This window comes from Pongo pygmaeus, chromosome Y, assembly GCF_028885625.2.
Source record: "Pongo pygmaeus isolate AG05252 chromosome Y, NHGRI_mPonPyg2-v2.0_pri, whole genome shotgun sequence".
Lineage (NCBI taxonomy): Eukaryota > Metazoa > Chordata > Mammalia > Primates > Hominidae > Pongo > Pongo pygmaeus.
The window spans coordinates 11,664,381-11,736,469 of record NC_072397.2 but is presented as its reverse complement, the minus strand read 5'-3'; positions in this window follow the sequence as shown (position 1 = coordinate 11,736,469).

Sequence of the window (72,089 nt, the reverse complement as noted above, 5' to 3'; positions counted from 1 at the left end):
TTCAGAGGCCACTATTCTTCCCAAATCAGATCTTGAGAGACAATGTCAGGGTAGAGGAGGAGTAACAACAGTGGCCATTGTCAGAAAGGAGTATGCAGAGCGACCTCCCTGCACAGGCCCTGTCCCCAAAGATTAACAGGGATGGACATGATAACAGGTTGTAAAACTGTTGTTCTTACTTCTGAATTGCAGCATGTTAGGGGGAGCATGCTCTGCCAGGCTGTGTGCACTTTGTTGATGCAGAAATTTTCTGTTTCTGAGTGATCCAAGGCCAAGTTTCTGGCCAGTTCTTTTCACTAATGATTAAAATATTCACCCCTGTGTCCAATAAGCCAGTAAAATTCTTATTTCCAGTTTTTAAAGTAATCATGGGTCTCTGATCAGTGATTAATTGATTCCAATATACTCCCATGGCTCCTGTGCTTCCAAAGCTTCCCTTTCCCCTGTCCTTTCCATGGGCATTAAGGACCCAGTATGGTAAAATCAGTAACTGAGCTATCTTTGATCCAGGGGGAGGAATATGCAGACCTTTACATTCCATCATCATCAATATCTCACTCTGATAATCACTATCAGTTACCCCGTTGGGGACATTAATTCCTTGACTGGGTAGGCTAGAGTGCTCTAGGACTAATCCCACTGTTCCCAGAGGCACCAGGCCCCAGATTCCAATTGCAACACTTTTAGAGTCTTCTTTTAGCACGAATTCACTGGGGCAGAGTAAGTCCAGTCCTGTGTTCCCAGTGGTGGCCACTCTGAGAGAGAGGACTATGGGCTTCCCATTTGACCAGGGAAAGCTGCTGGCATTGCCCCAGTTGGGAGTGGTGCCTATAGCTGACCCCTCATGAAGTTTCTGACTGGTTTCTTATGGGGTTGCTGTTTTTATCAAATTTAGACCTTCATTGATCTGCCTAATGCTTCCCCTTCCTAATTTAGGGACATATAGAAGTGGATTCTCTCCCTTAGTTACCTTGATCTTTACTATGGGGACATTCCGTTGTCATATGACCTGGCTCTCCTCATACAATACAATTTTGATCTCTCTCCCTTTTCACTTTAGGAGGCCTTAATGCTATAGCCAATATTTTGTGTTTGTGTATCTCAGTTCCTGCCAGGTGAAATGCTGATATTAGCTCCCCAACAGTGGTGGTCTTTCCTCTGATTGCCTGCATTGGCTGCTGGCAATCCACATTAGCATTTTCAAAAACCAATTGCAATGATAAGATATCAGCTTTCAGGGCATGTCTAATTTGTCTTTTAATTGCCTGGGTTAAGTGATTGATTAACTCAACAAATGGCTTCTGAGGCCCTTGTCAAACATTTACAAAAGATTCCTGCTGGATTCCGCTTTTGGGAATTTGGTCCCAAGCCCTGAGAGCACACAGAGACATCAGCATAAGCCTGGGCATCAAAATTTAGTTTTTATTGTACATTAGCTTGAGGACCCCTTCCCTGGAGCATATTAGCTGTTATATTTTGCCTGGCCACTTGATTCACCACCAGCAGAGGCAATAAGGCAGGTGACATTTTCTCCTCCTTCCCCTTTTTAGGCTCTTCTGTGTGTAATGAGACTAAAACCATCCTTACAAGGGCCCATAGTGTTAAAGATGATACTGGGACCCATTGCCTTTGTACATCATGCTGTTTAAGATTTCTCCCCACCTGTTACCAGAATTCTACCTCTAGCATTCCTTCTTCTGGGAACCATGGATTATGTGATACAGCAGTCTGCATTAGTTCTCTTAAGTGAGGCCATGAAGCTGACACTCAGGTAGCATTAAGCAACTATTACAACATTTTATATACTGTTTCTGTTGAGCTTGTAAATGTTGTCCCATGATGAAACCTCAGCCTGACCAATACCCCCCAAACCTGAAAAACCCCAAGTGGGCACAAATGACTTCCTGTTTTACTGACTTGACCACACAGTCTTCTTCAACCTTGTTTTCAGGGGGTCCATCACACCTCCTTTGCCATGTTCTTCACATGGGGGTGCTGGGTATGGGGGTCTGTCTTGCAGACCCTGATTCAATGATGGATGAATAAAGTACACTGACAAACAAATATTCACTTTGCCAGTTCGACTAAGCATCTGGGCCACTTAGAGAATACACATAGAATGCACTAAACAGTTGCAACTGCAGCCTCAATCAGCCAGTGAGACTTGCATTTGTACAGTAAGATTGACAAAGATCTGAGTAAATACCACTAGAGGGTAATTGACATTGCAGACTTCCCAAGTAGAAAGCAATTAAGCAGCTGCAGTACATCAAAGGTTAGTCTTAGGACCACATGAGTAAAGAAGCTAGTTAGATGAACTAATCTACCTTCCTTTTTATGCAATTTAACCTATCTACTCAAGGTAAGGATTAGGTTGCCTTCAGCCATAACCTTATCCTGAGACTTTTACAAAATCCTTCAGGCTTTGCAAGAATGTTTGTGACTTATAATTTTCCCCACCATCCTGACTGAGCTCCTGCAAAGTTCTGGTGGGCTCCTAGAGGTGAGATTGAGAATGTGACCTCTGAGGAGGTGTGGTACACACAAAAAGAACTGTTTGAGTTTTGAAACGTACATAAAAAGGAGTCTGAAGAACAGGCATGGGAATGGATAGTATAGGTATGAGAAAATAGTGGGAAAAAAACAGAATTGTATCAGGTTGAATTTATTGATCAGGGCTCATTACATTTAGTGACTAGGCTCTCTGCATTTAAAGCTGCAGCTCAAGGAGTTTAAAACAAGTTCTAATAATTTATTTGCTTGATTAGCTGAAACATAAATAAAAAGATGGCCAACTATGAGTGGGCTACAAAAGTCTGCTCTTTATTGGTTTAATGTAAAGGAAGACATCCAAAGGCCTAGGGAGATTTGAATGGTGGAGTGAATTTGTCACTTTAGACATACTCACCCCAGTTGGGAGGGTTCAAAAATACACCCTTGATCAGTGCCTTGTGAAATAGATTTGTGAGATCAGCACCTGTATCTTTGAAGAGCCCTGTAATTTTTCTTCTCTGTATATCAGATCTAAGGGTGGAAACTACAGTAAACTACCAAATTTAAACACAATGGGAATAATTGCATCTTGATGTGGAAAGGGAAATGATCAGAATTTTCAGGGACTGCTGGACACAGTCTATGAGCTGATGTTGATTCCAGGGGACAAAAAAATCACTGTCCTTCAATTAAAGTAGGACCTTATGAAGGTCAGGTAATTAATAAAGTTTTAGCTTCAGTCAGACTCATAAGGGGTTCACTGGGTCCCTAGACTGATTCTGTGGTCCTTTTTTCCAGTGCCAGAATGCATAATTGGCATAGACATACTTAGCAGCTGGCAGAATCCACCATTTGCTCCCTGACTTATAGGATAGAGTTACTATAATGGGAAAGGTCAAATGGAGGCCAGTAGAGCTGCCTATGCCTAGAAAAACAGTAAATCAAAAACAATATCAATTTTCTGGGGAGATTGTGAAGGTTAGTGGTACCATCAAGGACTTGAAAGGTGCAGGAGTGGTAATTAGCAACACATCCTCCTACAACTCTCCCATTTGTCTGATGCAGAAGACAGATGGATTTTGGAGAATGATAGTGGATTATCATAAGCTTAACTGCATGGTGACTCCAGTTGTAGCTGCTGTACCAGATGTGGTTTTATTGTTTGAGCAAATTAATACATCTCCTGGTACCTGGTATGCAATAATTCACTTGGAAAATACCTTTTTCTTCATTCCTGTCTGTAGGGCTTACCAGAAAGAATTTGCCTTCAGCTATCAAGGCCAGTAATATGTCTTTATTGCCCTAACACAGGGGTATATCAACTCTCTCTCTGTATGTCATAATCTTATTTAGAGAGCCCTTGATTGCTTTTGGCTTCTGCAAGATAGTACACTGGTCCATTACATTGATGACATTATGCAGATTTTACCCAGTGAACAGAAGTAGAAAACATACTGGACTTATTTATGAGACATTTTTGTACCAGAGAATGGGAAATAAATCTGACTAAAATTCAGGGACATTTTATCTCAGTAAAATTTCCAGGGGTTCTAAGGTAAATAACAAGTTGCTGCATTAGGCGCCTCCTACAACCAAGAAAGAGGCAAAATGTCTAGGGAAACTATTTGGATATTGGAGGCAACACATTTCTCATTTGAGTGTCTTACTCTGGCCCATTTATTTAGTGACCTGAAAGCCTGCCAGTATTGAGTAGTGTCCAGAACAGGAGGAAGATCTGCTGCAGTTCTAGGATGCTGTGCTAGCTTCTCTGCCACTTGGGCCATATGACCCAGCAGATCTAATGGTGCTTGAGGCATCATTGGTACATAAGGTTGCTGTTTGGAGGCCTTGCTACCTCCCACAGGTGAATCACAGCATTGGTCTCTAGTGTTTTGAAGAAAAGCTCCACCATCTTCTACAAATAACTACTCTCCTTTTGAGAGACAGCTCTTGGCCTCTTACTGGACTTTGTTGGAAACTGAACGTTTGACTATGGGTCATCAAGTCACCATATGAACTAAATGTCCTATCATGAACTGCTTGATTTCTTCACCATCTAGTCACAAAATGGGTTGTGCACAGCAGCATTTCATCATCAAATGGAAGTGGCATATATGTGACCATGCTCGAGCAGGTCCTGAAAGGACAAGTAAGTTATATAAGTGTCTACGATGGCAGGGATGGAGGTTATGCAAGGTTCAGAAAATGAACTTTTACTTACCAAGGGTGACCTGGCTATGGCCATTGATGAATTCCCAATTTGCCAGCAGCATAAACCAACACTGAGCTGTCAATATGGCACCATTTTTGTGGGGTAATCAGCGAGCGATGTGATGGAAGTTGGATTACATTTGATCTCTTCCATTATGAAAAGGAAAGAGGTTAGTCCTCAAAGAAATATACGTTTACTCTGGATATGGATTTGCCTATCCTGCATGCAATGCTTCTGCCAAGGCTACCATCCATGAACTAATAAAATGCTTTATCTGCCATCATGTTACTCCACACAGCACTGCCTCTGAGCAAGGCACTCACTTTATGGCTAAAGAAGTGTGGCAGTGGTCTACTGATTATGGATTCACTGATCCTACCATGTTTCCCATCATCCTGAATGGGATCCATTGAATGATTCCATTAAATTAGAAGTTAAGATTTCCCCCTTAGCACTTTGGGTTCCTCCTACGTTTCAGTCATCAGGCTAATAAAGGGGTTACAGTTTTTGCTGTGGTAATTGACCTAAACTATCAGATGAAATCAGTCTACTACTCTGCAATGGAGGTAAGGAAGAGTAAGCATGTAATACAGGAAATCCATCAGGGTGCCTGTTAATATTAACATGCCCTGTGATTAATGTCAGTGGATAACTACAGCGGTCTAATTCTGGCAGGAATACAAATAGTCCAGACTCTTCAAGAATTAAGCCTTGGGTCACTCCACCAGAAGAAAAAGAACAAACAGCACCTGCTGAGGTGCTTACTGAAGGCAAAAGAAATATAGAAAATTTGGTAGAATAAGTTAGTCATCAGTATCAGCTATGACAACACGACCAGTGGCAGAAATGAGGACTTTGAAGGTCCTAAATACTTCTTCCTTTTGTTAAAAAAAGTTTGGCTGGGTGCGGTGGCTCACGCCTATAATCTCAGCACTTTGGGAGGCCAAGGCAGGTAGATCATGAGGTCAGGAGATCAAGAGCATCTTGGCTAACCCAGTGAAGCCCGTCTCTACTAAAAATACAAAAACAAAATTAGCCAGTTGTGGTGGTGGGTGCCTGTAGTCTCAGCTACAGGCTGAGGAGGGAGAATGGTGTGAATTTAGGAGGTGGAGCTTGCACTGAGCTGAGATTCTGCCACTGCACTCCAGCCTCAGTGACAGTGAGAGAGTCAGACTCCAAAAAAAGCTTGTGCATGTATACACATAGAAATATCTTTATGTTTTTTCTTTTTCTTTATCATGTGACATAAGATTTATTGACCTCATATTAGTATTTGAGCATACTTAACTTTACATAATAGTATTGGGTTTAGGGATTGATATGTTCCTGGTTGTACAAAGGATAGTTGTATTAGGCTAGTTGTACTTATGACCACATTATTGTCTTCATTTGAAGATTATGTATGCTCTTACAAGATTTGTATGGGTTCAACTTGACAAGAAGTGGAGTTGTGATGGTTAATACTGATTGTGGACTTCATTGGATTGGGGGTTACAGAGTATTAATCTTGGGTGTATCTATTGGGTGTTTCCCCCCACAAAAAAATTAACATTTTGAGTAAGTGGGTGGAAGAAGGCAGATCCACCTTAATCTAGTGGGCACAATCTAATCAACATATAATGAAAATGTAGCAGACAGAAAAATGTGAAAATCAGACATGAACCTAGCTCCAAGCCTACATAATTCTCCCGTGCTGGATGCTTCCTCCCCTTTTACATTGAGGCCCAAGATCTTCAGTTTTGGGACTCAAAATGGCTCTCCTTTCTCCTCAGCTTGCAGGTGGACTATTGTGATCATGTGAGAGTTAATACTTAATAAATTCCTCATACATTTTATGCTCCATATACAACTAATTGAGCATTATACATGTGGTTAATTACCATGTTGCTGACAGCTGCTAAGGTTCTGAAACAAATTTTTATTCAAACAGGAAAGATTTTACATTGTATGAATAAACCTTCTTTTTGGATTTATCTTAGTATATATTTTTTCATGTTCCACATTTTTTATATTACAGCAATTTTCTCATTCATTTGTTTTATTTTCTCTTGTTTTCTAATATAAATTTTTCTGAAAGTATTTATTTTGAGTTATTTTACAATAAGGCAGAGCATAAGTAATTGTGATCAAAGATGCCCACTATACAATCTTCTATCAAGTAATTTATTAAACAGTAGAAGATACTTAAGTATTAAGTCTCTTCAACAACTTTAGCAAAAGCAAGATTTCTCTAACACTGGCAATAATCTTTGAAATCTTAATATTCATTTGGCTTGCTTATTGTAATATCTTAGCAACTTTCATGTAATAAGACACATTTAATATTTGTCTTATGACAAATATGCACAATGTGTATGCATAGGAGTGTGCCAGTGCACATGTGTGCATGTGCACTATGTATGTCTTCCAGCTGTAGTCAAGATTAGTTCTATCCTAAAAGCCGCTGATTGAGTTTTCTCCCTTGGTTCCCCAAAAGAGACATGGCCTAGGGTTTTATTTTGCTATATTAGCATTTTATGGAAATATTTAAAAAGTAATGGGAAAAAAAGGGAAAAAAAGGAAATATATGCTTTAGTTTCTAACCATCGATTAACTGAACAGACTTCACTTTACTAACACTTACTGTAACTTGAATCAACTGAACTTTAAAAATGCTTCCTAAAATCCTTCTTATTTACAGAAAGCAAAGATTGAGTTAAGAAATCTTGAAAATATAAAATCAAAGTGTTCTGAAAGTGTGTTTATTTTTTTACAATTTTCTGGAGAGATGTTTCAACACAGTTAATATCTCAAAGATGCCTAAGACTCTAGATTTTAAGATATTTAGCAGCATTTCCAGCCTTTCAGCACCAGATGCTAGTAACGACCTTACCAATTCCACTTCCAGTCATCAACCAGGCATAAAGTACAACTAAAGTTAAATCTACTGACCTATGGAAACCATGGACAATCACCCTGGACTGTCTGTTATCTCTATGGTCTTACAATTTATAATCATTCCCCTTCCACAGTACCTGCTCCAACCACAGTGACCTCGCTGTATTGCAAACAATCTAAGCAGGCCTCTGCCAGAAATCATCATGCTTGTGGATCTTGCTGCATACTTACATGATTATTCTCTTATTATTTTATTTAGATATGTACTTGCAAGTCACTTTTGAAACAAATTACTGTACACTTGCTTTACATAACACCAAAATGCACTTTATAACAGAGAATCTTGGCTCATGCATTGTATATGGAATTGATAAACTCAATTAATAAAATGCAAACAAAAACTTTACACCATAACCACTAAAACAAAACCAAAACATCTAGGATCCCAAATTAGAGGTGTAATATTCAATGTAACTATTTTAAATAACATTTTTATCGGACAAAAATATAGATCTCCTAAATAAAAATAAACTCTGAGATTAGAAAACAATCAGTGCTTTACAAATAAAAATGAAAGCAAAACTACAAGGAAGACAGCTTCAAACCATTCAAAGAAATATCAAACTAATAAAAAAGTGTTTGGACCCTGGAAATCAATGGTTGCTAACAACTAAGCAAACAATCAAGGGAGACAATTTTAAAATTATAAATTTATTTTTGGATTGCCATACTGCCTCCCTGGCACAGATGAAGCCTTCTAATCTGAAATTTATATTTTTAATTTGAGGCCCAGATTCCTGATTCAGGGAGGAGTAAAGAAGCTTTTATGTGCTCATTTACTGTGTTTTTTCTAGTCTTCCTAGGAGATACATGACGAATTGATAAAACACATTTCTTTCTGTTTTGCCTAACAAAGAACTTATCCTGGTTGAAAATGCCAAGAATTGGTCACAAACCTTTATGATATTGAGAGAAAACAGTAGAGTTATCTCATACAATAGACAATCAGTTAATACAGATTCTGTTTTTATGTTAGTTTTCATATTGGTCTTATTAAAAATGCTAATGGAATGCATGCTAAGCTTTCAATAACTAAGAAAACACCTTGGAGATATGAATAAAATATATAACTTGAAAAATAATATGCAAGCAAAAAATGCCTAAATAAAAGCTAAAGGAATGTATAACTAACCCTTCTGTAAGGAAAATAGTATTACTATTACGACACTGGCAAAGTCAGCTAATACTATTATACTTCTGTTAGGCAATTATTGCATTCAAAAATACAGATCTATTTTAATGGGCACTCAATGCGTACAGAAAAAAGCTGAAACAATAATATAAATTGAGAAGGTCAGAAAAGCCCAAGAGCAGCTATTTTTATATTGTTAAAATTAAATTTTAGATAATTCAATTGAGTTAATATTCTTAAAAGTAGGCAATTTTATTTGTAGAATATTACATGAAGTCCCAAACACAACTAATTATAATATAAAAATACTGAAAATAATAAATTAAAAAATAACCATATTTTTGAAATGATCAATGAGGATCAAATATGATACAGAAAATAGGTAAAACAAGTAAGTAAACATTAGAGTATGCCTTTTTTACTTGTAATAACTTTAAATATGAGCTCTTGCATAGAAAGGGCAAAGAATGGCAAAAAAGCATGTTTAAAGAAGGATTTACTTATACAATTTCTACAAAAGTATTACTTTAAATGCAAAAACATGGAGATTCAAAGTAAAATGACACAAGTTCTGGGAAAAGCATGACTGGACTATAGAGCACTATATATCTGTTTCTTCAAGTGGCAGAATTGGTATGATACAATTAGTTTGGAACTCCAGAGTCTGTCTGAATGTATAGTTTCCAAAACAAGATTTGTACAGTAAACAACAATTAAATTTGATCATTTTTATAGCATAGATCACCAGCAGCTATTTATTTTTCATCAACTACTGCAGTGGTGTGCTACCTTGAAAATACTTCTGCAGCAGCTGGCAAGAGCCAGAATAAACAAAAAGAACTCAGTCCTCCAAATCTCAGGAGGACTTGGGCACCAATTGCTGCTTATGATTATGTCAGTCCTGACACAGAGAAAAAGTCATGATTTCATTCCCCAAAACTTTTGCAGGCTTTTCCTTCTCCTGCTCAAATAACTTCCAGAAGATTTAAAGAGCCAGATCATTTCTATTCTAATTTTTCTTTTTTTTCCCTTAAGAGACCAGATAATTATGGACAAAAACATTAAAAAGAAAACATCTGTACATGAAACTTTAGAATAAAATTTGTTGTTAACCACATGTGCCCCCAAATGGTGCAGGCTCAAGAAAGACCCAAGAATAAGTTGAGTAAGACTGACTGCCAGGACAGAAATAACTGACATGAGGAATAAAAAAACCCTAGTAAATCACAGAGGGAGAAAATCTGATTTTCAAAGTTTCAGCATTTTAAAATTTGAATGCCTCTTTTCAACACCAACAAAATCACAAAGCATAAAGTGAAATAAGAAAGTATGGCTCATCCTAAGGAAAAAAAAAAAATCACTAACAGAAGCTTTTCCTAGAAAGCTTAAATGGCAGTCTTACTAAAAAATAAATTTAAAAATTAATGTCCTGAGGAAGCTACCAGAATAAACCAAAGGATTCTCCTGCCTAAACTTTCCAAACCAAAGAAATTCATGAACAAAAAATGTTAATAAAGAGAGAGTAAACTTATTTTTAAAACTAAGAAAAAACTCTGGACCTGAAAAGGAAAACAAATGAGATAGAAATTTTCTACATACATTTAAAAGGAGACTTGAGCAGATAAAAGAAGAAAATATTGGCAAACCTAGAAAAAGGGCAGTTGAAATTATTAGGTTGGAAAGAGAAAAAGAAATAAAGAAATGTGAACACAACCTAGATCCAGTAGGACACCATCAAGAAGACCTACTTATGCATTTTGAAAGTTCAAAGAGAGACACAAAGAAACAGGGAGACTAAAAATACAGCGGTCAAGAATATAACAAATTTGAGGAAGTAAACACTTAGGAAGCTCAACAAACTCTAATTAAGATAAACTCAAAGAAACACACTCAAACTTAACATGTAAATTATACTGTCTAAAACAAAGACAAAGAGAATCTTGAAAGCAGCAGGAGAAGTGACTAGTCATGCAAAATGGACCCTCAAAAATAATCAGCAGTTTTCTTATCTAAAAACTCAGAGGCCAGAAAGCAGTAGACAAATATTTTCCAAGTGATGTAAGAAAAGACTTTCAAACAGAAATCTTACGTCCAAATAAAGTCCATCAAATGTGAGGGAGAAATTATGACATTCCTAGATATAAGCTGAGGTCTTTTTAGATAACCCTTTAAGAAATGCTTTATGGAATATTTCATGACAAAATGAAAGGACACTAAACGGCAGTATAAATAAATAAAGATTATGGTAAAGATAAATACATGAACAATTATAAAAGAGAAAAAATTAACAATATGAATCTCCGTAATTTGCTCTCCACATAATTGACAATATAATTTTATTTTTTAAAAAAAGCCAATTTTTTTTTTTTTTTTAGACGGAGTCTCGCTCTGTCGCCCAGGCTGGAGAGCAGTGGCACCATCTCAGCTCACTGCAAGTTCCACCTCCCGTGTTCATGCCATTCTCCTGCGTCAGCCTTCGGAGCAGCTGGGACTAGAAGCGCCCACCACAATGCCCGACTAATTTTTTGTACTTTTAGTAGAGACAGGGTTTCACCGTGTTAGCCAGGTTCCTGTCTATCTTCTGACCTCATGATCCACCCACCTCAGCCTCCCGAAGTGCTGGGATTATAGGCACGAGCCACCGCGCCTGGCTCATTTTTGTTTTTTTTGTTTTTTTGTTTTTTTTGAGATGGAGTCTCGCTCTGTCGCCCAGGCTGGAGTGCAGTGGCGAGATCTAAACTGACTGAAAGTTCTGCCTACTGGGTTCACACCATTCTTCTGCCTCAGCCTCCTGAGTAGCTGGACTACCAGCTTAGCCATGACACCCTACGATTTTTTTTGTATTTTTAGTAGAGACAGGGTTTTACCATGTTAGCCAGAATGGTCTGGATCTCCTGACCTCGCAATCCACCCTCTTCAGCCTCCCGAAGTGCTCGGATTACAAGAGTGAGCCACCACCCTTGGCCTATTTTTTTTTCTTTTTTTTTTGAGATGGACTTTTGCTCTTGGTGCCCAGGCTGGAGTGCACTGGTGCAATCCTGGCTCATCGCAATGTCTGCCTTCTGGGTTCAAGCGATTCTCCTGCCTGAAAACCTTCCCAAGCAGTTGGGATATCAGGCATGCACCACCACACCTGGCTAATTTTGTATTTTTTAGTAGAGATGGGGTTTATCCACATTGGTCAGTCTGGACGGGAACTTCCGGCCTCTGGTGATCCGTCCACCTCCCCTCTCAAACTCCTGAGATTCTAGGTGTGAGCCACTATGCCTGGCCTGGTTTGTGTTTTTGATATACAATACATAAAGGTATAATTTTGAGAAATCAGCAAGTGAAATAATGGGGGCTATGCTATAAATGAGTAGGGGTTTCGTATGTTACTGAAAGTAAACTAACGTGACTTTGAACGTGTTATAACTTTAGAATGTTCAATATAATCATCACAGCAACCACAAAGAAAAGAGTAATGGCTGGTAGAAAGCTTTCTGCACTACATCCGAGAGAAGGAGCTGTGGATTTAACTGCTCTTACCAGTGGCTACCTATCCAGCCCTCTCGGCACCCTGAACAGAAACCTCAGCTGTCCCACCGTGGAGTAAATGTGGACAGCCTGAGGCACATAGCATAACTGCTTCTTCGCACAACTTTTACCATGCCAGTGGCCATGAAGCGGAAGAGACTCATCCATACCCAGGGCCTGGTGAAGCACTGGAGGCAGAAAGCAGGGACTATGTGGAGACTGAACTGAAACAAAGTTGACACAGCAACTGCCTCAACCTGTCTCTTTCTTCATGGCTACCCATGAGGTTGAAGTTTGAACTATTATTGACAAAAGACAAGACATAAAAGGGAAGATACAGTATTTGGTTCAATGAAAAGGCTGACAATTGGGAACCAGAGAAGCACGTTGTAAACTGTGGTAAATGTATTTATGACTACAAGAGATGACTAAAAATCAGAAAAAAAGCATACTGACCAGAACAGGTAGAACTTTTTCAAACAATGTCAGAAAAGGAACTCCTAGATCTACCAACACCAACTTTTCTAAGAACTCTCCTAAAAAAATGACAGGCAAACATCACAAATCCAAAAATAGCTAGACGTTTGCTGCCAGCCAGAACTTTAGAAAAATGCAGCTTCACCTCTCTCCAACCCAAAAATATGGAGCTAGTAAATTCAACCATCAAGACATTTGCAATTCTGAGACTGTTAACAGCAAAAACACAGTGAATGGCTTTCAAGAACCTGAGAAACTGGATCCTGTGGCACCAGATTAGCAGGATATGTTGGTGCACAAGGTGGCATCAGAGAAGCCCATCAGATCTTTATCAGATCTTGGTGCAAAACACGCTGGAAGAGGGAAGTGGCCCCAGATACATCCATTCATATCTCAGCTGTCTGGCTCAATTACTACTTCCATGGCCACAGGCTCAGGTAATAAGGAAGGTACATTGGAATTAATGGATCCGTTAATGGCCAATGGAACAAAAAACATGTATATATCTGTTCCAAGTGTGATAGGTGGGCAAAGAAAGATTGTTGATGATGAAAAAGATCAGCCTTTTATCAAAAGGATGTATTTCCCCGTAAGGCTAACAGAAAGTGCCAGCAGGTTTAGAGACATTGTGGTGAGGAAAGAGGTTGGCTTTACTAGATATTGCTATCAACTATATCAACAGAGAAAAACTCACTAAATAAAGAAGTAATGAAAGAAATTGAGAATGCTCTGAATATGGCCACTGGGAATGACAGCAAGTTTGTGCTGCTCTGTGTAGTTAGCAGTGCCTTTTGCTGTGGTCTTCATTTTGTGTGCATTTAAGAAATGACAGAAACAGAACAAGCATTGAAATGTTGGACACCATCAAGAACTTTGTGAATACTTTCACTCTGTTTAAGAAGCCTATTGTACCAGCCAGTGGCCCAGGCATTCAACTAGGTTCTCCTATAATGCTTTTTGTGATTTGGTTTCAGGTAAAGAAAAGGCTTGGTTTCAAACCACTTGTGCAACCTTTAGACAGAGTCCAGGTGGCTATTCTACCATCACATTTCCCAAGATGATGGGTGGAGCATCTTCCAATTAAACGTTGATTGGTTGGTGAAAGCTGACAGCATGAAAGGCATGTGCCAAAGGCTTGGTTTCTCAGGTGTCTTGGGCTGCAACTTTCACCCAAGAGGTTAGGATCCCTATTAAGGAGCTTGCCTCATGTAATCCAGTTGTGCTAAAAGAATGTAACACTCTTGTTCACTGTAACGTTATGATGGAAATGAAACAGGCCAACGTGAGAGTATGTGAAGTGATGAAGAAAATCTGGGGCTCAGCACAAGGGATAGAATCCATGTTAAAGTATGTGCCAGTTTGTCTGCTCAGGACACAAGAATTGAGCTGAGCAGAATACGTAACTAGCTCCAAGATGCCCTAATCCATCTTCATAGCCCAAAATAATATTACCCATAGCTAAGTCTTGAAATGAGAACTGGAAATGTACAAGCTATTTATTTAATATGATCAAGGCATTTTACACACTCTACCTTTAAAATAAATAATAAAATAGCTTCTTGGCCCAAGTGTTATTGTTTTATACCCATATCAGCCCTAATATAAAAGCAGACTGGTAAGTACTAGACTGTTCTTTCAAGCTCTAATTTTTATTTGTGGCTACTACTATATAAAAGATCCGACTTGTCTTTTATTAGGTTTAGATGACACAAAAGCCTATAAGAATGTTTGCTTTTCTGATGTTTATATTGTAGGATGCATATCCTAATGCTTTATGAGGCACTCTCTCCTCCCCTCCCCCAAATAGAGACACAGAAACATCTGAGACAGTGTCTTGACTTTACAAAATCACACATACCTCAGAGAGACAAAGTTCTAAACTGAACATATGGTTAGAATTCATGTTGAGATATCAATTTATTTTGTTTTCTTTCATAAGTATCTAGTTCTAACCCAGTTAACATGAAGAAACCACTATATCTCTAAAAAAACTTCTGTAGTATTAGTGAATCATAGAAACATTTAGGTGGAAATATTTAAGTTTTTATGTTTATAATGTGTAGTTTTTAGGCTAACTTGGAATAGGTAATATTTAATAAGTTAAAATTCTGAACATATAGTCAAATGCTGAAACTTCTTTCAAAATAAAGGAGAAACACCTACATTATCATTGACATTTAAAATTATTAGTGTCTGCTTTTATGTGCTCACAATTTTCTAGAAAACTTTTCAAGTTTAGCTATCCAGAGCTCTCTGAAGCCTGTCCTCTTGGATTTTTATTGCGGCTTCATTACATAGGCATGATTGAATAATCTACTGGCCACAGGTGAACAATCTTACTTTTGTCACAGTATCTCTAGGCTGTTGCTTCACCAGCCAAAAATCTTTGTGGATGGTGGCAGCATTGCCCAATTTTCTCTTGGGGCTACTGAGCTAATTTTACTGACTCAGCTTGATAGGATGTGCTCAGCTCAAATTATCAGCTCAGATTCTATTACTGCTATGGGTGAGCCAGTCACAGAGTAGAGAGAGGTACCTGAGTGGCTGTTGAGTCCAGCCACTGCACACAGCTAAACAAATTGGCTGTGATAAGGTGAGCTGATACAAGTGCTAGAAGAGGTGCCAAAACCCTGCAAGTCTTTGGCTGAATCAGGCATACCACAGGCTGTTTCCTCCACAGGCACTGGAGAATGCAGTGGCATCTGAAAGCTTAGAAATGCCAGAAACTGGAGAGCCCCAGTGATGGTGTCACAGTTCTGACTTGGAACATGTTTTGATCTTGGCTTCTCTAAGGGTTGAAGCCCTTCTATTCCTTTTTTTAAAAAAAATTCTGCTAACAATGTGGCAAGTGTGGGTTCAAGTGTTTCAATCCTGTTTCTCTTACCATACTTTTAGTTGTACCGTTCAGTGGGTCATGAGTTCTTGTCCCATGTCCAGAAAGAATGACGTATGTGGGAAAATGGAGAGTAACCAAGGTAAATAAATGCTTTATTGAGTGAAGATACAGATCTCAGTAGACACAAAGTGGGTAACTCCATTTTACAAAGAGGATATACCTGCATCTGTGCAACACTCAGTAAATAAGAGACACAGAGTGACAAATTTCAGTAGACAGACAGTTTGTGTAAACATCTCTGAAGCCCTTAGTGTAGGAGAGATTCACAGTGGTTAGCTTCTATCAGCAGGAAGGTTGTTGAGATGCCTCTGCAGCCCTTAGTTAGGAGGAGACCTATCTATCTGCAGGCATGCAATCTCAGTAAGTGTATAAGTCTCAGTGAGAGGAGGCCCACAGTTGGTAGCTTCACCATGAAGACAAGTTATTTCAAAATCTGAATAAGTCTGAAGTCCATATGGGCTTCGGAGGACAGAAAGAGTGTGATGACTGGTACATTGGAGAACACAAGTGAGACAGAAAAAGACATCTAATCCAAATCCTAACCACTAACACCAATGATAAGACCCTAAAAATAACCCTAAAACACTAACTATAACCCTAATCTTAACCCCAACCAAAACCATAACCTAGCCATATCCCTAAACTTAAATGTAGCCCTACACCTCTCCCCATTCCTAAACCTACCCCTAGCCCTAAAAATACCCAAAACCCGACTTTTAACCCAAACCCTAACCCTAAACTGAACTCAATCCTAACCCTAAACCTAAAACTAAAAACCTAACCCTAAAATTGTAATACTAACACCTAACACATAATCCTAACTCCTACTTCTACCCCAACACTAACCCTAACCCTACCCTACCCCTACCTTAAAACTGTGACACAGACACTACCCATATATTGAATGACATCAACTGCAAATCCAACCCTATCCCCAACCCTAACCCCAAACCCAAATCAAATCTGGACCCTTCATTGTAACCCTAAAACTAACTCTAACACATAATCCTGAAACTGAGCATGACACTGACACTAAACAGGACCCTAAGCCAACCTTAATGCAAACTTAAATATAAACCTGAAGCTAACACTGAAACCCTAACACTAATTCTAAACACTAACCCTAACATTACTACTAACCCTAAACCAAATCCTAAAGCTAACACTCACATTATAATCCGAACTCTAACCCTGTAACACTAACCCTAACATGAACATAACCCAAACATATAAACTCTAATCTGAACCTAACCATAAACAATAACACTAACCCTAAAACTACCTCAATCCTACAACAACCCCAACCTCAAATCACCCCTTTAATTATAACCCTAATGCTAAAACACTAACCCTAACTTTAACCCTAAAACCCTATTCCTACCCAACTGCAATGCCAACCATAACTATAAATGCAGAAACCAAACCCCATCACTAACCCAAATCAAACCCTAATCAATAGTCCCTAGTCCTAAACCTAAACATAGCACTTAACAAAACCATAACACCAACTAAACCCTGAGATCTAACCCTGACCCATACTCTAACTGTAACCCCAAAACCAACCACAAATTGACCATCAACCCTAACCATAAAACACTAAGCCTAACAAAAATTGTAACAACTAGACAAAACAATATACCCTAGTTCTAAATTTTAACCCCTAATGCCAAACCAATGCCTTTATCAAAACACTAACCAAAGGTGAACACTAGACTTAAGCCTAAGCCCTAACTCAAAATCTAAGGCTGAACCTTAACCCTAACCCCCTAACCATTAACACTATGCCCTAAATCCTAAACTTCAAACAATAATCCTAACAAGTAATGAAAACCCTAACCCATAACTTTAACACTAATCCTAACCCTATCTCTACTCCAAACCCAACTCCAACACTAAACCTAACACAAACTCTAACCAAGACCAAAACCCCAAACAAGAAACCTAAACATAAACCTAACCATAATTGTAACATAATCACAACCATAATGCTAAAATTAAAAGCAAGCCCTATGCTAACACAAAACACTTCATCAACCCTAACCATACACTTTGAACCCTAGATGTAACCCTAACAATTAATAAAAACCCTAACAATAATCTTCTAACGTTTTAAACCTAAACCTAAACTTATTCCAAAATACTAAACGCTACCTTAATCCTAAGAATTCACCCTAGTCATAGAACAGAGCTAAGACTAAAACATAAATCTGAGGCTAAACTTAATTGTAACCCCTAACACAAACCCTAATCCAAACACTCAACCCTAATTGTAAACCTAAAAATAAACCCTGACCGTAAGCCTAAACATAAACCATAACCCCTAATTCTAACAGAATTTAACCCTAACCGTAAGCATAAACACTAAGTAGAAATCAAAATGCTAAACCCAGACTTAACGCTAATCCTATACTGTAACCCTAAACCTAACCCAAACCTAACATTGAGCCTCACCATAACCCTTTATCCTAACCCTACAGCAACCTTAACCCTAACCCTAAATGCTATACAATAACCCTAAATCTAACCCTAAACCCTAAACACTAACCCTAAACTCTAAACATTAACCCTAACCCTAACACTAACTTGAAACCCTAATCAGAACCCAAATCCTAAAACCTAAACTGAATTCTTATCCTTAGCCTAGCCCTAACTCTAAGCCCTAACCCTAACAGTAACACACTAACACTATTACCCTCACCATCACCCTTGCCTTAACTCTAACTCATAACACTAACCATAACCCTGGCCATGACCCTAACCCAGAACCTAACCCTACCTGCCCTAGCTCCTAACCTGTAAGTATAAGCCTATTTTTTAACCTAAACCTAAGCATAACCCAACCCCAAACCTAACCTAACCTAAACTAAAGTCTAAACCTGATTCTAACTCTAGCCCTGAACTTAACACTAACCTTGACCACTGACCCTAATCCTAATTCCAACCCTAACCCTAGTCCTACCACAACACTAGCTCCTAAACCAACCACAGCCAAAAACCTCAATCTAACACTAACATTTGTTCTGCAATTGTAAACCCCTATCCCTAAATCCCAACTTCTACCATGTCTTTAATATTACCCCATCATCCTTCAAAAAAATTTAAATATATCCTCTATGACTATCCTCTATGCCCTAATGCCCATAAGAGTACACCAAGCAATATTTCTTTGTAATTCTAATTGAGTATTGAATTAACATATGATATCACTGGGACAGAAAGCTAAATGTTAATAAATCTGATAATTATAGACATCATAATGTTTAAACAAATAATAGTACATAGAATTAGGTACATACTGAAGACATTACACACCAGAATGACTAAGTTCTTTTTTCAGAAAATCAATGGTTTTTCAACATTGTAAAGCCATCCCTTTTCAAGATATCATGTAAATTAAATGACGAAAAAACACTACATGTTTATCTCAACTGTTACAGAAAGTACTTAAATATAGTCAACAAATTTAATAATACAAACATCCAAAAAATGGTTTCAAATTCTTTTATATGATAAAACATCTTTATGCAAAGCACATAACAATCATCATCTGAGTTGTTGGGAACCAAAACTTTAAGATTAGGAATGCAGCATTGATGCCCACTTTCATCACTGTATTCAACACTGTTCTAGAAGTTCCATCCAGAACAATTAGAAAAGACAAATATATACCAACACATTCATATGTGAAAGAAAAAAGTAAAACTATCTACTCATAGATCTTATAAACTCATATACAGAAAATCATAAGGAACCAACAATAAATTATGAAATAATATTGTTTACAAGAGTAAACAAATTAAAACTTACAGGACTGGAATTACTCCAACTGCTCTAAAACCCACAGGGGCAGGTAGATGGGTGTGGAAGGTGGCATTGGAGCAGAGGCCGTGTTGCTACATTGGGTCCTGGGCTGCAGTGGCTGTGGGCTAACAAAAACTACTCAAGTTCCTGGGGATTCAAGTAGAATTAAAAACACAATGGATGAAGAAGAGAAAATCTACAATGGTTGTGAAAGCCCTAATGCCATGATATCAAATAGATATCTTCTGTGTCATAAATTTGTTGTAAAAGGAGAACATGCACAAACCTCAACAACAGTGAAACCCATTTGAGTGACCCAGGTCATTTTTCTGAGGAGGAAAGCATTGAGGTTAATTTGAGAGACATCTCTTCACAAGTGCAGCCAAAAGCATGCACGTATTTTACTTAAATATTTCACTAAATGTACAGTTCCATAGAGATTCCTAAATTCCCATTTTACCTGAAGCTGCACTAGAACTGCTGATGGCTGTGAACTTTCTAGATTGCTTGTAAATAAAATTCACTGTATATAAATTAAATGACTTGATATAATAAAATAAATTATAATAAGCTGTCAACACTTTTTTTTTTTTTTTGAGTTGGAGTCTCGTTCTGTCACCCAGGCTGGAGTGCAGCAACATGATCTTGGCTAACTACAAGCTCAGCCTCCTGGGTCCACGCAATTCTGCCTCAGCCTCCTGAGTAGCTGGGACTACAGGCACCTGCCACCACATCTGGCTAATTTTTTGCATTTTTAGTAAATACAAGCTTTCCCCATGTTAGCCAGGATGGTCTCCATCTCTTGACCTCATGATCCACCCACCTTGGCCTCCCAAAGTGCTGGGATTACAGATGTGAGCCACTGAGCCTGGCCAGCTGTTAACTCTTTTTAGTGTTTAAGACCTGTAGTTGAGATACTATTTTTCTTCTAGACAGTGCATTCCCTGTATGCAATGTAACTATAAAATTAATTGTAAATAAAGTTGTCTTTTGTTATTTGCATAGCAGAGTTGAAATGTGTTTGCAATGTGAACTAAGGACATTTTTACAAACTGTGAAACAAATATGCAAACTCATAGGTGGTTTTGCCTTATGCTTTGTATATGACTGTTAAAAAGAGAAATGATAACATAAAAATACTGAAAATTAGGCATAAATGAATAACTGCATTATAAAAATGTTCATAGCTTAGCCAAAATATTGATTTTTATCTAACCCTAACATGTTAAATGTTTTATCAGTGCCAATAATCCCAGCACTTTGGAAGGCCAAGTGGGGACTCTACAAAAGATACAAAAGAAATCAACCAGGTATGGTGGCTGAGGCTAAGGAGGAAGGATTAATTGACCCTGGGAGTTAGAGGTTGCTGAGAGCCATAATGGCACCTCTGCACTTTAGCCTGGGCAACAGAGAGACCCTGTCTCAACAAAAGGAATAAGATTTGATATTTCTTATATTCTTTTAAATAAAATTCAGTATTCCTTAAAAAGTGTCTGCTGGGAGCAGTGGCTTAGGCTTGTAATCCCAGCATTTTGGGAGGCCAAGGTGGGTGGATCACTTGAGGTGAGGAATTGGATACCAGCCTGGCCAACATGATGAAACCTCATCTCTACTAAAAGTACAAAAATTAGCCAGGCAGGATGGCAGGTGCCTGTAATCCCAGCTACTTGGGAGGCTGAGGCAGGGAAATTGCTTGAACCTTGGAGACAGAAGTTGCGGTGAGCCAAGGTCATGCCACTGCACTACAGCCTGAGTGACAGAGCAAGATACCATCTCAATAATAACAGTAATAATAATATAAAATAAAAATGTCTAGTCTTGACATTTTGTTTATTGCTACAATTAAAGAACTTTAAAAAAATAATTTTGGAAGGTTACTAGTTAAAATTTTTGAAGAAGTAACTGAAATATATCCAGAGGGTCAACAAGTCAATTATATGACTTAAGACATCTTGTACATTATACCTTTTGGGCAATTCAAAGTACTGTATTTTTATTGACTGTAAGGCAACACATCTTTGGCAACATTCAAAACAGAAAAAAAAAGGCTAAGAGTGGTGTGGTGGCTTATGCCTGTTATTCCAGTTCTTTGGGAGGAAAAGGTGTAGGGATGGCTAGAGTTAAAGAATTTGAAGCTGCAGTGAGCTAGGATTGTACCACCACACTCCCACCTGGGCCAGAAACAGACCCTTCCTCAAACAACAACAAAATCAGTGGTAATAATATTTTAAGCATAAATTTAACCATGGTGCAAGACTTAGACATGAAAAATTATAAAATATTGCTGAAATAAATTCCAGAAACCCTAAATAGATGTAAAGACACTCTCCATGTTTCTGGATTAAAAGGTGATATTTTGTATGATAGCAATAATACACAAAGCAACCTACAAATTCACTGTGATTCCTATGAAACACCAAAATTCTTTTGGCAGAAATGGGCAAGCCAGTCATAACATTCATATACATTTCAAGGGATTCTGAGTAGCCAAATATTCTGGAAAACAAAAACCAACTTAGATCTCAATTTCAAATATTATTACAAAGGAATTGTAATAAAAAGACTATAATATTAGCATAAGGACAAACATATAGATCAATGGAACTGAATGTTGAGTCTAAGAATACCTCCCTAGTCAATTGATTGTTGACATGTAGCAAAGACCATTAAATTCAACAAATGCTATTAGACAACTGACAACTCAAATTCAGACAAAGAAATTGTACTTTATCCTCATTACATGTAGAGAAATTAATTCAAAATGCTTCAAAAGCCTCAAAAGTTAACTCAAAATGGTTCAAAAAGTTTAATATGTAAACATATTAGAGATAAAAATGTAAACTCTAGAAGAAAACATAGCGATAAATGCTCATAACCTTGGATTTAGCAGTAATTTCTTAGGTGTGATAGTAAAATCACAGGCAAATAAAGAAATAATTTCCTCAAATTAAAAACTTTTGTGCAACAAAAGACACTGACAAGAAAGTGAAAAGACATGTCACAGAAAGAAAGATTTGCACATTATATATGTGACAACAGTCTGTTATCCACAATATATAAAGAAATTGTATAACTCAACAACATAAAAGAAATAATCCAATTACAAAATGAAGAAATAGTTGAATACACACTTCACCAAAAACACACATATGGAAAACAAGCACATAAAAATATGAACAGTAAAATATGTAAGTTCTATTCCATCAAATGTTTAATATATTAGCTTTTCTCATAATCATATGATTCTGTGTGGTAAAATTACCACTTTTTATCTCTATCTGAGGAACAGACAAGGTAACAATACTGCTTGGGGGTAAGTTTCCTTGGATGAAAAAATAATACATAGCAAAAATGACATTCTGAAATGAAGACTTTCCTGACGAACTAGAGTTTCGAATAAATGTTACCATTTGTATCTCAGCCTCCAGAGGTCAAGAATTTGGGAGACTTTTTCTCTCAGCTGAAGCCAGTGTTAAAGTGAAATGGAACTGTGATTGCACTTTCATGTAGAAATAATGTATTTCCTGATATGGTAGTTATGTAGTGGTAACCTGAGAGAGTGTTCCTGCTTTAGATAAAACACACTGGGATATTTTGCACGAAGCTGCAAATCTGTCACAGCACTAACTGCTGGGAAATCTGGAAAAAAGATGAAGTATACTAACTGCTACTGCAAGTTCCTTAGAAGTATGAAATTATTTGGAAGTAAACTACTTTTAAATGAAAACAACCATGTCAATACCATGAAACTAAAACAGAGAAAATAACCTCAAATTTCATTACAGAGGCTAAATCCAATGCAAATGCAGATCACTGGAAGTTGTAAAACTAAGGGCCCTGGTAAGAGTAGAAACCTTATGTATTACATGTGTTACATCTGCATGATGAGTGTTACAAAAGTAATTATGGGTGTTATATTAGTGTTATGGTTGTTCTATTTGTATTACAAATGTTATATGAGTATCATGAGTGTTATTTTAGTATTACAGGTGTTACATCAGTATTATAGTCAATACATCAAAATTACAGTTGTTACATTTGAATTGTGCATGGTATTTTGGTATCATGAATGTTACAGTTGTATTAGAGGTGTCAGGACAGCATTACAGGTGTTACATCAGTATTATCAATGTTTTATTTGTATTGCAGATCATGTATCATTATTATGAGTGTTACAATTTTATCATGAGTGTTAGATTAGCATTATGGTTGTTATATTTTTATTGTGGATGGTACATTGGTATTATGAGTGTTTCATTACTGTTATGAGCATTACACTTGTCGTATGAGTGTTATATGAGTATTACAGGTGTTACATTTGTAGTACTGATATTACATCTGTATTATAGGGGCTGTGTTAGTTTACTGATGTTATATTTGTATTACAGATGATATAATTTTATGAAGAACGTTATATTTGTGTCACAAGTCCATGACGTTGACTTTGCATTGTGGCCACCATGCCTTAAGTGTGGGGATGGACCTTGGGGAGCACTAAAAAACATATGACTTTTTATTTCTAATGTTCCACACAAAGCCATTTTACTAGGCCCTTGATGCTCAACAGTCATAGGAAGGTTTTTATTTATCTCTGCCTCTGGCTGTCCCTGAGGGAGGCAGAATTGCTAGGGTGCGTGCTGAGGTGAATGCAGCTCTTGTCCTCTGCTGCTGCAAGAGGTGAACAGTCGAGCACTCCCAGGGTCTGAAAAGGGTGCTCGCGCACCCCAGTGCAGGTGGATGATGGAACTGCAGGACCCACGTGGTCACAGTGCCGCAGGAGCCAGTGGGCTCCCTCCTGGCTGGCCTGTGGCATCAAGTAACGGCAGAGTTCAGATTGTTCTGCACCATCATTTTGACAATTCAAACTGAAATGGAGCCTATTATCCTGTTTTTTTTTCCTTCTAAAAATAATGAAGGAACCAATAACTGGAAACCACAGAAAATAACATGAATGCAGATGCAAACTTTACTTCTTATACAAAAATGCCCTCAACATAGTCCTGAGACTTAAAATGTGAAAAAAAAAATGCTTTCTCATATTAAAAGTTCGAACTTTGTGAAAAATGTTGTTCAGTAATAGACAAGCCACAGATTGAGAAGAAATATCTTCAAAATAGAGATTTAAGCAAGAACTTGCACTCAAAATACACCAAGAAAGTTTGAAACTCAAAAATAGAATAGACTTTCCAAATAAAAATGGATCAAGAGCTGAGCAGATAACTCACCAATGAATATATACAAACAGCAAGGAAACAAAAAGACATTCAATCTCATATATCATTGCAGGACTGAAAATCACAAGGATGAGAGAGCATGCCCATCTATATTTGCTAGTACTGCTAAACTGTTTTTAAAATGACAAGCGATTTTCTGGAGGATAAACAGGGATTCCTTCATTTCAGGTGGAATGCAAGATGGTGGGATATCAGAATACATTACCACAAAATTTGCATCTTTGGTATAAGGCTTATTTTAAACTCATTATTTTCAGAAAATGCAGACACAGGGGAAGTTCTGAAAGCAGAGAAGAAGTTACCCTTTTGTAAGGGAAATTTATGTCTAATAAGGAAATCTCCATTTTAATGAGGCTTTCTTTCCCTTCCTTCCTCCCTCTTCCTTCCCTCCCTCCCTCTCTCTCTCTCTTTCTCTCTCTCTTTATTTCTTTCTTTCCTCTTTTCTTTCCAACAGAGTCTCACTCTGTTGCCCAGGCTGTAGTGCAATGGCATAATTTCAGCTCAACACAAACTCCACCTCCCGGGTTTAGGAGATTCTCCTGCTTCAGCCTGAGGAGAAGCTAGGACTTTAGGCATGTGCCATCATACCTGGCTAATTTTTTAGTATTTTTAGTAGAGACAGGGTTTCACTCTGTTTGACAGGATGGTCTCCAAATCCTGACCTCATGATTCACTCAACTTGGCCTCCCAAAATGTAGGGATTACAGTGTGGGAAGAATCCCCAGCCAAGACTCCCTTTCAATACTAATAAGAGAAAGATGATTAAATCAATAGAGGTTCTTATTAAGAGACTTCCAGAAACACCCTAAAAAATATATACAGAAATGGTACTTTACCAGCTATGTGAGTATTCCCTAATTATGTCAAGCGAACACCTAAAAATAGCCATTACAATATTTATGCTGGATTTTGACTACAATTTTAGAATGAATTCTATAAAATTTATATTTAGATATGTCTTGTGTATGTTTGTATTATTATATATGTGATATTTTCACGTCTCTGAATGTCAACGCAAAATTAATTTCTAAAATTATTTTAAAGTGCTGTGTTCTAAATTGGCTTGGAAAAAAATTAGCACTTATTGGTTAAATATTTCTAAAACATGCAGAAAATATAGGAACTAATCTAAATGTTTTTCAAGTGCAGATTATTTGGAAAAATCTTTGGTAAGTAAAACTAATCTAATATTTTTTGCTTAGTAAAACAAATATGTATTTGGAGTTGTCACTGTTCAACATAAAACAGACATACATTTTTATTCTATTTACTTACCAAAAAAATTGATATTATATTCACTCAATATTTTAAATCTTAAAACTTATAGTTTCATTCTAATTAAGTTGCCATTCCTATGACCAACATTATTGTGATAATAATTATGTGTTATAGTAAATCTGCCTAATACTAATTTATAAAATCTTTCTGGTAATTTGTAACTTTAAAGTTATGATAAACAAAATATGTTTATAAAATATCTAGATCATTTATAAATAAAATAAAAAAGTAATTACAAAACATAAATTGAAGCTTATGTACTGTAGCTTCTTTTTTCTTTTTTATTTTTTTGAGATGGAATTTCCTCTTGTTGCCCAGGTTGGAGTGGAATGGCATAATCTCAGCTCACTGCAACCCTGCCTACCAGATTCAGGTGATTCTCCTGCCTCAACCTCCCTAGTAGCTAAGATTATAGGCACACACAGCTAATTTTCTTGTACCTTTAATGGAAACAGGGTTTCAGGATGTTAGCCATGTTTGTCTCAAACTCCTGACCTCAGGTGGCCCACCCACTTCAGCCTCCCAAAGTGCTGGGATTACAGACATGAGCCACCAATCCTGGTGCTCTAGCTTCTTACTTTGAGAGATATTAAAGATATTTTGATCTGCTTAAAAACATCCTTTCTACAATAATGAGACATTATACTATGAGAAAATATATGCCTCTAAAAATTAAGATATAGTTTGTTCATAAATTATGTAACCTACTCTGGAATGCTAATATATGACAAACAGATTTTTTGGGAACAAGCCCCATAAAATCCAGCCATAAACTGGCCCCAAAACTGGCCATAAACAAAAATCCTGCACTGTGACATGTTCATGATGACCATAACACTGGAAGATTGTGGGTTTACTGGAAGGAGGGCAAGGAACACCTAGCCCCACCACCCAGGGTAGAAAACAACTTAAAGACATACTTAAGCCACAAATAATAGCATAAGTGATCTGTGCCTTAAGGACATGCTCCTGCTGCAGTTATCAAGCCCAACCTATTCCTTTAATTAGGCCCATCCCTTTGTTTCCCTTAGCAGATACTTTTAGTTAATTTAATGTCTATAGAAACAATGCCAATGACTGGCTTGCTGTTAATAGATATGTTAGTAAATCTCTGTTTGAGGCTGTCAGCTCTGAAGGCTGTGAGACCCCTGATTTCCCAAATCACACCTCTACATTTGTTTGTGTTGTCCTTAATTCCTCTAGTACCACTGGGTTAGGGTTTCCCTCACTGAGCTGGTCTTGGCAAATGGTGTCCATTGTGGGGGCTTGAATCCAGGTTGAAGGGTCACCAGAGTAATCATTTGAGAAGGTGGAACTAGCTGGAGGACACCTGAGTACTCTTAAAAGAATCCCCATGGTGAGTAAGAAGGGGAGCTCAGAAGCATCAGGGTAACAATGGGAGAAGTGTGAGGTGTGGTTCATTCCACCTTGGAAATTTTTTATACTGATGATGAGGAGGAAGGAGAATATAGGCAAGTAAGAGAAGAGGTTACAGAGAATGTTTATTTGCCAGCTAAAGCTAAAGTGGCAAAGGAAGGAGAGGTTCATCCCTACCCTTCTGCATGCCCTCATTATTAGTTTGAAGAAAAATACCCTCCAGATCTTTCTTTTCTGAAGGACACTGGGTGAAAAGTAGTTGTCCAGTGACTGTTTGAGCAGTGCCTTGAGTGACTGCTCTTAGTTCTATTCAGGCAGGAATTCAACAAGCTAGATGAGGGGGTGACTTAGAGGTTTGGCAGTTGCCTGTTAGAACACACCCTTGAGATCAACAGGAAATGTTATGGCTACATTTGAACCTTTTCATTTTAAATTACTCAAAGAATTTAATCAGCTATAAATCAGTATGGACCAGGTTCTCCTTTTGTAATGGGACTGTTAAAGAATGTTGCTGTTTCCAGTTGGATGATTCCTACTGAATGAGACACTCTTACTCAAGCTTGTCTAACTCCTGCTACGTTCTTACAATTTGAAGCTTGGTTGGCAGATGAAGCTTCCATTCAGGCTGCTAGCAATGCCCAGGCCCAACCTCAAATTAATATAACTGCAGACCAACTTTGGGTGTTGGCGGCTGGGCTGGTTAAGATGCACAATTGGTCATGAAGGATGATGCCACAGAACAGCTTAGAGGTGTGTGCATTAGAGCTTGGGAAAAAATAACTTCAGGTGGAGAACAATATCCTTTCTTTAGTGCTATAAAACAGGGACCCAAAGAACCCATACACTGATTTCATAGCTCAGTTACAGGAGTCTTTTAAAAAGATGACTGCAGGTTTGGCTGCTCAGGATGTAGTGTTGCAGTTATTAGCTTTCAGCAATGCTAATCCCAATTGCCAGGCTGCTCTGTGACCTATCAGAGGGAAAGCACATTTAGTTGATTATATCAAGGCCTATGATGGTAACGGAGGCAATCTGCATAAAGCTACTTTGTTTGCACAGGTAATGGTAGGACTGAGAATGGATAAAAGAAATACTCCATTTCCTGGAGCTTGTTTTAACTGTGGGAAGCATGGTGATACTAAAACAGAATGTAGAAAAAATCAGCAAGTCAGGCCACCAGATAGGGGAAAAAGAAAACTGCTGAGCATGAAATATGTGCAAAATGTATAAAAGGAAAACATTGGACTAATCAGTGTCACTCTAAGTTTGATAAAGAAGGGAACCTGATTTTGGGAAATGCCATGAGGTTCCCATCCCAGGCGCTGTTCTAAACTGGGGCTTTTCCAGCTCAGGCTCTTCCTTCACCCCTGTACAATGTCTGTCCACCGCCACAGCTGGTAGTGCCCCAGTAGATTTATGTTGCACAAAAGCTGTGAGCCTTGTGCCTGGGGAACCCACACAAAAGGTCCCAACAGAAGTCTGTGGACCCTTGCCAAGGGGGACAATAGGATTACTTCTAGGCAGGTCTAGTTTAAGTTTAAAAGGGGTATAAATACATACAGGGGTCATTGATTCAGATTATAATGGGGAAAATAAAATTGTTTTATCTCCTGTTCCCTGGAAAGCAGAGCCAGGAGAGTGTATAACACAGCTCCTGATTGTGCTATATGTGGGAATGGGAAAATGTGAAATTAAACAAACAGGAGGACTTGGAAGCACAAATAAACAAGACAAAGCAGCTTACTGGGTAAATCAAATTACTGATAAGCATCCTACCTGTGAAATAACTATTGAGGGAAAGAAATTTAAAGGTTTGGCAGATACAGTAGTGGACATTTCAATCATTTCTCTACAGCACTGTCTATCTTGATGGCCAATTCAACTTGCTCAATTTAACATAGTTGGAGTTTGTAAAGCACCTGAAGTATATCAAAGTAGTTCTATTTTGCATTGTGAAGGGCCTGATGGACAACCTGGGACTATTCAACCAATTATAACTTCTGTGTCTATAAATTTATGGGAAGAGATTTATTAAAACAATGGGGAGCACAAGTTCTAATTACAGAACAATTATATGGCCCTCAAAGTCCACATATGATGTATGAAATGGGGTATGTCCCTGGTATAAGGCTATAAAAAAACTGCAAAGATTGAAACAAAATCTTCAAGTGGAAAGATGAAGTTCTCACCAAAGATTAGAAAACAATTTTTCATGGCGACCATTGTTAAGCCTCCAGAAACTATATCTCTAAAATGGATAAGAGATAATCCAATTTGGATAGAAAAGTGACTGCTAAGTAAAGAGAAACTGGAGGCTCTAGAGAAATTAGTTACTGAACAATTAGAAAATGGGCATATAGCTCCAATATTTTCCCCTTGGAATTCTCCAGTTTTCATAATGAAGAAAAAATCAGGTAAGTGGAGAATGTTAACTGACTTAAGAGCTATCAATTCAGTTATACAATCTATGGGAGCATTGAAGCCAGGATTGCCTTCTCCTGCTATAATTCCAAAAAAAAATTGGCTTTTGATAGTCATAGATTTAAAATACTGTTTCTTTACTATCACTCTAGCTGAGCATGACTGTGAATGGTTTGCATTTACAATTCCTGCAGTAAACAACCTGCAGCCTGCTACATGTTTTCATTGTTTTACAGATGGGTTTAGTAATGGTAAACTTCTTATTCTCAGTCAAAAAGTGAAGTTTTTTCAGACTCCCTATACTTCTGCTCAAAAAGCAAAGCTTGTTTCTGTAATTGAAGTATTTACTACTTCTGATATGCTTATTAATGTGGTTTCTGATTCTTCATAGGTGTTTCATTCCACACAGTTAATTGAAAAGGCTCAGTTATGATTTCATACAGATGAATAACTGATACCTTTATTTACCCAATTGCAAACAGCAGTTAGAAGTAGAATGCACACATTCTACATCACTCACGTTAGGGCTCATATACCTCTTACAGGACCTTTGACTGAAGGGAATCAAATGGCTGATCACCTAGTTGCTAATGCAATATATAATGCTACATACTTTCACATTTTAACCCATGTTAATGCCTCTGGTCTCAAATGCAGATACAGCATTACCTGGAAAGAAGCTAAAGCTATTATCCAGTGATGTCCAAGTTGCCAAATGGTACATTCCTCATTTTTTATAAGAGGAGTTAATCTTCAAAGATTGGATGCTAATTCTCTTTGGCAAATATATGTCACACATGTTTCCTCATTTGGGAGAATGTACATGTATGTGTGGACACCTTTTCTCACTTTGTCTGGGCTACTTGCCCATCAGGAAAGTCTTCTGCCTGTGTCAAACATCACCTTTTGCAGTGTTTTGCAGTGATGGGCATTCCAGCTTCTATTAAAACAGATAATGTACCAGGCTGTACTAGCAAAGTTCCAGCTACATTTTTCTCTATGTGGAATATTAAACACATCACTGTATCCCATACAATTCTCATGGACAAGCCATAGTGGAAAGAATGAATGTTTCCCTAAAAGAGCAGTTGCAAAAGCAGAAAGGGGGAAATAGAGGATATGGAACCCCACAGATGCAACTGAATCTAGCATTATTAACTTTAAACTTTTTGAGCCTCTCCAAAGACCAAATGTTATCAGCAGATGAACAGCATCTCCAGCTGCTGATAAAACAGCCAAGGAAAATAGATTCAGAAAACAGAGAGCCAAGTAAAGAAACAACAGAAAAATGAACAATTTTGCAGTATATTGGAAATCTCTCCTGTCTTAGAAGCTTCATTAGAGAAACAAAGCTTCAGTATTCCCATGGAAAGATAGAATGGACCACTTGTGAAAGATACATTTTTCAGCCCTCTAAATATTTATAACTAAACTATGAGCCTCCAGTCAGTGAAATGATTTTAATGTCCTCCACCAAGTTTTGACTTAAAAAACAACAACAACAAAGAAAAACTACTGAAAAGAGTCAAACAGATTCTTAATACTTTTGAAGCCTACCTTAAAAGTAATCTTCTCAGGCCAGGTGCAGTGGCTCATGCCTGTAATCCCAGCACTTTAGGAAGACAAGGTGGGAAGATCACAAAGGCAGGAGATTGAGACCATTCTGGTTAACACAGTGAAAACCCATGTCTACTAAAAATACAAAAAAAAAAAAAAAAAAAGCTGGGCATGGTAGTATGTGCCTGTAGTCCCAGTTATTCAGGAGGCTGAGACAGGAGAATTGCTTGAACCCAGGAGGCAGGAGTTGCAGTGAGCCCAGTTTGCACCACTGCACTCCAGCCTGGTGACAAAGCATAACTCCATCTCAAAAATAATAATAATCTCAAAAGACAGTTGCTATCCCTGCAGCTTAATACATGAAAAGCTATCTAGGGAAAGACTGAGAGAAGAACTTCATTTATATGACAAATAAAGGGGGCATTTACTACCTCCTGGAATGTATTAAAAACCCACAAAATATTCTAGACATGTGGTGAGTAAAGAATGTCACTTGTTAACAGGCCCAGGATTTTCATGTTTTTTGGACCTCAAGAAGAGTAAAGTTTACCCAACTCATAGGTATTTGAAAGTAAAAGCCATAGTTGTTCTTGGCTTTAAGAGTTTTTATCAGAGGTTCTTCCTGAAGAAGAGTTTCATAAAAGTCAATTTAGAGAGACTATTTAAAAATAATTATTTTTGCTGCACTTTAAACAAATACTTAGGCTAAATATAAAATTATAGTTCATTTTACTATTTTCAACTCAGGCCTAACATTCTTTGTTTATTTACAGTAATAAATGAAGAGAGAAAAAATGTGTTTCAAATCTTTTCTTTCTTTTTTTTTTTTTTTTGAGATGAAGTTTCACTCTTGTTTACCAGGCTGGAGGGCCAGTGGCACTATCTCGGCTCACCACAACCTCTGCCTCCTGAGTTCATGTGATTCTCATGACTCAGCCTCCCAAGTAGCTGGGATTACAGGCATGTGACACCATGCCTGGATAATTTTGTATTTTTAATAGAGGCAGTGTTTCTACCTGTTGGTTAAGCTGATTTTGAACTCCCAATCTCAGGTGATCTTCTCACCTTGGCCTCCTGATGTGCTGGGATTATAGGTGTGAGCTACCTCAACTAGCCTATATGTTTCAAATCTTATCACATATTTGCCGTTATATTCTCATTAGTTGTCTTTAGTATTTGCCTATATGTTAGACTAACCCTGTTGATTCCTGTAAGCCAGCCAGAAATCTCTAGCTGCAGCTAGGTTGAAAATATAAAAAGATTAATATTGCAAAATATGTAACAATATATTTGTTGTGGGCAATTACTCTACAAATCTTGCCAGGTAATAAGGGTACATAGTGGACTCATAATTGAGGGGTATTTGTGTTTTTGGGGATAAGACCAAGGAAGCTAAGCCAAGTCAAGCCCCATGCACCAAAAACTTGTCAAGCATATCTATAGCTATTAGTTATAAGGGCATGTCAGCAGCCTCAGAATATTTAAGCTATCCTTTTCCTCAACTTGTCTCATTTTAACACTTTATATTTTGATAACCCAAATTGTTTCTTCTCACATAGAGGCAATCAAACAAATTGTACTGCAAATGAAACCACTTATGTAAACACCATGGTTTTGAAAAACCTTACCCTAACCTCAGTGTGAGCTACAGCTGTTGTATTTCCTTACATGGCAACACTTCCTAGCAAAAAGTAGCTAGAAAGATCAATGCTCAATCTTCCTAACAGCAATTAGTGTTTTCACATCTGCAGGGGACAATGAGAGAGGAAACTTAGTTAGGAGGTGTCCTTGGTAAAACTTCTTTAAACAGAGATGTAGCCTACAAAAATAGGCTACAGGCACAGGTTAGTAAACTTGCACACACATTCACTCCACTCATATGAAGAAGCGAGGCCTAAGATAGACATATCTTGTTCCTTGTGCAGAAACATATACCCACAATAAAACTGATTAAGAAAAAAGACCCAGTATCAAAAGACCTTTGCCTTTTGTTTTTGTATTCTTTTTTGTTGACAGTTTTCTTCTTTGATTTGCTATAGGGCACATACTATTTGTCTTTGAATCTCTATGTTGCCTGTGGGGCTTCCTGTTTCTCAGCAGTACTTAAGATTTGGCTGAGGGATGACATAACATCTCGCCATGAAAGAACAAACACTTGGGTAAGAGTTTGGAAAGCGTCTGTACACTCATCACGGTTATCAGAATATTTTTCTAGGTGCCATTCTATTTGTTTAAGGTCTGGTAATAAGAAGAGAAGCTGGAGTTTAGTGGCAGTATGTTCATGGGCATTTTCCTTAGGGGTAAGAGTGGAATGGGGCATTGGTTCACCCAACTGAAAGAGCTGAGAATTATAATGTGATTAGAGGAGTCACTGGATATGTGAAACAAGAAAAGCTGGGATATCTCGGAGTTTCTTCTGAGGGTTTCCTAGGGTTTGTTTCTCTGAATTTTGAGAATTGTCTACTATAGACTTGTCTGATATTCTAAGAGGGTATGTTCAAATTTCCAATGTTGACAAAGATCTGGGTTGCTTTTAGGGCAAAACAAACTGGCACATAGGTGACATCAGAATATACGCCCTCTCACTTGCAGAAAATATCTTGTCTTTGGATAGTACTGGGAGAGAAATGTTAGGTAGTTAGGGTGGATTCCCAGTAAAAGCACTTTAAACAAAGAAACAGTCTAAAAATCAGGGTGAAGGCAGACTAAAAAGAAAAACCTTCACAAACCTACAGTCCACTCATAAAAAGAAACAAAGCCTAATAAAGAATTTTTTTTATTTTCCCCAAAACGTGCTCATTGATAATCTGAGAATAGACAAAGACCCTGCATAAAAACACCTTTGTTTTTTATACAAGGCACATAATTCCAGAAAATCTTCTCTCTTCTTTTTACTCAGGGGGCTTCAGGCAGATAAAAAATAAATAAAAATAAAAACTTACACAAACCTACAATCCACTCACATAATGAAACAAAGCCTGAAAAAGAATTTTGTTCTAATTAATGCTTTTTTTTTTTTTCTGACATACCCAGAAAAGGTTGTAAGCTGAGCCTCTATAAATTTTCTTTTCATCTACTGATTAGGCCTAGGTCAAGGTTCTGAGCAAAGCCAACTAGTACTTTCTTCAAGACTAATAAGAAGACAGTTTTCTTAGTTCATAAAAACATCAGAACCTGCCTCATAGTGAGTAACCCACTCTGTCCCCTGTCTCTGTTGTAAAGTTTCTCTTTTATTCTTATAACATTTTTACTCAATTTCACCCTTTGCATCTACAGTTATTGTTATTATTTTTATCATCATTGTAGTGAAAAAATAAATTCTGCATGATACCTCACAAAAAAGAGACTGATATATATAGCCGCACATTCATGAGGCTGCAACATATATATATTTGGTTCCTGGCCGGAGAAAGCAATTTCTTTGAAGAGAGAGTAGGAGCGTAGAAGCACTCCTTCAAACTCTTTGCTTTGCTTTCATTTTGGAGACTTCTTGTCCCTTTTTAAAAAAGCTGAATAGCAAACAGAACACTGAACAAGTGTCCATCAGTTAAAATCAATAGGGTGGCTTCCAAGCTTATGAGACTCAGGTGACAGGCCTGCTAAAGAGAGCTTTGACAATCCCCATTCATCCTCAGGTTACAAAACTGTTGGCTCTGCTCCAATCCAGTTTTTTCTTCACAAAGCAGCTAGTCCATGCATGGGGCTTAAAAGAGGTCATGAGGCAATTAAAATTTTTCTGGCCAAGGCTACACCTCAGTGTAGACTTCTCAACTAAGGCCAGTGCATAACAGCCCATTAGGGTGACAGCATGAGGGATTTCAGATGATTCTATTGCATTTTCCTGCTTTTGTTTTCATGGCTATTATGTCTCTTATTTCTTTGTATGCAATTTTGAACCTGTGGATATAATCTTATTGTGTGAAGCCAGGTGGTGTTTTAGTAGTCAGGAACTTTATTGAAAAAGCTGCTGTTTTTGTGATATATTGGAAACAAAGGAAATTCAAGATTTTAGTCTAAATATTAACCTCATAAAAGCCTTTATTTGCTCCCAATGATACATATTGATAATGCCATATGGAAAGTTATTTTACAACAAATGAATACTCTCTTCTCCATTTTTTTCCTTCTTCATGAAAGAGTTCAGCACTGCCCTATTAATGTAAGAGGCATAATGTGGTGGAAAGTCTATCAAGCCCTAACCCTCCTTTTTAGACTTTTGATGGAAAAGTCTTTGGAATCAGAGTTTTCATGTAAAATTTCAGATTTTACACCGCCACCTAGTAAGATGGGATTTTTCTCTGTGTGGAGCTTTGTCAGCACTTTGTCCCATACGTCTAGTTTCTCACTTTCTCTTCCTCCCACGTTGATCTAATAGTGATAAGACGATGTCCCATCTGTAAGCAGAAAAATCTCCATTTTTAACAGTCAAAAGGAAGCTGCCTTTGAAAGTCAAATTCTAACGTCACTGTTGTTTTCATAGAAGAAGGAAGGCCATTAAATATTTATATCATTTCAGCCACCTGTTTTGTATCCAGCTACTTTGGCATTAAACAAGTAGAGAATGTTATGTTTCAAAGTCAATTGGTCTTATTTACTAGGATGTCAATGTTTTGCTAGGGCCATAGTAAAAGAAGCCAGGGACATTATAGAGATAAAAGCTCTATTAACAGGTCTTGCTTGAATCCAACTACTGCAAAAACTCTCCCTGGCTTCTAGGGTACCTGGAAATATTTTGGATTGAATGGGCTTAGGAGACAAACAGAGAATCACCAGTGGAGAGCTAGGGTTTTGCACAGGTAAACAGGACTACTCCTGCCAGCCAGCTTCTCTGAAACCATAGGTGAAGGTTATGCTGGCATCACTGAGAGGACCCTGTGTTAGTCAATCTCCAAAGAGGAGATGTGAGGTAAGAAATAATGAGGAATATCCTTTCTATCTTTTTCTTCACCCAAGATCACTTTGATAAAAATAAATAAATAAATAAATAAATAAATAAACAAACAAATAAATGGACTTTTTATCTTTCTAATTTTCTAGTTAGGTAAGAAACTATCTTCAGTCTGTACTTCTCTTGAGTGCATTTGGAAATACTGAAATTTCTTTGCCCTGAGACTCTTAGAAAAAAAAAGCTCATATTATGCTGCACAAAGGCATGGAAATTATACTAGCTCAAAAACAGACATACCTGGCCATATGAGAGAAATGTTCAGTTTAATAGTATCTAATTGTTAGATCTTTTCTTAACATGGGAGAGCCAATAATTTGTGTTTCCAATATGCAAGCTTCCTTTGCCTTGGTAGATAACCCAGATCTTTGTAAACATTCAAAGATCTTTGTAAAACTGTCTCTGAGCTTTGGCCATCATATAAAGCAGGCCTAAAGAAGATAATGTCCCAAAGTAAGAGACACAAACACGTGGTAAACCCTTAAATGTTACTTCTAAATGCCTTACCTGCACCTCTTTTTGAGGCTTTCTAATGCCAATATCATCAGTTTCTCTACTGTTCCACCCACTAAACCATCAATTTCAATGTGGGCCCTGTAGAAAAGGCTGAAAAACATGGTACTGCTAGATTCCAAGTTCTCTTTTCATTGCAGGGCCTTAGAAAAATAAATTTAAATCTAGTCAATTTTTCTGATGACTCTAATAGATATATAGAGGCATTCCAAAATCTAACACAGGTGTTTCATATTATGTGGAGAGACACTACATTACTCCTAAACCAAAGCTGCAGAATATTTGGCCAAATGTAAGGTGAACAGATAACATAAACTTTATTCCCAACAGGAAAAAAAGACAGTGCTCTTTGAAAACTTAATAAGAATCCCTGTCATTTGATAGAGGAGTGGAAAAGAATAACACTTTAGAATGCAGGTACAGGTACACTAGTAAAAGAACAGTGCCAAACCTCTTAATTACACTAAGATAAACATAATACATCAAAACTTGATGAGAATCCCTCAGTCCTTACGGAAAGGCTGAGAGAGGGTGAGTAAAACACACTGCTGTATTTTCTGACTCAGTTGAGAGTGAGTTAATCTTAAGAAATAAGTTTATTTTTCAGGCCGTCCTGATTTAAAAAAAAAAGCTACAAAGCAGGTCACATGTCCAGATAATGATCTAGTTTTACCAGTGCAGCAAGATGTAACAATCCTTTTTTGTTTTAGATGTTGCTCAGAGCAGCATATACACATATGTACTACTTAGTATATGTATGTGTATATATAGAGTCTGGTTTGTGTATATAGATATATGTATAAATACACATACTATATACCTGTACATATATACATATGTACACACACACACACACATATATACACACACACACCCCTACACAGACACACAATTTAGAAGATTAAGGAGCATGAACACAAGGGTAAAGTTTGAGCAAAACTTTAATATGCAAAAGAAGGGACCATTTCACTAGCAGAGATATGGGCCTACATGAGTTGCAAACTATAAGGTGAGTGTTTAAAATTTTTATAAACTGAAAATAGAAAGGGATGTTCTTAATTTGTCAGCTATCTTATAGAATGTGTTTTAGCCTTGGTCTTGGACCAATAAGAAAGCATAGCCTAAGACCTTGGTCTGGGACCAATCAGAGGCTGAAGTGATAATTCATAGAGACTGCTCAGGATAGTCCAAGAAGACTTAAAAACTCAAATGAAAGACTGGATTATAAATTTGGCACAGGATCAGTCAGGAGCTTAAGTGATAATTCTTAGAAGCTGAACTTACTGTCTCAACAACAACAACAAATAGAGCCAACAAGAACCCACTGAAGCTCGCTTAATTTATGCCTATGAAAGGAGTATACCACACCTCTTTCTCTTGTCTGTGTAAGTCTGAGTTTTGTGCAAGTGTTTTTTTTTGTTGTTGTTGTTGTTTTTTCCAGAATGGACTGGAGGTTCTTCTGTCTGTGCAGCTGCAGGAATATGTTCAGACAGTGGCTACTGTGTTAGTTCCTGTATCAGTGGCTTCAGCTTAATTTCTTTTAAGGCTGATTTTTGGGTTATGTTTGGTTGAGGCACTGACCTATGTGCTTGAGTCTCTCTGGAAACCCTTGCCTTGCTTTTTACTTAAGGGAAGCTAGCTAACTTTTCTCAGTCTCCACTCAGAAATAAAGAACCTAACTGCTTTAGGGAGATTAAGTGTTGATCTTTCTGGCTACTTTCTGCTGCAGAGGAGTGTTTGTAAAAACAGCAGTTAGAATTTATTTCAGGCATTGTTTCAGAGTCCTTAGAAGACAGGTGATTTTATGTGTGGTCTTACTTGCATTACTATTTGGTGTTCATAACCCCAAGGAAAAAAAAATTGAGTTGCTAAAGGATATGTATTGAAACAAGACAAGATGGGTAAGGACAGCTTAAGTGTCCCAAGCCTGGTGACACACCCTTATAAGTGAGGGCTACAGTTATGCCTGCTAAGAGTCAGGTATGTGTAACTCAGCTTTAATAAGAAAAAAATATAAACAAACCCCTTACATTATGGGAATCATATTTATTTTCATCAACTGGCAGGATTTGTAGGATTTTTGCCAAGAATTATAATATTGTAACAAATATTTAAATTATCAATTACTTTCTGTTTACTTTGATCTAAAGTCAAAGATTATTGGTTGGCTCATGGGAATCAGCAGGGTTAGTTTAAAATCCAGGCAACAGCTTAAAACAACTTAGGAGAACTTATGAGACTGCCTGTTAATGATAGAAGTACAATAAGTTTTGAAACATATTATTTCTCTTCAGATCATATTTTTGTAAAAAAAATTCATGATAGAACTAAGTTGTTTGGAAAATAGATTTCAGTCTTCCACTTGGCCTAGTTTTATAAAGTGCAGCCAATAATAATTACATTTACATGTTTTGTTTTTTTTCAATTGGCTTATTTGGAACTCTGTTCTGCAAGGAATCTCAGAAGGTTTTAACACTGAGACCAGCCATGAGTTTGTACCCTTAAATACCTGAGTTGGGTAAACTCCTCTCTTATTGAGTTACCAAAAGCATGGAGTGTTTTGGGGCTTTTGAAAAAGTGACATTCTCTATATATCACAGGCTTAGAACCCTGAATGGGAACTGTGTAGACAAGGTTTAAAGCCAATTTTTTTTTTCCCTAAGTGACTTATGTTGTTTATTGAAATTAAGCTTTATTCTTTTTTTTTTCTTTTTCAGAGGAAGTCTTGCTTTTGTCACCTAGGCTGGAGTGCAATGGCATGGTGCGATCTCAGCTCACTGCAACCTCTGCCTCTCAGTTTCAAGCAATTCTCCTGCTTCAGCATCCCAAGTAGCTGGGGTTACATGTTCCCACCACCACACCAGGCTAATTTTTTTGTGTGTGTATTTTTAGTAGAGATGGGATTTCACCATGTTGGCCAGCCTGGTCTCGAACTCCTGACCTCAGGCAATCCACTCCCACCTTGGCTTCCCAAAGTGCTGGGATTACAGGTGTGAGCCACTGCACCCTTCGTCAAGCTTTATTCTTTAAAGAGAAACATACACTTTCAGTCAAAACCTCAGTAAAACAACCAGTTTTTTTCCAGTTTTGTTTTGTTAAAACAAATATAATTTTTTTTGCACCAATGCAAACAACTATATTGCTGTAAGTTAAGAAAAGCAAAAATTAGTTACCAAATATTAGAGAAAACAGGGAGAGAATAATAAAATATTTTTATTTTTTACAATACTATGCTTTAGTCAGTTGTTGAACACTGTTGCTTGCACAAAAGAAAGTTTCCTTAACTCTGAAAAATAAAATATACAGAAATATTTGAAGTCAATGTTGAAAAAATGGCTTCAGTATTTTTAGTCCATTTTCTTAAGCTTTTCATGAGTTTTCTTTATATCTAATCAGAAATCTGCATTTGAGAGCAGCTGTTTGTCCTGCAGCTAATTATAAACCACTTTTAGAAAAGGATTAAAACAAGACAATTTTCTGTAAATGAAAGAATGCCTATAGTGGTTACAGACACTTGTTGACAAAAAAATAGCTATTTTTTTTTGTTTTTGTTTTTTCTTTTATTATTATTATTATTATTATTATTATTATTATTATACTTTAGGTTTTATAGTACATGTGCGCAATGTGCAGGTAAGTTAATATGTATACATGTGCCATGCTGGTGCGCTGCACCCACCAACTCGTCATCTAGCATTAGGTATATCTCCCAATGCTATCCCTCCCCCCTCCCCCCACCCCACAACAGTCCCCGAAGTGTGATGTTCTCCTTCCTGTGTCCATGTGTTCTCATTGTTCAATTCCCACCTATGAGTGAGAATATGCGGTGTTTGGTTTTTTGTTCTTGCGATAGTTTACTGAGAATGATGATTTCCAATTTCATCCATGTCCGTACAAAGGACATGAACTCATCATTTTTTATGGCTGCATAGTATTCCATGGTGTATATGTGCCACATTTTCTTAATCCAGTCTATCATTGTTGGACATTTGGGTTGGTTCCAAGTCTTTGCTATTGTGAATAATGCCGCAATAAACATACATGTGCATGTGTCTTTATAGCAGCATGATTTATAGTCCTTTGGGTATATACCCAGTAATGGGATGGCTGGGTCGAATGGAATTTCTAGTTCTAGATCCCTGAGGAATCGCCACACTGACTTCCACAAGGGTTGAACTAGTTTCCAGTCCCACCAACAGTGTAAAAGTGTTCCTATTTCTCCACATCCTCTCCAGCACCTGTTGTTTCCTGACTTTTTAATGATTGCCATTCTAACTGGTGTGAGATGGTATCTCATTGTGGTTTTGATTTGCAAAAAATAGCTATTTTTATGGTTCACAATGGCTAAACATAATAATTTTGATTAAGCTAGATAGGCCGTATTTAGACATTAGAACATTTGACACCCCACATGGCTATAGAACATATGTTAATATTATTTACTAATATATCACCTGAAGAAAATTAAAATTACCCTGGAAACCACATGTATTTAAACAACTTAAATGCATGAGGTTGTTAAATACCTTTAAAAATACATGTTAAAAACATGTTTGAAACAGGGGCCCTTTGTAGCATTTAAAATCAAAGACTCAGAAAGGACAGCTCTGTAACAAAAATTTGATTTTGAAATGCCTGCCAAATAGGTAAGAAATTTAAAACATTTACTGTTATAAAATATAAAGATTACCATAAGTCATTTGTTTTACCAAAATAAATTAAATTTGAAGTGACAAAAACCTACTGTTATTAGTCCTTATATTACATGACAATCTTGTTCTAGAGTGGAAACAGATTTTATCATTGCATTAGTCTACTATTAAATTTACCACTATTCTTTTTTTTTTTCTTTGTTTGTTTGAGATGGAGTTTTGCTTCATTGCCCAACCTGGAGTGGCTGGATCTCAGCTCACTGCAAGCCCCACCTCCAAGGTTTATGCCATTCTCCTTCATCAGCCTCCCAAATAGCTGGGACTACAGGCACCCACCACCACACCCAGCTAATTTATTGTATTTTTTTAGTAGAGATGGGCTTCCACCGTGTTAGCCAGGATGGTCTTGATCTCTTGACCTCATGATCCACCTGCCTTGGCCTCCAAAAGTGCTGGGATTACAGGTGTGAGTCATCATGCCCAGCCAATTTATCACTATTTTTTAATTAAACCTTATAGACAATTTTATCTTAATCAGTTTAACAATGAGGTGAGGGTTTCAAAAACTTTTTAAAACCCTTTAACAACTCTTTACAAATGTTGCTAAAGAGCAGATTAACATCTCAAGAAAAGAGTGATGCACTTTTATTTCAATGCTTCATTTATAGAGTAACCATATAATATCCTTTGTATTTAATGTGTTCAGACAACATTTCCTTTTGCAAGATTAATATGTACAGTTGTTTTTTCAATCTGCTTAAATCTTTAGCTTTATATGATTTGATTTAAGAAAAGTCTTTATCTCTAAGATAAATGAGCATTTACATGACATTTTATAAATTTTACTAAAAACATATTTGCCTCTTCTTATACATCTTACATGAAAATTTAATTTTAGTAGTTTCAATCACATGTTATAAAGGTAACATTTTGCAATTTTTAACTTGAATGTAAAACATGGTAAGTTGTTTTAGTTATGTGTTAAGGGCAGATAAAGGCTGACTCTGTCAGCATACTTCGAGGTGTGGTTACTTTTATATGTAACCAGGCTATACCAATAGTGAAGCAGGCAAGTCTATTGTGTTCAAGGGACAAAGAAGTTTACAACCTTCAAACAATTAAGAAACTTACATTTTTTACATGCATAATATAGACCACATATTAACATCTGGAAGACATTTGCATTTTATCAATAATCTTGGAGGCTGCTTTTTTTTTCAGACAGAGTCTTGCTCTGTTGCCAGGCTGGAATGCAATGGCATGATCTCAGCTCATTGTACTGCCTCAGCCCCCACCAAGTAGCTAGAATAACAGGTGCCAACCACAGTGCCTGGCTAATTTTTGTATTTTTAGTAAAGACAGATTTCACCACCTTTGCCAGGCTGGACTTGAACTCCTGACCTCGTGATCCACCTGCCTCAGCCTCCTGAAGTTCTGTGATTACAGGTATGAGATGCCATGTCTGGCAGAGGATGCTTTATTTTTTAAAAGTTAAAGTTACATGTACTGAAAGCTACCACAGCCTTTATTTTTCCTTTTTATAATATTTTGGTCAAGTGGCTATCTTTTCTTTAGCTAATGAACTAGAGATCTTTTAATAAAAATAATGTATAAATAACCACACAAACCAATAGCAAATACTAGTTATACAATTTTTGTTTTCCATTTTTCTCATCAGATTATTTATCTATGGAGGTGTGTGTGTGTGTGTGTGTGTGTGTTTGTGTGTTTTGAGATGGAGTCTTGCCCTGTCACTGAGGCTGGAGTGCAATGGCAGAATCTTGGCTCACTGCAACCTCTGCCTCACAGACTCAAGTGATTCTCCTGCCTCAGCCTCCCTGGTAGCTGAGAATAAATGCACACACTCAGATAATTTTTGTATTTTTAGAGCAGATGGGGTTTCACCATTTTGCCCAGGCTGGTCTTGAACTCCTGACCTCAAGTGATCTACTTGCCTTGGGATCCCAAAGTGCTAGGGATGAAGCCCTTTAAGGACAAGGTTAGTAATACAGTTATCAGGGCCTAATAAACAAGCATAGCTTTAAGACAAATGCAGATTATGAGAGGGTCTTATTTAACTATAATTTCAAAAATTCCATAATAAAAACAGAAATCTCTCTTAATGTGAGATTTGTGATGTTATTACTGTTTTCCCAAAGAGTCCCCAGCCACAAGAAATTATACTTGGCTGTTGCATGCATGGGTAATAGTGGTAAGACAAAGTGGAAAAAAGTAATTTAGTCAACTGGGAAAAACATCTTCCAGAAAAACAAGATATATAAAGAGAGAAATATAAATGCCTTTAAAACATACCTTTAGCTTTTATATACCATATCTATGCCTTTAAAGCATACCTATAGTGTGGGTATTCATTTTTAGTTAAGCAGGGAACTGTTTAAAAATATCCTGTTTTATTATTCAAAACTTTACAGAGAATATATACAATGATCCTTAAAATTTATTTTACTGATTTTTACTACTACCTATTCTCAATCATGCTCAGGGTCTTCAGTTTTCTCTGAAAGAAAATGGCTGTGCTCAGTCATGGCCAGGTATTCAACTGGACTGCACATCCCTCTAGCAGAAAATCTTTCCCCAAGACTCTCCTTACCATCCCTGTTCTAAACCAGGGCATTTCCAACTCAGGCCATTCCCTCACCCCTGTACAGTGTGTGTCCCCCACCACAGCTGGTAGTGCCACAGTAGATTTCTGCTGCAGAAAAGGTGTGAGCCTTCTGCCTGGAGAGCCCCTGCAAAAGGTCCCAACAGGAGTCTGTGGACCTTTTCCAGCAGGAACAATAGGATTACTTCTAGGCAGGTCTGGTTTAAGTTTAAAAGGGGTACAAATATATACAGGATTCATTGATTCAGATTATAATGGGCATTGCAGGAAGTCAGGGACCCCGAATGGAGGGACTGGCTGAAGCCATGGCAGAAGAACATAAATTGTGAAGATTTCATGGACACTTATTAGTTTCCCAAGTTAATACTTTTATAATTTCTTCCACCTGTCTTTACTGCAATCTCTTAACATACATTTGTGAAGATTTCATGGAAACTTATCACTGCCCCAGTCAATACCCTTGTGATTTCCTATGCCTGTCTTTACTTTAGTCTCTTAATTCTGTCATCTTCATAAGCTGAGGAGGGTGCATGTTGCCTCAGGACCCTGTGATGATTGTGTTAACTGCCCAAATTGTTTGTAGAGCATGTGTGTTTGAACAGTATGAAATCTGGGCACCTTGAAAAAAGAACAGGATAACAACAATGTTCAGGGAACAAGAGAGATAACCTTAAAATCTGACTGCCGCTGAGCTGGCAGAACAGAGCCATATTTCTCTTCTTTCAAAAGCAAATGGGAGAAATATCACTTAATTATTTTCTCAGCAAGGAACATCCCTTAGAAAGAGAATGCATCCCTGAGGGTAGGCCTCTAAAATGGCTACTTTGGGGGTGGCCATCTTTTATGGTACAAGCTGCAAGGAAGAAATAAGCCCCAGTCTCCCATAGCACTCCCAGGCTTGTTAGGATGAGGAAATTTCTACCTGATAAATTTTTGGTCAGACCGGTTGTCTGCTCTCAAATCCTGTCTCCAGATAAGATGTTATCAATGACAATGTGTGCCCGAAACTTCATGAGCAATTTTAATTTTGCCCTGGTCCTGTGGTCCTGTGATCTCACCCTGCCTCCATTTGCCTTGTGGTATCTTATTACCTTGTGAAGCATATGATCTCTGTGGCCCACACCCTATTCACACACTCCCTCCACTTTTGAAAATCCTTCATAATAACTTGCTGGTTTTATGGCTCATGGGACATCACGGAACTTACCAACATGTGACGTCTCCCCCAGACACACAAATTTAAAACTTCTCTGTTTTGTACTCTGTCCTTTTATTTCTCAGACTGGCTGACACTTCAGGAAAACAGAAAAGAACCTACATGAAATATTAGGGGTGAATTTTGTCTGATATCTGGCTGAATATCACCCAAAAAATGTGGAAATAAGATTGTTATATCTACTTCTGTTCCCTGGAAAGCAGAGCCAGGAGAGTGTATAGCACAGCTCCTGATTGTGCCATATATGGGAATAGGAAAATGTGAAATTAAATGAACAGGAGGATTTGGAAGCACAAATAAACAAGGCAAAGCAGCTTATTGGGTAAATCAAATCACTGATAAACTTCCTACCTGTGAAATAACTATTGAGGGAAAGAAATTTAAAGGTTTGGCAGATACTATAGTGGACATTTCAATCATTCTTCTACAGCACTGGCTGTCTGGATTGCCAATTCAATTGGCTCAATTTAACATAGTTGGAGCTTGTAAAGCACCTGAAGTATATCAAAGTAGTTCTATTTTGCATTTTGAAGGGCCTGATGGACAACCTGGGACTATTCAACCAATTATAACTTCTGTACCTGTAAATTTATGGGGAAGAAATTTATTACAACAATAGGGAACACAAGTTCTAATTCCAGAACAATTATATAGCCCTTAAAGTCAACATGCAATGCATGAAATGGGGTATGCCCCTGGTATGAGACTAGAAAAAAAAATTTAGAAGTTTTGAAAAAACTGCTTCAAGTGCAAAGACAAAGTTCTTGCCAAAGTTTAGGATACCATTTTTGATGGCAGACATTGTTAAACCTGTAGAAGCCATACCTTTAAAATGGCTAACAGACAAGCCAATTTGGATAGAACAATGGACACTAAGTAAAGAGAAACTGGAGGCGTTAGAGAAATTAGTTACTGAACAATTAGAAAATGGACACATAGCTTGAACCTTTTCCCCTTTAAATTCTCCAGTTTTCATAATTAAGAAAAAATCACATAAATGGAGAAAGTTAACTGAGGTAAGAACCATCAACTCAGTTATACAACCTATGAAAGCATTACAGCCAGGATTGCCTTCTCCTGCTATAATTCCAAAAAAAAAAGAAAAAAAAAGGCCTTTAATAGTCTAGATTTAAAAGTCTGTTTCTTTACTATCCCTTTGGCTGAGCAAGACTGTGAAAGGTTTGCATTTACAATTCCTGTGGTAAACAACCTGCAGCCTGCTAAGTATTTTCACTGGCATTCTTCACCTCTGTTGCAGTGTTTTTTAAACTCTAGCATTTCTTTTTGGTTCTTCCTTAGGATTTCCATCTCTTTGCTCACATTACCCACTATTGTTGCATGGTGACTACTTTATCCATTAGCTCCTTTAACATGTTAATCATAGTTGTTTTAAATTCCCTGTCTGTGTGTTACATCTCTGCCATGTCTGGTTCTGATGCTTACCCTGTCTCTTCACATTATGTTCTTTGCCTTTTAGCCTGCTAAGTGTTTTCACTGTTTTACAGATGTGTCTAGTATGGTAAAGCTTCTTATTCTAGCTCAAAATCAAAGTTTTCCAGATATCCTATACTTCAGCTCAAAAGGCGGAGCTTGTAGCTGTAATTGAGGTATTTACTGCTTTTGAAATGCCTATTAATGTGATTTCTCATTCTTCACACATTGTTCATTCCACACAGTTAATTGAAAATGCTCAGTTATGATTTCATACAAACATCTGATGACTTTATTTACCCAATTGTAAACAGCAGTTAAAAGTAGAATACAATACACCCTTTTTACATCACTCACATTAGGGCTCATATACCTCTTACAAGACCTTTTACTGAAGGGAATAAAAAAGCTGACTGCCTGGTTGCTAATGAAATATCTAATGCTAGACACTTTCACAATTTAACCAAGGTTAATGCCTCTGGTCTCAAATTCAGATACAGCATTACCTGGAGAGAAGCTAAAGCTATTATCCAGAAATGCCCAACTTGCCAAATGGTACATTCCTCATCTTTTACAGGAGCTAATCCTTGAGGATTGGAACCTAACTCTCTTAGGCAAATGGATGTCACACATATTCCCTCATTTGGGAGACTAGCTTATGTACATGTATGTGTGGACACATTTTCTCACTTTTTCTGGGCTACATGCAAATCAGGTGAGTCTTCTGCCTGTGTTAAACATCATCTCTTGCAGTGTTTTGTGGTGATGGACATTCCAGCTTCCACTAAAACTGATAATGCCCCAGGCTATACTCTCCAAACTCTAGCTACATTTTTCTCTATGTGGAATATTAAGCACATTACTGTTATCCCATACAATTCTCAAGGACAAGCCATAGTGGAGAGAATAAATCTTTCCCTAAAACAGCAGTTGCAAAAGCAGAAAGGGGGAAATAGATAATATGGATCCCCACAGATGCAACTGAATCTAGCATTATTAACTTTAAAATTTTTGAGCCTGTCCAAAGGCCAGATGTTATCGGCTGCTGAACAGCATCTCCAGAAACCAGCTGCAAAGACAGAAGCAGAACAATTTATTTGGTGGAGAGATCCAAAAACAAGAAGTTGGGAAATAGGTAAAATAATAACTTGGGGTAGAGGTTATGCTTGTGTTTCTCCAGGCCAAAATCAACAACCGATTTGGACACCATCAAGACACCTGAAATCCTAACATGAGCCAGATTCTGGGAGGATCCTGAGGATGCCACAGTTGCAGCCATGCCAAGGCTGACACAGAGGAGGATCCCAAGTGTCATGAGCAACACCCATTGAACACAGCCACCCACCTGGGGACAGATCAAGAAGCTGTCACAGATGGTGGAAGAAAACCTGAGGAAAGTGGGACAACCAGTCACAGTGAGTAACTTATTGGTAGCTATGATAGCAATTATCACCACTGCCATGAGTATTCTTTCAACAAGGGTTGAGACAGAAAAAAATTATACTTATTGGGCATATTTATCAATGCTGGCTGATAATAATGTCTGGATGTAATCACTCTATGACACAGTAGCACATGCTTTCTGATCTCAGTATTTACCATAATAAATCTGCTCTTATAATTGAGGTTTACCACCTTCCAAAACCTATTCATAAACAAAACAGAACATGGCCAGAAATAATGAATCTACTTGTTTAGGAAGATTGCTTTGCAGAACAGGCAGAGGTGTTGCAAAATGATTCCTATGGAATCATTATTGTTTGGTCTCCTAAGGGGATGTTTATCTTGAATTGCACCTCTCAGTCTGTGTGCCATGGCCACACTATGTTCAGATTATCTGAACAAAACCGTCAGATGGTAGAAATGATAAGAAGTATGGCAAGAGTTACTATTATCTGGAACCATGGTGGTATAGTGGCACCTCAACCTCAAACAATATGGGCTGTTGTAGAAGCTAAACATAAGGATTTGTGGAAACTATTAATAGATCTTAAGATCAAAATTTGGAAGAATAAAAAAAGCATCTAAAAGGACACTCTACAAACTTGGTTTGGATATTGCAAAATTAAAAGTACAAATATTGAAAGCATCCCAGGCACACCTGACCTTAATGCCAGGAACTGAAGTGCTTAAAGGAGCTGCAGACAGATTAGCAGCTAGTAACCCATTAAAATGGATAAAAATGCTTGGAAGCTCTACAATTTCAATGACAACTATGTTTTTAATCTGTATTTTTTTCTTTGTATACTCTGCAGATGTGGATCTTGACTCCTGTGAGAAGTAACTCACTGTGACAAAGCTGCCCTTGCTTTTATCGATTTGCAAATCAAATAAGGGGGACATGTTGGGAACAAGCCCCCCAAAATATGGCCATAAACTGGCCCCAAAACTGGCCACAAACAAAATCTCTGCAGCACTGTGACATGTACATGATGGCCATAAAGCCCACGCTGGAAAGTTATGGGTTTATGGGAATGAGGGCAAGGAACACCTGGCCTGCTGAGGGCAGAAAACCACTTAAAGGCATTCTTAAGCCACAAACAATAACATGAGTGATCTGTGCCTTAAGGATATGCTCCTGCTGCAGTTAACTAGCCAAACATATTCCTTTAATTCGGCCCGTCCATTCATTTCCCATAAGGGATACTTTTAGTTATTTTATATCTATAGAAACAATTCTAATGACTGGCTTGCTGTTAATAAGTATATGGGTAAATCTCTGTTCGAGGCTCTCAGCTCTGAACACTGTGAGACCCTTGATTTCCCACTTCACACCTCTAGATTTCTGTGTGTGTGTCTTTATTTCTTCTAGTGCCACTGGGTTAGCTTCTCCCCAACTGAGCTGGTCTTGGCATAGTTTCAAAAGATCATTATACACAATATACAAATAAGAAAATATGCTTACTATTCCCTAGGTTATATTTTGGTAAGTATATTTAGGTAAAATGTTATTTGTTTTGGAAGCTGCATGTAATTCCTGAAAATTTGTGAATGGCCTATCTATTATATGTCCTAGGATAATATCTTGAGTCATAACTCTAGTCATTATTTTAAATGTTGTTTGCCACAGAGGAAAACCAATTTGCTTGCTAATTGTAACATAATGGGCATCATTAGATTTATTTACCATGGTAATTTTGCACCTTTTCTAATTTACAGGTAGTTATTATTTCAATATCATGCTTTTCCTTTTGCATCTGCATTGGCTAGAGATCAGAATGTTTGTCTCCAACAAAGCACTGCCTCTGAGACCCATGGAAACAACTGTAATGGGTCCTCTGGGTGCAAGTGTCCGATGTCAAAGTTTCAATAATTTTATGGTTATACCACAGTTCTGGATATCAGAACTCTAGTGGAGAAACTGATGGGCTCATGGAACTGCTAATACAAAATCAAGCAAGACTGGAATCAATTACATAGTACTTAATGAACTGATGAAGAATGATTACTTTATGGCTTTTTTTGTTTTGGCAAATTGTTGGTTCTTTAATATTCTATTTTTCTGGGTTTAAGAATCCCCGTTTTTTCTCTTAGGCTAACTATAACTCATAACTATTTCATAACTATTTCATACATTTTTGTAGACAGAAGTGAAAGACTTACAAACTAAAAATAAGATTTAAATTTCCCCCCAAACTTGCCCACCACAGGCATCTGAATGGACCCATCCTTTTGGCCAAGGGCCTTTTAAAATTTGTTCATCTCATAACAGGAAAGAAGGATAGATATGCTTTGTAATACACTCCTCCCTTTTGAAATTTAGAGAAAGTTGACCATCATTAACATCAACACAGACCTTAAGTTTGACAAGAAATATTTACCATCTATTCTCTTTTAAGTATGCCACATGGAGTCTTCCTCATCCTGAAAATCCTTTGTCCCTACACTTCCCATTATTTATTGTAACCCAGTCATTCCTATCTATTGTTTCTATGTCTACAGATAATAACTCTTTCAGCAAACTGCAAATCAGAACATATTTAAATATACCTATAACTTGAAAGCCCAGCCCCACACCACCACTCATTTGAAGTTGTCCCACCTTTCTGGATCAAACAAATGTACATCTTACATGTATTTGATTGATGTCACATGTCTCCCTAAAATGCTTAAAACTAGGCTGTCCCCAGACCATCTTGGGCACATGTTCTGAGGATCTTCTGAGAAGGGTTGTGTTATAGGTTATTGGTTACCCATATTAGGCTCAGAATAAATCTCTTTAAATATTTTACAGTTTGGCTCCTTTCATGAACACATGTATTTTTTTCTCCCTGCTTATTCATCCAGAAGTTTTGATCTCATAAAATGTTCTTATTTTCATGGCAGCATAGTTTATATTTTCATGCATATTTGTATGAATATGTCAATATATATTTAAAGAAAAATCATGAAAGTTTACACCATGACTTCTCAGTTATGCTCTCTGGGAGAGCAATTAAAGATAGTACATGATAACTTTGGCTTTTTTATTATACACTCATGTAGGCATTCTGATTGAAGTGAGATGAAATTTCATTGTGGTTTTGATTGGCATTTTCCTGATGGATTACTGATGATGAGTTCTTTTATTGTGTCTTCTGGGAAACTGTATGTCTTAGGTTCACAAATGAGTATTCATATCCTTAGCTCATTTGTTTTCATGCTGCTGAGTTGTTGGAGTTCCTTATGTAGTGTAAATATTCACCCATTAACAGATGTATGGTGATTCAATAATTTTGCTCATCTTGTAGGATGTCCCTTCCCTCTCTTTAGTTTCCTGTGGTGTGCTGAAGCACCTTAGCTTGATATAACCCGATTATCTATTTTTGAAGGTGTTTACTGTGCTCTTGCAGTCACTTTGAGACCATCATTGCCCACACCAATGTCATGGAGCTCCTTCCTTGTGATTTCTTCTGGTATTTTTTATCATTTCAGGTCTGCATTGGAGTTCTGTGAGAAATAATCTACTCTTAAAATCCTTTATGTGGATATTCATGTTTCCCCCAACCTAGTTTACAGAAGATACCTGATTTTGCATTGTGCATTCTTGCTTCTTTGGGATAAGGTTGTGAGCTGCAAAGGCAGTGACTTAGTTCTGGGACCAGGTTGTTTTTCATTTACTTATGTCTCTGCTTCTCTGCCAGTGCTGTTCTATTTTGGTGCATAAAACTTTGTAGCATATTGTGAAGTTAGGTAGTATGAAGCCTCCAGCTTTGTGCTTTTTACTGGGTTGCTCTGGGTCTTCAGGATCTTCTACCATTTCATAGCAAATTTAGGATTCTCAGATTGTTTTTCTATGAAGAATAGATCTTTGACACTTTTACAGGGGTTGTACAGAATCTGTAGATCACTTAGGTAATATTGATGTCAACGCCATTTAGACAATGTGTGTGTTTGTGTGCACATGCTCAGGGCCGAGAGACACTGGGTGTCCTCATTAATACTTAGTGGATCCTAATGTCCAGCCAGATTGCCTTCCTGAACACACACAAAAGGTCCCCTTCCATTTTGCCATCTCTTCACATTTCCTCCGCTGTGAGCCCTGTGTCATCCTCCAAATTCCCTGTGTGGTGACCTGTCTTTTCTTGTTGTGGCAAAGGATGGGTGAATGAGGATTGCAGAGAGGAAACAGCATGTCAGGTGACCCTGGAGTCATTGACACAGAATTGGCTTGTCTGGGAGAGCCATTCTGGGAGGATGTAGACATAGATGGGCTTCAGGTGGGCATCTGTGTGGAGGGTAAGAGCACCCTGGTTGAGTCCAAACTAAGCCTCAGATGGTAGCAGGCCTCAGGGCAGGGAAACAAGCTTGCAAGGGATGATGAGGCAGCTATCCCTTGAGCCTGATTTCTCTCCCATTGACCTTAGTTACTTATGCCTCTTAAGTAGCTTAGGGTTCCCCAGTCCTGAAATGTGGGTGCTGTAGTTCCCTGATGGGCCTTTCTCCCCCAGCCCATGAATGGCCTGAGTTGGCTTACCTCAGTCTCCTCCCTGAGTCTTGGCTTTGCTATGTGTGTCCTAGCTCCAGGACCCACAGGCCTCTCAGTCCCCAGCCCTGGGCTGCTCCCCTGGCCTCCTCCCTGTTCCCTTTCTGAGGGCCTTACTCCCTTAGGTGGTGCTGCAGGAGATTGAGCCACAGGCCCTGACTGATTATCTGGGGGACTGGGCAAATTGGTCATGACAGGTTCAGTTCTGGTTCAAAGCCAATTCCTCCAATGCCAAGGAATTACCAGCTCCTTTCCTATGAGGTCCCACAGCTGCCCCACCTCAGCAATCCTGCCATACCCTGTTCAATCACCATCAGTCAACCAGCTGAAGAAGCTCAGTTAGGTTGTGTCTTGCCTGAAACTGCAGCCTTCACACGCATGACCGTAGAACCACTGGACAGTAGTGGAGGTAGTCACCCTGTATCCTGGAGGGGGAGGAGTCAGGAAGGCTCATGCCAGGCCTAGCTTCCCCCATACCACCCCCTCTACCATGCCAGGAGGCACTGCTTATTGAGGATGGCAATGCGATATTCCTTAATGATCACTTCATTGTGGAAGTAAATCTTGTGATGAAAGGCAAGCATCTTCTTGCCACTTGTACTCAGGATGGATGAGTTCCTCCACCTGCCTGTCCAAGAAGGAGAAAGAAGACAGTCAATGGACAATTTCATCTAGGTGGGCTGAGGTGACCTACTAGCAGGGGTGAAGCATGTGTTCCCCCTTCCCAGCTCTCCCACTGAGACATCCCTGAGCCCCAGGAGGAAGTCAACCCTACCAGGACTTGGAACCCTCCCCCAGAGCCAGGCTCCCCATCCTGACTTGCAAATCCATCATGTAGCTTTGCAGGATTTCCTCATAGTTTCTGAACTACTTGCTTTCACCAGAAATAATCATAACTTTTAAACTGTTCTTTATGTCAAATTAAATTTTTTATTTTTACTACCTCATATTTTGGATGAGGTATGTATTTTTAAATTTATTTTCACCCTTATTGTACCTCTGTGATAAACAGCTTACTAACATTCATACCATAATTATCCTTCAGTTTTATTTGTCTGTTCCTAAAGATTCACTGAAACTAAGAATTCTATTTATGCTTGTATCTTTCAGCAATGTATGTCAGATAACGATGCACATTACTGCAGAAATTACATATGCAGGTCCAACGGGAGATGCAGAAGAGGAAGAAAGCAAGCTTTAAACTCTATACGTTCCTAACACTGTATCAGAAACTCAGTAATCATAGTGAAATCAAAGAATGATCGCAGTCAATTCCATCTCATACCTAGACTGAAATATGAAATTTCAAAAGAAAAGAAAGTTAAGAATTTTGGGCTTATAAAAATTTTCCTATATTGATAAAATTATTGGCAACTTTATCTCACTAGAAAACATGAACAAAAATACAAATTTTATATATGTGTAAATATAATTTTTTTTTCCATCAGTTATGACATGCAAACAAGTAATAGTGAAAGTACAATACAATAATATATGGATCTTTCTCCATCTCAAAATATTCCATTAAGACTATTAATTTTATGAAAACCATAAAGAATGCTTCATGAAAGTACATTGTACAGTACTTTTCAGTATTTTAGTTACATTTTAAATAATCAACATATTAAAGGGAATTCTTCAACATTATTTATACAAATACCTTTATTCTATTTGAGTAATACTTTTGAAATTAAGTATTTTAAATAAAGCATTAAAAACAATTTTATTGACTGATTTTAGCTTTTGATGAAATTGTACTTCTGTATTTGTAGTAATGTGAAGTATAACATTCTCCTCACAATGGATCTTTTATAACACCAGTGTTATTTGTTTTTTTCTCTGATACAAACACTGTGATATCTCATAGCTTTACTATATCCATATATTTCATGCTCCAGAGAATAGGCTTCAAACAGATAGAAAAATTTTACTTGTGACAAAATTCTTGGAAAGGGAATGAGGAAAAAGCAAAAACAGAAACCGCTGATAAAATCATCAGATCTTGTGAGTCATATTCACTATGACAAGAAGAGCTCCAGAAAGACAGGTCCCATGATTCAATTACCTCTCCTTGGGTCCCGTCCTCAAAATGTGAGAATTCTGGGACATACAATTGAAGTTGTGATTTGAAGGGAGACACATGAAACTATATCACCTCCTGAACAATTAAAATTTCTGAATGGAAGAAACACTAATCATATCAAAAACTGGCAGTCCAGGAAGGAACTCTCAGCCTCATATCTCAAGAAAGACTGTAGTCAAGGCCCAGGGCCTACTTATGAATAGAGTTTAATAGCCGACTCTCTCCAAATGGATCTGGATTCCATAGGATTGTATCTTCATGGTAAGGGTGAAACAAAAGTAAACCAATTTCCAAGCTCAAAGAATTTTGGCCAAAGTTGTCTTAAAGCTCAGAAGAATAAAGAGGAAAACAGAAAAAAAAAAATTGTGTCCCTGAGAAGTCATTGCCACAGGCTGGCCATCACACAGATTGTCAAGCCAGTTCCATATTGCTTAGGTATTACCAAAAAACTCAAAACATCAATTTGTGTGTGGGCTATCCTGGAGTAGCAGGATCTGGCAATAGCAAATTTCATCCTAACCCTCAAGGAATCCACATTTGGGATTTTATCATTTATTTGATGAATGAGAATGGACTTTTTTAAAAATATCTTTTTGTTTACTCAATTTATGTGGCATTGGCACCAAAGTTCTGCTTGCCTCACAGGATAAGTTTAGGATTTTACCTTTTTTATTTTATAGAGTTCTTCATATATATTGAAATGCTCTGTCTGAGGAAACAAATCTGGGCCTAGTGTTTTATCTGTAGGAACAATCCTTTATTTCCTTTAACATTTATGAGACTATTCAGATTACACACTTATTCTTGTATCAATTTTACTTAGCTATATATTTATAAAAATCTATTTCATCTAAGTTTTCAGATTTGTAGCATAAAGTGTTAATCATATTTTCTTAATAACTTCTTAATCTGTACTGTATCTATTGTTATGTATTTTTTAATTCTTAGTTTCATTTGTGCTTTCTCCCTTTTTTTCTTAACTTGCCTGAGGTTTGTACTTTTTATTATGTTTTTCCAACTACCTAATCTTATCTTTGTATGTTTTACTAATTTTCTCTACATCATTATCCCCTCACTTTAGTTTTTCAGAATTGATTCTGTTGTTTCTTTTCTAATTCTTTATTTAAATACCTAGTACATTAATTTTGAGGTTGTTGTGAAACATTTAAGTGTATAAACTCCTATTGAAATATCACTTTTCCTGCTACTCACAAATTTAATCTGTAATATTTTCAATATCATTAAGTTCTAAGTACTTTTAAATTTCTATTATGATAATCAATGAATTGCCGAGAAATATTTGTTATTAATTTTGTTGTTCAATTTCAACTTAATTTTATTTTAATTTATGTTAACTCAATGGAAAATTCTTTACTAATTTTAAAATCTCATATCAAGACTTTTATTCACATCAATTGTTCTAGAAATGCTCTCACCTTGAAGAACACTCTCTTGTAGGCTGCTTCCCTGCAACAGTCTTGACTGGTTGCCCTCTAGGCCTGATTCAGTTTTCTCATCCTAGGATTTTCCTTCATCACACTTTTAAGAATTTATCTTTCTTGTGTTATGTCTCTTATTTTTGGCATTCCACGTCTTTATCTTTCTTAGTTTACTTTTTCCTTTTGGCAGAAAAAAGTCTCTAGTAGCATCTTGAGAAAAGGTTCAAAGGGAGACAAAATTTTACAGATGTCATATGTCTGAAAAATGTATGTTTTCTACTTGGACATTTAATTGTAGTCTATGTGGAAATAGAAACATATGTCAGAAATCATTTTCCTTTAGAATTTTCAAAGCATAACTCCATTGCCTTCTGGTTTATAGTGTTGGTGTTGAAATTTTTTTTGAGGTGGAATGTTGTTCTGGAATGCCAGGCGGAGTTCAATTGCATGATCTCAGCTTACTGCAACCTCTGTCTCCTGGGTTCGAGCAATTCTCCTGCCTCAGCCCCCTGAGTAGCTGAGATTACAGGCAGGTGCCAACACGCCTAGCTAATTTTGTATTTTTAGTAGAGACAGGGTTACTCCTTGTTGGTCAGATTGGTCTCAAACTCCTAACATCAGGTGATTTGCCCACCTTGGCCTCCCAAAGTGCTAGGATTACAGGCATGAGCCACCACTCCTGGCCAGTGTTGAAAATTTTTAAATCATCTGATTCCTCATCCTTTGTACCTGACCTATTTTTACCCCTCTGGAAACAGAATTTTCTCTTTGTTTTCAGTATTCTCAAATTTTACATTGATATATCTTGACATGAGTCTATTTTAATCTGTTTTTCTAGGTGCTAGGCTTTTAATCTACAAATTGAGCATCATTAAGTTCTGAGACTTTTTATTGAATTATTTTGCCAACAATTTATTCCCCTTTGTTTTACTTATTTCTTTTCTTTCTATAACACATATAATTTAAGGATTGGAAGAAATTATCTTGGAGAAGAAGATAGCACCACACTGATTCTGTTTGTGTCAAACTATTGCAGCTCAAGATTTTCATATTTTATTATGGAGAAATGTTGCATTTCTTGGTATTCACATTGTTACAAGAAGAAGGGCAATAACTGGTCAGAAATTGAAATGTATGAGTAAAAGTTAGAAGATGAAAGCACTGTATACTCAGAAATTTAGCATGTGAAAACCTTTAAATTCCAGGCAAGTTGACTTAAGCTTCAACATTCTCCCAGCTAAAATGACCTGTTTGTGCTAAGCTCTGGGATCAAAGTGAGTAAGACTTTGTTTCTGCCTTCAGTGATAACTCAGTCCAAAGGGAGACAAATAAAAATGATGTACAAAGAGAGATACATACAATGGGCATGGTGGCTCACGCGTGTAATCCCAGCACTTTGGGAGGGCAAAGTGGGGGTATCATGCAGTCAGGAGATCCAGGCCATCCTGGCTAACACAGTAAAACCCCATCTCTGGTAAAAATACAAAAAGTTACCCAGGTGTTGTGGCACATGCCTGTAGTCCCAGCTACTTGGGAGGCTGAGGCAGGAGAATCACTTGAACCTGGGAGGCGGAGGTTGCAGTAAGCCAAGATCAAACCACTGCACTACAGCCTGGGTGACACAGTGAGATTCCGTCTCAAAAATAAAAAATAAAAAAAAAAGAAGGGATATGTAAAGTGCCATAAAAACTGACAAAAGGGACAGAATATCTGTGACAGGTAACTTGTTTTGGGCAGTTGAAATGAGGAGGTCTCAGAGTGTCCTTTCATTGTGTCACATTTGACTAAAGGCAGAAACAAATGAATCTCAATATTTATGGGGTCACAGACCCTTATTAAGGATGTAATGAAATTTATGATGATTCTCTTTCCATAAAAATTTATATAACAAAACTACACATATATTTTACTTACTAACACAGAATGTGCATCATCAAGAGCTCTTGATAGCAGATTGTGACTAGGAATGTTTTAGGCAAAGAAGAAGGGAATGGGAGTCCAAACAGAGGAAACAGCATGTGCATGAACCTGGAGACAGAAAAGTTTGTGCATTATTGGAATCAACTTGACTAAAACATAATTCAGAGTGCCGGAAGCATAAGCTGGAAGATTAACCAGACATGGTGTAAGATGAAAATAGAAGGGCAGGCCCTGTGGCTCACATCTGTAATCCTACACTTTGGGAGGCCCAGGCAGGTGGATCACCTGAGGTCAGAAGTTCGAGATCAGTCTGGCCCAAATGGCAAAACCCCCTCACTACTAAAAATACAAAAATTAGCCAGGTGCGGTGGCAGGTGCCTGCAACTCCAGCTACTCAGGAGGCTGAGGCAGGAGAATCGCTTGAACCTGGGAGGTGGAGGTTTCAGTGAGCTGAGAACATGCCATTGCACTCCAGCATGGGCAACAAGAGTAAAGCTCCACCTCAAAAAAAACAAAAACAAAACAAAACAAAAAAACAAGAAAAAGAAAATAGAAGATAAGAAGATAGCCTGGGATAAAGCATGAAGTATCACAAATGTCAGTCATGCACTTTGTTTACTCAGAGACAAGACCATGATTGCTTAAAATTATGCACATCATGTCCACTCTCTTCTAACTGTTAACAAATACAACTGGAACAGCTAGTACCCAATGGAATATTATAAACTTTCTGACTGTGAGGTTTCACTAGCATTCGCTGTAGATGTTCAGTGTGGAGTGCTCAAACCTCAAGCTTACAGCTTCATAAAACAAAAATCAATGTTAGAATGAAACAAAAAGCTCCTCAACAAATACATCAATTATTTTATTCCTTAATAGTTTACAGCAAAATGGCAGCCTTCAATGAGTAGAAATATTCTTAATCATAGAAAAAACTTAGATTTACTTGGGGAGTTTACAAAAAGCATACCGCATCTGAGATCTATCCCAGACCAATTAAATCAGAATGTATGGTGATCAATGGATCCTGGACATCTGAACTTTTGAATAACAGATAACATTAACATGCATTCAAAATTGAAAACTACTAGGTTAAGAACAATAATCCATGAAAGTAATTTTCTATCTACTCATCTGCCCTTAATTATATTGCACTGTTCTCATGCAGCATGATACAAGTAGAAATTAATTTGTTTTTTTGAAATGGAGTCTAGCTCTGTCACCAAGGCTGGAGTGCATTGGCATGGTCTTGGGTCACTGCAACCTCTGTCTCCCAGGTTCAAGCAATTCTCCGCCTCAGCCTCCCAAGTAGCTCAGATTACAGCCACCCACCACCCTGCCTAGCTAATTTTTGTATTTTCAGTAGAGACAGGGTTTCACTGCATTGACCAGGCTGGTCTGGAACTCCAGACTTCATGATCCACCCACCTCGGCTGGGATTACAAACATGAGTCACCGTACCCAGCCAAAATTAATATTTTAAAATATTTAGAAATATGTGTTGTAGGGTGCAGTGGCTCACACCTGTAATCCCATCATTTTTTGAGGCTGAGGTGGGTGGATCACTTGAAGTGAGGCATTCCTGACCAGCCTGAAATTATGGTGAAACCCTGTCTCTACAAAAAAATACAAAAAAATTATCCAGACCTGGTGGTGTGTGCCTGTGGTCTCAGTTACTCAGGAAGCTAAGGTTAGAGAATTGCTCAGGAGGATCATTTGAGCTTAGGAGACTGAGGCTCCAGTGCACAGAGATTGAGCTGCTGCCATCCAGTCCAGTCTGGGAAACAAAGGGAGGCTCTGTCTCATAGGGGTGTGTGTGTGTGTGTGTGTGTGTATGTGTGTGTGTATAAAAATATACACATACATACACATACTTAGATGTTTGGCCACTTATTTCATCTGCAGTGGAAGTCTACGCAGCATGATTCAGGGTCAATATCAGGACCTGCAGGGAGCCAGCCTATGCTAGAAATGTTCAGAGTGGGATTTTTTCACATTGTACAGTCTGATCTGCTGAGTGTACAGCCTGAGGCTATTGTTCTCTTCATATCTTGCAGATCTTTCTGTGGAAAAGGTCACATGCATCAATAGTTTTTTTGCTGAGGGTCTTCTAATTAATTGGATGGCCTTTCAGTCGAAGAATTTCTAAGGAGAAGATTTTTCCTCTTTTGGCTCAGGAAACTGCAGGCATCAGTTGCACAACAATATTTAACATTAGCACAGAGAATAAGTCCTATCCATTTCCTTAAACAAAATTTACAGAAATCAATATTTTAGTTAAGCCCAAACACTATATAGAGTTTGCAATTAATCATTTTTATATTCTATATTCTCTTTGATACTGAACATAGAACTTCAAGAAGAGGGTCACAGAATGATTTATTCAGTAAATATGTATAGCTCTTGTGTGTATAAAAAACCATGTTAAGTGCTGAGATTAGAAAACATATCATGTATATGCCCTCAACATGTTCTCATTCTATTAAATGGTGTAATAGCACAACATTGAATCACAAAAGTTTCAAAAGAGAAGTACACAGAAAAAAAGAGCTAGGCAAATACATGGGACATTACGATTACTTACAGTTGGTATCAGTTAAAGCCAGATCTTCAAGGACCGTAAATGCCAGGATAGAAAGTTTAGAACGAACTGTCTGCACAAAAGGGAGTTTGTTTTTTATTTTGTTTTGTTTTTCATAGGAAAATAAGATCAAAGTTTCAGGAAGGTTGTAAGACAAAATGAAGATCAGCAAGAGAAGACAGAAGGTGAGTTATGAGTTTTATTAAATGGTTAAACTAATGATGGCAGTGGTCTGGGCAAGGAAAGTGGAAGCAAGGACTGGAAGAAAGAGACAGATGTGAGAATCATTACAAAGATAAAGTATAAAAGTCTTGGCATGAGTTTTTAAGTTGAGACTAGTAAAAAAAAATGTTGTGGGATTGTTGCCATTCATCTGTCAATCAAATTATTCAACAAATCTTTATTTGAAAACTACTATGAAACAAGAACTGTGCTGGGTTCTGCAGGTACAACAATGAATATGGGATTAATGGTCCGTGACTTCATAAAGCTTTATGTACAGGAAGAGAGAGATAATAAATAAAAGGCACAAGCAGTTGTAAGTGATGTGAAGGAAATTTGGGGATGCTGAAAGAGAGTAACAGAGAGTAGTGATAGTTGGTGTAATAGATAGAACTACTGTATATTGAGTACGAAGTGAAGCTTTCTCCAAGGAAATCTTGTTTGATATATCAGAAACATCAACCATTGAAAAAGAGGAAAAAAAAAAGCTGCCAAGGCTCTAAAATAGGACAATTTTGGCATAGTTCTGGGATTGAAGAACAGAGGATTGCTAATGTGCAGAATAATGCTGAGAATTGGAGTAAGAGGAAAATGGTAAAGTAACCAGCAGTTTTAATAGCACAAATGGTAACACTGTCCTTGATAAAAGCAGTTCCAGTGAAATGAGAACAAAACCAAATTGAACTGAACTGAATAGTGAGTGGGAAGAAATGAGGAAAGTGGGTACCGTGTGTTTAGTGGAGAAAAGAAATGAGGGGTAGGTGGTGGTGGGTAAACAATGGGAAAATTCTAATTTATAAGAGTAATATAAGAATTTAGATCACAGCTGTATATGTATATTAGGCTGGTAGAGAGGGAGAGATTAACGTATGAGAGAAAATAAAATTGAGAGCAGTGGATTGTGGTTTCTAGCACCTACAGTTCACTCTCAGTTGCCTTTGAGTTGGATAAATGGCTAAAAGCTGATCCTTTTTCAAAGCTGGTTTCTATTTAGGAGAGAAGGGAGTAGGGAACAAAATGGCATTGTAAACTTCATAGAAAAATAAGGATATTGAGTATCTTAGGAAAAGAAAAGAGCTCAGGCACAACAATATCTTAGTCTTCAAACCAAATGCTGCCTACTTCCTAGTCTAGCTTCACATCAGCCCTACTCCAGTTTCCAAAAGAACAGTGATCATTTCATTTAATCTAACCAAGAGCACTTTACCCATCCCACCATATACATCTGTCATCTCAAAGAAGACAGAGTGTTTTAGGACTAAAAATAAAAAGAATGTAATATTAATATTAAAATCAAATAACAAACCTAGCTTCATTAAACACCTGTCTATACTGTTATCTTATTTTTTTTTAATTTTGCCATGAATTAGTGAAAATATTATTCCAGTCTTTTGTCTGTCTGGAAATCAGTATTGGGAAATCACTAGGCTGATTGCCTTATGAAATCTCATTCCGTTCAAATTCTATGATTCAGTTAACAGTTACAAAACATATCATATTTGAAGTAATGTCCTTTTTAACTTCCATTCAATGATCTTATAAATAACTCTTCCCCAAGTCACCTTTGCAGTTCTCTTAATTATACAGGAATCTAAAACCAAATTTTGACACCCTCATTAGTTTCAAAGGCCTATTCTCCCAACTTTTCAGAGAGCCCAGTGCATTTACAATAAATCTATCTCTCTGCACAAAAGATAATAGCTTGTTCAACTGTTCTCTGTCAGCCTGAATGTTGATTAAGACTTCAGCAATCACATTCCACTCTGCAAAATTCCAAAATCACAAATGCAGATTAACTTAGGAGAAAAAGGAAAGAACTTAAAGAAAAAAAATCTTGCTGAAAGAAAGGAAAACACAGAAGAAGTCCCACTGGCTAGCTCATTCAGATATGTTTATTTCTAAAGTGTTCAGGCACCCTAGTTTATTTCTAAAGTGTTCATCACTCTTAAAGAGACAATTAAATATTGTATCAAATAAGATATTTAAAAAGATGACTTAAGTTATAATAGGTGGACTCTAAATACCAGAATTATCACTGGCTGAACCTCTGATCTGCAGACATGTGTCTGATGATGCCTTTCTAATTCCAACAGCATGGGCCTGGAGCAAAGTTTATTTTACTGCAAGATCTATTTTATTGAATTCACTGCCTATCCTAATTCTATATATTTATTTTTAGCTGACCTTCAAAGCTGATGTTAGTAGAAGGAAATTGTTTCCTGACATGCTAACATTTTAAAGCTAACAGTTTTTTGATAAGCAATTGAGTTTGCAGCATTCTGCTCCTGTTATGTTTTATTGGTGTTTGTGCTTTAATTTGGTATATGTGTTTAGGCATCACTCCAATGGCAGGTACAATTTTAAAAATAGAATCAACTGGATTCACTGTGATGTCTGGTATTAGATTTCCAAGGTTAGCTTTTAAAACAAAATGCTAGGCTTGACTCTTTCCAGAATCTTGCAAGGAAAATGTATTGATTCTGTAGGGCTTTCTCTACTGTAGCTTTTTGAAATTGTGTTCTCATTCTTCAAATGTCCAAATCTACAGTTCCCTAAACAGCTTTTATTGAGAATCACAACCTCATCTCCTCTTTTTTTGAAGTGATTAAGTCCATCCAGCAGGAGATCCCAAGTAAAGTTTATTTGCCTCATTAAAATCTTTCTCTAGTGCTTTCTATACTACTGCCAATTAATAGGAGCTTAATAAATCTTTGTTAAATGACAGGTTGAAAGAAATTGTCTTGCCTTCCCTTTACTTTGACTTGCAGTAAGAGAAATTTTTTTTCAGAGACTAAACCTTGTCGATGATGTAGAATTTATCTGATTCTTTCCACTCATGCTTTCTTCGAGACCTTGATTCATCATGTATTTCTTCTTAGTCTAACTGGTTTTGGTTTTCATTTCTTCACTGGCCACTGAGTGACTTCCTAATAACACAGACAAATGTCTCAGTTTTGTGAAAAGGCCTAAAGGGAATGGTGATTTGGATAAGTCATCTGCATTGCAATACTAGTTTGATTGGCAATGTTCTGTTGCTTTATATCTGTGTGTCAGAAATATAACCAGATACTTGTGTTGTGTGTTTTCCATATCTGAGTTTTATATTAAAATAAAAAGGTAAAAATAAAACAAACAAAATAAACACATCGGGGACAAAAGGTCAATTAATGCTGAGGCAAATTAAAATAGAGACCAGACCTGAAGAATCTCTTAGAAGAAAAATAAAGTTAGGCCTCATAAGTAACATCAGCCTTGCTTGATTTGAAAACATAAGCAAAACTTAACTTGAGCTACTTCTTGTAAATGTTTGTATCACAGGAAAACAGAATGTAAATCAACCAATCAGAAGCAGTTAACAAACTTATATAATTAGGACTTTCCAATAGGATAGATCAAATGAGACAACTGTATAATTGTAACCAATCAAATACCATGTGCTTTATTTCTGTGTGTGTTTCATAAAATTCTCCCCAATGTTTTCCCTTGGAAAATTGGAAATATGGAAGTCACTAATGACCTTGACAAAAGCAAGATCAATGGAGTGGACAGATTTCCATCTGGAGTGGTTTAGGGCTTCCTGTAGAACCACACAGCCTCAGGAGCTGCCAAATGGTGTATTTTCATGGGAGTGTTGTGAGTGTTGGATGTCTGCAGAGCCTCTTGAATTTACATCCAACTCAGTTCCCAGCTGATCAGGTGCTTCATGTCTTGAGGGGGCACTCCTCTATCATCTGGGGATTTCATCCTGGGACATACTGTGTGAGCAGCAATACCTTAACATGCAGGTGAGGTTACAACCTGACGAGGGGTGGACAGAGTCCTGCAACTTCACCTGCAAAGAAATGAAGACAGATGACACAGAAGGTGCTTCCAACTCCATCCCTGCATTCCCTTAATTGCACAAGCAGTCTACATCATGGCTCAGTATTCAGGTGGGAGTGCTTCAATGTGCAAGCAACATTTGGAGTGCAAATTAAGGCCATCCTGGCAAATTCCCTATTTGAGGGCTTTCACACCCAGAGCCAAATGGGAGTGGAATGTATTGATGCTGGGTGGGATGTGGCCTCCAGACTTATCTCTTCTTTTCTTTGCTTCCATGTTCCTCATTGGCCTACAGTTTCCTGGTTCTGGCTCAACAACTTCCACGCTAAACTTTTCCCACTTCACAGACAATGTGCCTCAGGGAAATCCATTATGTGAGTGTTTTCTTCTTAACACTGTCAGGTTTTAATGACTGGGCTGCTTTGACACTTTTAAAACCATAAATTCTCACTACAGCTGCAAACAAGGAAACTCTTGTTTTCTCACTTCTATCGAATGGCTGCATGATTCCTGTAGGATGAGAGGCAGGCAGCCATGTCTGGCTTTTGCCTGGTAATCTGGCCAGCCCCTGTTTTATTTCATCTGCACAGCCTTCTTCTCATTGTGGAAGGGTTCTTTCTTTGGGCTGTTGAGGGTGGGACTGCCTCTCATCACAGATTATTTAGCTGACAGGAATTGCAGAGAGCAAAAGGGACTTTGGATAGGCTGGCTGCACTTCAGGTTGTGGGTCATTCTCTCATGGGTGCTGAGGTTATTTGCACTTTGCAGGAGGCTATTGGGTCCTCTGACAGGAATCATTGAACATTACTTGGACTCCAGCACAAGGCAGATCATTCTTTTAGGCAAGCCTTAATTTCTCTTTGCTTTCATAGAAAATCCTCAGTGCCCCTCAATAGCACTACTGGACACTCTCTTCAGGCTTGCCATCACCACAGACGGCCTCTGAGACACTGTCTCAACCTCATCTGCACACATGAGATGCCAGTCTGAGGTGTGAGAACACTGCTTCACTTTGGACTTGCCTTTGTCGTGGTTTCTGCCTTTCCCAGAGAGCACCTGTGTGGCCCAGGATGAAGGGAGGAAGTGACGTCAAGAGCCTGGCGGTATTTTGATGACACCCACTTCTGGGGTCTCAGGTATGATTCTATCACCCAAAGAACCCTCAACAACACACCAGACTATATTCCAATCCCCATGGACTCGATTCTTGAACACAACTTCTTTCAATAATGGAGTCAGAAGAGCAGTTATCAGTGACAACCTCATAGTCGCAAAACGCCTGAACCTCCCGTGCCACTGGACCATGGAGCTGACCCGAAGGGGCCCTAAATTCGAGACTTTCAGAGTCTCTCAGTGGGTTTTCACAGGCAGCCTTTTTCCTGATACCAGTCAGGCTCTGCCTGTACCATTTTCCTCTGCATAGACAGGCTGACAGCTCTTACAGCCTTGAGCGGGACCCTTCATCACAAATTCACATGTGCTAGTCTTAGGGGATAGGGCCTGAGCTGTGAGCTCTGGTTAACATCACAATAAATGCCTCTGTTCCCTAGCTGCAAGTCCCTGTGGCTTGGCTGAGAAGGAGACCTCTGAGGGGGTGCGATGGCAGTGGTCTCTCGCCTGTCTTCTCTGTGGGATCCATGGGATAGTCCCACGATTCTGTGAGAAGGCAGACATGAGCCTGCCTAAAGAAACCTCAAGCAGATCCCCAGGAATAAATCACGAAATCCCTAAGAATCTAAAAGGATCTGCAGAACGCCTCAGGCCTGCCTAGACTTTGTAGGGGTGAGTCTTTTTGAAACTTGCCCAACTGTTATTTCTAAGTACAGCACACCTGTATTCCCCAAAGATGCTGTCTCCCAAGTGGGGCTGTCTGCAGAACCAGGCAGCCTCAGAAGCTACTGGGCTGTGTGTTTCTGTGGTAGTGTTGTGATTGTTGGATATCTGCCTGTGTGAGTGGCTTTGTGTGTGTGGTTTTTTTGTGTGTGTGTGTTTGTATGTGTATGCCTGTAAGTGGAGTCCACTTTAAAAAAAAATGTGGCTAATGCACTGCAGTGCTTCATTTTTCTGATTCTCCCAAACTTTTGGTGGGTTGTCTCTGTGGCTCTGCTTGGGCTGAAGAGCTCCGTGTTTTTTATTCTTCTGTGGATCATGAATTTATAGTGAATTGTGAGTTTGACTGAGACCTGCCAGGGTTCAAATCACCTTCCCCTGCAAAAGGAGCCACACTTCCAGAAAGAAGAGGAGCACACCACACCCTTGAACAGACATCTAGTGTTTCGTTGTCCTGTGGCCAACCTAGGGAGTGACACTAGCATTCCTGTCCACAGGTCCCATTGAATTTACATCAAATTTGGTTCTCAGCTGAGTAGGAGCTCCACGTCATGAGGGGGCACTCCTCTATCATCTTGAGATTTCATTCTAGGACAGAGTGTGAGCAGCAGTAAGGTCAGTTGGGGTGTGGATGCAATCTGGTGAGGGGTAGATGGGGCCCCACAACTTCACTTGAAAAAAAATGAAGACATATGACACAGAAGGTACTTCCAACTGCATCCCCACATTCTCTTAACTGCACAAGCAGACCACACCATGGCCCAGTGTTCAGGTGGGAGTACTCCAACATGCAGGGAATATTTGGAGTGCAAACTGGGGCCATCCTGGCAAACTCCCAATTTGAGGGCTTTCATACCAGGAGCCTAGGTCTGGCTCAATGTCTTCCACACTAAACATTTCCAAGTTCACCAAGGAGGACCCTCATGAGAATCCATTGTGTGAGTGTTTCCTTCTAAACATTGTCACGTTTTAATGACTGGGCAGCTGTGATATTTTAAAACTATAAATTCCCATTACAGCCACCAACAAGAAAACTCTTGTTCTCCCACTTCTATCAGAGGGCTGCATGATTCCTGTAGGATGAAAAGGAGGCAGCCATGTCTGGCTTTTGCCTGGTAATCCAGGCTCTGTTTCATTGTGCCTGCGTGTCCTTGCTCATTGTGGAGTGGGTGTTTCATTGGGCTGTTGCTGTATAGGACTGCCTCTCACCACAGATCTTTTAGCTGCCAGGGACTTCAGGGAGCAAAGGAGACTTCAGGTAGGCTGGCTGCACTCCAGGTTGTGGGTTGTGGTCTCATTTTGGAGACTGAGATTGTTTGCATTTTGCAGGTGGCTTTTGGGTCCTCTGAAAGAAGTCTTTCAATATTGCTTGGACTTCAGCGTAAGTCAGCTGATTCTCTCACCTGAGCCTTGATTTTCCTTTGCTTTCATGGAAGGTACACATTGCCCCCAAGTAGCATTACTGCACACTCTTTTCTGGCTTACAATTGCCACAAACGGCCTCTGCGACACTGTCTCAACCTCATCTGCACCCATGAGAGGCCAGTTGGAGGTGTGAGAACACTGCTCCAGCATGGACTTCCCTTTCTTGTGGTTCCTGCCTTTCCCAGAGAGCACCTGTGAGGCCCAGGATGAAGGCAGGCAGCGACATCCAGGGCACAGCCATCTTTTGTTGACACCTGCCTCTGGGGTCTCAAGTATGATTCCATGAACCAGAGACCCCTCAACAACTCACCAGACTATATTCCAATCACCATGGAACCTGATTTCTGCACTGTTTCCAGTGACCAGGTCACAGTCTCGAAATGCCTCCTCCTTCAAGTGAAATCTGACCAAGAAGATGACCTGAAGAAGACCTAAGGTCAAGACTTTTAGGGTCTCTCAGTGGATTATCTCAGGCAGCCATTTTCCTGACACCAGGCCAACTCTGCCTGTACCATTTTTCTCTGCTTAGGCATGCTGACACCACTGATAGCTGGGCTGCTGAGCCTGTGACAAGAATGCAAATGCACTAGTCTCCTGGCACCAGGCCAGAGCTGTGAGCTCTGGCAAGCAACACAATGAATGACAGTGTTGCCTAGCCACAAGTCCCTGAGGCTTGGCGGAGAAGGAAATCTCTGTGTATGTGAGTCAGCAGTGAAATTTCACCTGTCTTCTCTGTGGGATCCACAGTATAGTCCCATTATCCTTGGAGAGAGCATATGTGAGACATCATGAAGAAAGGTCAAACAGCGCCCCAGGAATAAACTGCAAAATCCCTAAGGATCCAAAAGAATCTGCAGGATGCCTCAGGCCTCCTAGATATTGTACGGGTGAATCTTTAATAATCATTCTCAGTAAACTATCGCAAGGCCAAAAAACCAAACACTGCATGTTCTCACTCATAGGTGGGAATTGAACAATGAGAACACATGGACACAGGAAGGGGAATATCACACTCTGGGGACTCTTGTGGGGTTGAGGGAGAGGGGGAGGGATAGCATTAGGAGATATACCTAATGCTAAATGACGAGTTAATGGGTGCAGCACACCAGCATGGCACATTTATACATATGTAACTAACCTGCACATTGTGCACATGTACCCTAAAACTTAAAGTATAATAATAATAAAATAAAATTAAAATAAAATAAAAAATAAAAAGAAATTTGCCTGGTATAATTTCTTGGTACAGCCCTCCTGTGTTACTTGGGGTTCTTCTCTCCCAGGTTGGGATTTCTGCAGAACCACCCAGCGGCAGAACCTGCAGGCCTGTAGTTTCTCTGGGAGTGTTGTAAGTTTGGAAGTCTGCATGTGTGTTTGGCTTTGTGTGTTGTGTGTGTCTGTGTGTGTGTGTGTGTTTTAAATGGAGTCTCATTAAATGAGTTAGGCTAATGCACTGCAGTGTTTTTTTTTGTCTCTCAACATTTTGGTAGCCCATTTGTGTGGTTCTTCCTGAGCTGTGGGGCTCTGTGTCCCTTATTTTTCTGTGGATCAAGAATCTGCAGAGATTTGGGAGGCTGGCTGTGACCTGCTATGGTCCAAATCTCCTGCACCTGCAAAAAAAAGCCACTCTTCTCGAAAGAAGAGGAACACACCTCACCCAAGAAGCAGCATCTCCCAGTGTTTCATTGTCCTGTGGCCAGCCCAGGAAGAGACACTAGCAGTCCTGATGGCAGGGCCCCTAGAATTTACCTCGAATTTGGTTCACAGTAGAGCAGGTGCTTCGTGTCATGAGGGGGCACTCAGCCATCATCTTGGGATTTTATTCTGGGACAAACAGTGTGAGCAGCAATAAGGTCAAATAGGGGTGAGGATATAATCTGGTGAGGTTTGGATGCAGACCTGAATCTTCACCTGCAAAAATAGTGAAGATCTGATGGCACAGAACATGGTTCCAACAGCATCCCCACATTCGCTTAATTGCACAAGCCATCCACATCATGGCCTGGGAGTACTTCTGCATGCAGGGAACATTTGGAGTGCATACTCGGCCATCCTGGCAAACTCCTGATTTCAGGGCTGTCATACCCAGAACTAAAAGGGTGTGGGATGGATTGATGCTGGGTGGCATGTGGCCTTCACACTTGCCTCCTCTTCTCCTGACTTCCATTTCCCATGTTGGCCTAGGTTTTCCTGGGTCTGTCTAAACATCTACCACAATAAAGGTTTCCCAGTTCATAGAGGATGACCCTCATTTGAATCCATTGTGTGAATGTTTCCTTCTAAACACTGTCATGTTTTAATGACTGGCCAGCTTTGATACTTTCAAAACTGTAAATGTCAGTTACAGCCATCAACAAGGAAACTCCTATTCTCCCACTTTTTTCAGAGGGCTGCAAGATTCCTGTATGATGAGAAGCAGGCAGCTGTGTCTGGTGTTGCCTGGTAATCTAGCCTCTGTTTCAATTCATCTGCAAGTCCTTTCTCATTGTGGGGGGGCTCTTTCATTGGGTTGTTGCTGCATTGCACTGCCTCTCACCCCAGATCTTTTGGCTGCCAGGGATTTCAGGGAGCAAAAGGGACTTGGGTAGCCTGGCTGCACTCCAGGTTGTGGGCCATTGTCTCATTGTGGGGGCTGAGGTTGTTTGCATTTTGCAGGAGGCTTTGGGTCTTCTGACAGGCATCATTGAACAATGTGTGGACTCCAGCACAAGGCATCCTATTCTCTCAGGTGAGCCTCGATTTTTCTTTGCTTTCATGGTGAATCCACAGTGACACACAATGACACTACTGGACACTATTTTCAGGCTTGCCATCACCACAGATGGCCTCTGATACACTGTCTCAACCTCATCTGCACCTGAGAGGCCAGTCTGAAGAATTAGAACACTGCTTCACCTTGGATTTACCTTTGTCATGGTTCATGCCTTTCCCAGAGGGCCCCTGCAAGGCTTAGGATGAAGGGAGGCAGTGAGGGCAAGAGCCCAGCCATCTATCGCTGACACCTGCCTCTGGGGTCTCAGTTATGATTCTGTCACTCAAAGAACCCTCAACAACACAACAGAATATATTCCAATCCCCACGGACCCAATTCTTGCACACAGCCTCTTTCAAGAATGGAGTCAGAAGTGCAGTTTCCAGTGACCGTGTCACAGTATTGAAATGCTTTCTCCTCCAGCAGGACCCAACCATGGAGATGGCATGAAGGGTCCTGAGTTTAAGACTTTTAGCATCTTGCAATGTGTTTTGACAGGCAGCCCTTTTTACAATACCAGCCTCATTCTAACTGTACCATTTTCCTCTGCTTAGGCAGGCTTATAGCTCTGAGAGCCTGGCACCAGAGCCTGACTCATGAATATGCATGCACCAGTCTTAGGGCACCAGGCCTGATTGTGAGCTCTGGCTATCATCAAAACAAATGTCACTGCTGCCTAGGGACAAGCCTCTGAAGCTTGACAGAGAAGGAGACCTCCGTGGGGGTGAGTCGGCAGTGGACTCTCACCTTTCTTCTCTATGGGATACATGGGATATTCCCATAATCCTAGGAGAGCGTAGGCATGAAGCAGCCTGAAAAAACATCAAGCACAGTCTCAGGAATAAACCACAAAATCCCTAAGGATCCAAACTGATCTTCAGGATTCCACAGGCCTGCCTAGTCTTTGTAGAAGTGAGTGGTTTTGAAACTTGCTCCACTGTGATTTCTAGGTACAGCCCGCCTGTGTTCCCAGGGTGGTTCTCTCCAAGGTATGGCTTCCTGCAGACCTCACAGCCTCAGCAGCTGCCAGGTTGTGAATTTCTCTGGAATTATTGTAAGTGTTGGATGTCTGTGTGTGTGTGTGTGTGGTATTATGTGTTTTTGAGTGCTTATGTGTGCATGTGTGTGTTTGCCTGTAAGTGGAGCCTGCTTAAAGGAATGTGGCTAATGCACTTTAGCACTTTTTCTTTCTTTCTTTTTTTTTTTTTTGGCAACTCTCCAAACCTTTTGGTTGCCTGTCTGTGTGGCTCTGCTTGGGCTGCAGGGCTCCATGTTCTTTATTTTTCTGTGGATCTGAATCTGCAGTGAACTGGGAGGCAGGCTGAGACCTGCCAACTTT